Raw genomic sequence first — 72,089 nt, 5'->3', positions numbered from 1 at the left:
TCATGTAGAATCTTACATATTTACTGTCTATCCTTCTTTAATTTATTTCTAATCCAAAGGTTAAAATACATAATTTCACAGATGATACTAATTGGCAAATCTACGGAATGATAACCGTTATAAATCGGCACAAACACCAGGAAAGTTTTTGTTATTACTCACATTTTCAGGATTTGTGGGCATTTCCGTTGTTGAATTATGCCGACTCGATTCCAGGATGGCGCGTCAGTGCGTAATATAAGCGCGCAAATAAAGTATCATGCAGTATGTAAGTGTCAGATGAGGGAATATCCCTTTAGAGGTTTTCAATCAGAGACATTCGCTTTGATCAGAGACGTTTGCCAATTTGGATTTTCAACCAGAACTCATTTTTATGGACAGTATGTTGCTTTTGTTGCCAATCATCATAATCGCCTGGCTCACACTGACGTACTGATCACCAGTTTTTATCTCAAGCATAATCAACTTTCATTAATGACATCATTAACCAATCGAACATCTCTGATGGTTATTCAGTATAATTTTCTTTAATGAGCCACCACGCGATTATTTTATACAGCTGACTCACAAATTTTGATGGAATGGTAGTATGGATAAGACGCTAAATGAATATGGCCTTACATGTTTTCATATTCATCCTGGAGTTTTTGCGTCAAGGAAAAGATAATTCATTCAGAGACGTTCTTTTTCAGACATGAGTGAATTCAAAAGTTCCTGATAAGATAAATAATAAACACGTTCATGGCAGAAGTACTTGATTAAATAGTTGGAGTATCTGGGCTCACTCACAAGGAAAAACAAAGCTGTAGAATTGGATAAGAACAAAAATTGCGACGTCTGATTCTGGTTTTTTTTTCATAAAATATGTATTTTTGTCAATTTTTTCAGCTTTAAGGCATTATTTTTTAAGGAAATGCGGTAACAACAATACAAAGTGTATATTTTCTGAAAGGCGCAACCCTCCCCTACCAAATGATACATAAAACTATGAAAAACACCCACAGGTGACAATTTTACAAGGGTTTGAATATCGCAAAGCCCGAAAATGGCCAATTGTACATCGTTCAACGTTTTCACCCATATATATATGTATATATATATGATAAAGAGAGAGAGAGAGAGGAAGATGATATTATATTCATTAAAAATGACTTGAATCATAGAAAAATCTGAAACTTTGGATAACATAAAACACCCATTATCATTCGAAGAGTTTTAATGATTCTATCCAATATATTCATCAGTTTTCAATTCAACTACTTCCGGAAAGCTTCACATTGTCAAGTCCCAGCTAATTGTCGTTCATATTCGTTTCAAATTTGAACATTAATCATTTAAATTCGTAAATTGTCACTCACATTCATTTTCGCTGCTTATTGGATTAAATTCGTCGTTTTTTAACAAAAAATATCATATTCGTCAAGTGTTATATTGTATTTGTAAGCTCTTTATGAACAGTAATTTTACCATATCTTTAACGATGCTTCGCACGTCAAAAATGCATTTAGCGGATACCTTTGATCACTGAGGATGTTGATAAGTTCGTATATATGTGTTTATTTGATTTGTGAATATAATGCTTCAGCAACATTTTCGTATTATTTGATGTTTGTATGAACACAGTTTCCTTAGTGTCTGTCGAGTGAATAGGTGTGAATAAGTGACAGAGTGCTGTGCAAGGAAATTTGTTTTTATGTATTATTAAAGCGTCATGAATTTGATGAGTAAACGATTCAATTATGTTGCAGCATTATACCATGTATAATTTGGATATAAATGAATGCCAACAGACAAATTGATATTGCTGTCTCGTGCTCAACTTCTGCAATCGACAAATCTGAATTGCAATTGACGACAGCGGGTAACAAACCACGAAATTGAACGACGGTGTTTCAAAATTGATCGACAAAAGACGAAATTGATACGAGCGTTCGCACATTCTGGAGTTTCCGGGACGAAATTGAAAACCCCTTTTTTGAAAATTGAATGAAATATGACTTCTAATTAAAGTAGGAGTTCAGTGCTCGAACGATGATTAAATGTATTGCCTTCCAGAACGCTGACTCCAACTGGCCGAATAAAATGACTTGTATAACTAAATGAGATGAAACAGAGCTAAGAAAGAGCGACGAACATTCAAGATGACGTGCATGAAGTATTGATGACATGTCTGAGGCAAAAATGCAGTAATGTAACCGAGAGGTTCTGGTATATTTCCTGAGTAGTTTTTATCCCTCTATAATTCATTCAGCTTCTTCTTCACCTGATAGAGACGTTGTTTGTAAGCGGACATTGCCATTTTAACCCTTTCTTTGCTTTGAACGTGGCTATTGGAACAGAAAACCTTGTAGTTGTACATTGTTCATACTCTCCAAAGTCACTGATACCTGAAAGAGTTAAAATTTCGCACTCTTCAATCTGTATTGACACAGAGAACATTTAACTCTTTCGCAGTATGAACAATTTGCTTTTAGCGTTTTGCTTTGGGCTTTCTTTTTTATATCTTTCCCCAATACACATTGGGACGGTTTGACGAACATGGAGTGAACATTTTCTCGTTTAACACACAGATGGCGCTAGCTAGTTTTTTTGCCTTGCGGCGTCCAAATGAAGCGAGCGTACATCCCCGACTGGCCGAGCAGCTGCAATGCTCAAAGCGGAGTGCGTTGGCCCACGCAGTGATGTCAGCGCCTTAATGCACCATTGGTAGAAGTACAAAGTTTCTTCTCTACTTACAGTCTCACACTCGTAAACATGCAGTCAGCATGTTCATTCATAGTTGTAATTGTAGTTGAAGCATAGTTGTTGTTGTTGTTCACTGTAGCAGTAAAAAGAAGTGGTTGACGTAGTCGAAATAGACTGGATGTAGTTACCCCTTTCCCTTTTTCTCTCTCCCTATCTCTCTCTCCACACACACACACACACACACACACACACACACACACACACACACACACACACACACACACACACACACACACACACACACACACATACACACACGCACACACACACTTTTTTGTTTTATATTCTTTATTTGAGTTCCATTCAATATCAAATCCATATTAACAATGAAATCAATATTACCAACAACAAAAACTTATGCACACACACGCACACACTCACGCACACACGCACACACACAAACACACAAACACACACAAACACACACAAACAGACGCACACACACAAATTTATCCTTCCTTTGCTTTGTTTTACGTCCTCAAGTCTCCTTAATATAGGTGCCAATTATTAATGTAATTTAGTGTTTGAGATGTGATTTTTAATTGTATGTTTCAATATGCTTTATAATTTTGCAATGCTGTTATGAATTTCACTTTTTGATATTATAGTCTAGTGGGATTTGGGGAAAATATGACTGTTAGAGGCATTTTTTAGTAAAAGTTGGGAACCGGTCTATTTTATATAATTCAAGTACGCTGAATCCAAAAATTCCGGTTCCCAAGCGGAATTTTGAGTCTAAGAGCATCTAATTTGCATAAACAAAATGGCCGCCAATTCATTGCTTTTTAAGGTGTTTCGATGATCTAATTTTCATAAAATCTCCCTAGACATGCAGAAATAGTAATAATTTCAGAAATTAAGGTGCAAATACAATAGCTAGGTCATCATTTGTTCATAACTTTCACTTATATATGCAAATTAAGAAGTGAAATATGCAAATTAGGAGTTGCCGCTGATACAGTAATGCATTACCGCATCTATATGCACATGTACTGTACCTACGTGTTCATTTCTGTTTTAATCATTTTAACAAGTTACCGAGCAAACAAAAAGTACTTGGTGTCGCCGGAGTCGAATCAAAATAAATCAGTTCAAAAGAATTCAATCAATTCGAAAGAATTGAATTACACTTATGCAAATATCTATGCAAATTGGTATACAAGAGGATACATAACTGGCAGAATTCTAGATTCTACAACGCATTGCTGCAATATGGATCTAAATCATAATTCTGAAGATAGTTATCATTGTATCAAGACTGGTTCACGATTCCTAGTGTGCTAAAGAGATACAAGAACCATGCTTAAGTATTAAAACAAAACATGCATCTCATTTGCATAATAAAGTATGCAAATTTTTCCCAATTTTTCAACATAATTTCCCCTAAAACAAAGTTTTGCTATTAAAATGTACCTTGGCGTAGTGAAAATATAGATATGCTATCGGTCAAACAAAGTGTACATGGTGTCATCTGAGTACGAGGAAAATCAAGTACTGGAATCAACCAATTCAGAATAAAAAAAATGAATAACAATATTTGTAATAACGTATGCAAATTGGTATGCAAGAGGCTTTACTACGACAGGCTTCCAGATTCTACAACACATTGCAGCGATATATAAATCTGAATCATTGTAGTTATAATATCAAGACGTAAGTTGATTATTCTTTGGTGATAAAGGAGATACAAGGAAAAAAACACAGTTATTAGAAATACCCTAATAATCTAATTTGCATATAAATTATACAAATAGTTGGCCATTTCTATGGATATATTCCCTAAAACAAAATCTTGCTATCAAAATGTACCTTGGCGTACTAAAATACAGCTAAGATATTGGGCAAACACGTTGCACATAATGATGTCGTCAGAGTCCGAAGTAAATCAAGTACTGGAATCAATCAATAAAGGAGAACTGAATGACACTAAAATGAAATATGTTTGCAAATTGATATTCAAGAGGCCGTAGACCAGGCAGGTTTCGAGATTCTACAACGCACTGCCGCAATATATGAATACGTTTCATAACAGTTATAACAATATCAAGACCTGTTAATGATTCCTGGTGTGATTAAGAGATGCAAAAATTAACTGCAACTACTAAACCACACACATCTATTATCTCATTTGCATAATAAATTATGCACATATTCACCCATTTTCTATGCATATTTACCACCAAAACAAGGTTTTGCCATCAAAGTTATCGAGCAATCACATCACTATACATTACTCTATGGATTAGTGCAAGGTCGCTTTATCCTTCCCTGTACTTTGTCGTTTTCATTGGATAGATTGGTTCATAATTATTTTCAATCTGTTGAATTTAAAATCAAGTGGCGACTTTCATAAATCTCGTCATAATTTATGGGTTTTTTTATTTATCTCTTCACCCAGTCTGCAGGCTCAAGCAAAAAAAAAAAATGTAACAAAAATCCTGGTATCTCGGACAGTGTCGGAAACAGAAACGAAGGATGAACTTTGTAATTCTAGTCATCAACACCTTTATACTTTGGCTGAAAAGAAACATACTCTAAGTCAAAAAGTCAATTTCTCAATCGAGCTAAATTGATCTACATTCATACAAGGTTTGCATCATCACATTGTTGCTAACATGCACACACTGCTGTACATCGTAGGCCTAATTTGTGACATTTGCATCGAAATGTTCTGCAATGCTTACGGCAACTTTGCAGGATTGGAGCTAGATATATCAGTTGTACAGGCTGTAGACCAGATCAAAACGTTCCCATCCATTGTCTACTGGTGAACAAAAGATCAGGTCTGGCACAGTGAGCAGGATTTTCTTCCTTTTTTATCTTTTTTTTTTTATACTGGAGTATTGTCGTTGGACTGCTTCTCGAGCGTTCAGTATACTTTTGTCGGTAAAATGGCGGAACATTTGTGCCAAACGAGCTTGTGTGATGCATCTTTTGAATCGAATATAAGTTTATTCTTATAAAGACGACTGATAACAACCATGTTCTTGAAACCCTTTAGTTTTCTTCTCGTACAAGCAGCATCTTTGATGATTGTGAGTCATTGATCACTTGCTTTAATAAGAGTGCTACTGTCAGTATCAGTCTGGCAGAAAAAGCACAACTCCAGTATCTACGGAAGAAGGCCTCTTTAAGGTAGCTATCGGATCGATGTTATCTCTCAAGGGAACAAAAGTAACTTCATGTTCGCAAGGTGGTGGAAAACCCAGGTCCTCCATGAAAAGATCCATATCCTAATTCTTGGGCAGAAATTCAAGTGACAATGTGGATATTAAAACACTATACTTGATCAAGCATATAATGAGAGGCAAAATGGCGACCATTTACGTCTGATATGAAGTGGAATCTTCTGTATGCATGGGCGTCACCAGGGGGGGTGCGCTGGGTGCGAACGCACCCCCCTTCAGAACGTCAAAAAAAAAAAAAACAAACAAACAAGCGACCTCAACGCCGGACGCTAAATAATTGTTCTTTTTTTTAATTTTTCTTATTTTTTTTTAATTTTGCACCAGGAGGAAAAAAAAACAAAAAACAAAACAAAACAAAGACAAATACAAAAAACAAAACAATCGCACCCCGGCTCTGGCAGCACTGATGCTATACATACCACATCACGTGTTTACTATTTATCGCCCGTACTGTATACGTAAGGTATATTTCATTCATTGTGCAACGGATTATCAGTTCAGAATATACACAAGCTCCGTCGCATGGGAGGGAGATAACCCGCCTACACCCTCCCCCGCTATAGGTCTCCAATCAGTGGCGTAACTGAGGGGGGGGGGGGGCACGTACCCCCCACCCGCCCCCATCCGCTGGTTTAAAAAAAAAATCAAAATGGTAATTCAAGGGTTGGTAAACTGCTTTTGAAATTGACATAAAAGGGTGAGCAAGAAATTCATTTTTTTTTCCTCTAAGATTTCTTTTAACCATAATTAAAAAGGCATCAATAGCGTGAAAGAATGTTCAAAAAGCTCGGAGCCGAAAAAAGATTGTGATTCAGCGTGATTCCTGGTTGTCATTCTGAATGATAAGCAGGATGGAGCAGTGTACTCAGAACATCCGAACGGCAAAGAGTCGCTGCAATGTTGCGCAATGTGATGTAGAATGTACACCTCTGTACCTCACACTTTGTTATATCAAAGCTAGATCAGTCACTGAGTGTTGCTTTACATACTATAGTCTATATAAAAATGCCTTGCATTGCCAATAATAAGACTTGACCTGGGCTGTTTCCCAACTTTTCCATGTATAAAACACACACACACACAAACACAAACAATTAGGGGATGCAATATAGCAGATTTTGGACATCCTTCCCCCGCTTGGTCACTTCGACGCCCCCTCGCTGGTCATACCTCCCCCAATCATGAACATAAACCGACATCCTTGACTTCATGCAGTGGCGCACCCCCCCCCCCTTGATTTCCAAAGCGAAAAAAAACATAGCTACAAACGGCAGTTTTTGGACTGTAAAATGTCAAAATTTTCACGCTCGCTCGCTCCGCTCGCTCGTATTTTAACGCTATGCCATTCTCCTGATGTTGCTGCCAGTATTCAATCAATTGCCAGCAGTTGCGCCCGGTGCGCCACCCCTCCTTAATGATTTCCAAAGCGAAAAGGAACAGCTACAAACGGCAGTTTTTAGACAGTAAGATGTCAAAATTTTCAAGCTCGCTCGCTCCGCTCGCTCGCATTTTAATCAATTCAATTCAATTCAAACTTTATTTCATTTTTCGAAAAGAACATAAACATTTCACTTTCTTTGGTAACATATAGAATAAGGTTGCATAATCAAAACAAAGTAAATTGAAAAAAAAAAACCCCAACATAATTGCGGAAATTTGGGGTAACAAAAACGTTGTAAGGAAAATTGATTGACTGAAGTGATACAGACGATATAATTGTTATGCCATTCTCCTGATGTTGCTGCCAGTAATTGCCAGCAGTTGTGCCCGGTGCGCCACCCCCTTTAATTTCGAAAGCGAAAAGGAATAGCTACAAACGGCAGTTTTTAGACTGTAAGATGTCAAAATTTTCAAGCTCGCTCGCTCCGCTCGCTCGCATTTTAATCAATTCAATTCAATTCAAACTTTATTTCATTTTTCGAAAAGAACATAAACATTTCACTTTCTTTGGTAACATAGAATAAGGTTGCATAATCAAAACAAAGTAAATTGAAAAAACCAACATAATTGCGGAACTTTGGGGTAACAAAAACGTTGCATGGAAAATTGATTGACTGAAGTGATACAGACGATATAATCGTTATGCCATTCTCCTGATGTTGCTGCCAGTATAATTGCCAGCAGTTGTGCCCGCGGTGCGCCACCCCCTTTAATTTCGAAAACGAAAAAATATAGCTATAAACGGCAGTTTTTTGACTGTGTCAAAATTTTCAAGCTCACTCGTTCTGCTCGCTCGCATTTGAATCGTTATCCCATTCTCCTGATGTTCTTGCCAGTAATTGCCAGCAGTTGCGCCCGATGCGCCCTGCTTAATTTCCAAAGCGAAAAAATTATAGCTACAGACGGTAATTAATTTTTTTTTTAATGTAAAATGTCAACATTTTCAAGCTCGCTCGCATTTAATCGCTTTGCCATTCTCCTGATGTTACTGCCAGTAATTGCCAACAGTTGCGCCCGGTGCGCCCCCCCCCCCCCCCACTTAAATTTTCAAAGCGAAAAAATGTAGCTAAAAACTGCATTTTTAAAACTGTGAAATGCCAAAATTTTCGAGCTCGCTCGCTTCGCTCGCTCGCATTTAATCGTTGTGCCATGCTCCTGATGTTGCTGCCAGTAATTGCCAGCAGTTGCGCCCGGTGCGCCCCCTTCATTTCCAAAGCGAAAAAATATAGCTACAAACCGCAGTTTGGGATTGTAAAATACATTGTATCACAATTTTCAAGCTCGCTCGCTCCGCTCGCTCGCATTTAATTGCTATGCAATTCTCCTTTTTTTTTTTCTTTTTACAAAAAGTCCCTCCGTGGGAGGGGTATCCCCCTCCTACACCCTCTCCCGCTCGGTTGCTTCGCTCCCTCGCCGAGGATCTCACACCGTCACATATACCTCCGTAATATAGTCCTTCATAGTATTTTTATTTTCACCATGCTCTGTAAACGCGACTTTTACACTCTTGTTTTTACAAAAAGTTCCTATCGTGGGAGGGGGTATCCCCCTCCCACACCCTCCGCACTGAAGGAGCGGAATGGATCATCGCCGAGGATCTCACACCGTCACATAATGTACCCCCGTATAGTCCTTCATAGCGAAAGATTCGTGTATGTACAATCACATGTATAATATGTACATTACAATATATTATAGAGTATGTGTAAATGTACATGATGACACAGGAGCCAATAAATCAATTTAAAAAAAAAACTCACAGTTTAAATTTACTGTCAAAACGCACCCCCCTTGAAAAAAAGCTGGTGACGCCCCTGTGTATGTCATGGTTTCTAATAAGTATTCATTATTCCTTAGTTCTTACAATCCACTGGCCCTTAAAGCTATAGAGGCCTGTTTGCTAGGAATGCCGTTTCTATGATCTGAATCACACCTGGTGAGAAATATCAGAAGTCAGACAGACAAGGGAGCGTGGCGTCGTCCAGTTAAGAATAAATTGAAATGCATCATACTTGGTGGTTATCACTGGCGGCATGTTATTCAAGTATACTGAAAACAAAAAGGAACAGAAAGGTGTAAACCCCTTATTTCGCAGATTGCACTGGCCGATGCAATTTCAGAGTTCGAACTGTCTTGGAAGTTGACTAAGTTACATTCTCATAACAGATGTAGAAGGATGAAATATAGGTAGATGTGTGCCACACGTCTTTTTTTTTGTCGATTTCTTCTCCCTAAATGCTATTCTAACATCGTTATTTAAGTTTATCATGATAAGGCGCGGTCAGAGTGGCAAAAGATCGCAAAGTTTAAGATCGCGAAGTCTTCACGATCTTTTGTTGTCCGGTCACACTGGCAAGAGATCGAGAAGTTTGGAGAGGACAGCATTATAAAATGAAATATCTCTAGCTGTAGTGGGAAGTTTCGCGGAAAGTTTGCATTCATACGCACTTGAAAAACTTCAAGATCTTAAAGATTGCGATCTGAAGCTTTTCGATAATTTGCCAATTTGGCCGCGCCTTGTGATATCTTGGAGATCGCGATCTTAAACTTCTTGATCTTTTGCCAGTGTGTGATCGCGGCTATTCTACAAACTACAAACCTTCTCCAGTCTTATATATATATATATATATATATATATATATATATATATATATATATATATATAAGTAACAAAGCTGCAACAAAGTTCATGCTGTATTCACCAACGGTTTATTTCTTCACACAAATTTTCGAGCGTCTCGCCGCCCTTTCTCAAGTGTATCAACACTTGAGAAAGGGCGGCGAGACGCTCGAAAATTTGTGTGAAGAAATAAACCGTTGGCGAATACAGCATGAACTTTGTTGCAGCTTTGTTACTTATCTTTTTATCTTGCCAACACGTGGACTACCTTATCAACATATATATATATATATATATATATATATATATATATATATATAAACGCTTCATAAGAGAAAATAGAATAAAACCACCTATCCCATTTCAACCTAGACGAATGTTTGCTATATACAATCATACGTAATCATTTTGTATATTATCATATATATATAATTACCACGCTCTGGTTAACTGGGAAATAGAATTTCCGTGCTAATGCTACAGATTTGCATATATCACTTAGGAACAATACAATAATGGATGTTGCATATTAATGGCATTGTTCGATGACATTCCCCCCCCCCCCATAAAAAGTTGAGTCATGATCCGCGTAGAGAGAGTTTTCATCAATTCGTTTTGCGATTATCGATGTACTAAAAATATTTTTCATGATATTAACAATTTTATGGTAATATTGCAGCTATTTTGAATGTATTATGCAAATTAGATGTTAAAGTTCATTCGCTTGAAAAAGACACGTTTTCTTGTTTTTTGTTTTTGTTTTTTTGTTTTTGTTCTTGTTTTTGCCCTAGCGCAATCATTTTTGGTTAAGAATTGGGTTCCTAACTTGAATTCTTTAAAAGAAATCCAAAAGGACCATTTTAGAGGATTTGAAATATAAAATTTTACCAGGGTATAGGCTATTGAATGAACTGCATGCACATGAAACTCATGAAGCCTACATAATAATTTGCATACCAATTACAATACATGTACATGTATTTGCATTTACATGTATTTTGATACCACTGAGAAGGGATTCTGATTTCATTTAAGCCTCAAAACCTTCAAGTGTATATATCTAGTGTTCTTAACTTTCCTCTCAAGAAAAAGAAATCTAAAAAATCTCTCAGTGTTAATATATATTTATCTGCATATTTCAGTACTAATTTGCATAATTATGAAAGAAATATATTATTAACCAACTGAGAAACGTTTATCCCTCAAGTTGCTAATTCCATTCTATGTACATAGATTTCAAATCACTTTTTTCCAGCTCGTTTACAAAAAAAAAAAAAAAATCTAGAAAATGTGAGTCTGAAATTCACGATTTCTGTGGCTGGGCAGCCATTTTGTTTATGCAAATTAGATGGGCAAGATCGGTGAATTTTGCTTGGGAACTGGATTTTTCCTAACCCTCAGAACCTTAAAGTTTATATACATATTTAGTGTTTAACTTGCCTCTCAAGAAAAACATCGTAACAATTGCTCTTCCTGTGTTAATATATATTTATCTGCATATTTCAGTACTAATTTGCATAATTATGAATAGAATATACTATTTACCATCTGAGAAACGTTTGTCCCTCAAATTGCTACTTCTATTATATGTACAAAATATCAAATCACTTTTTTTTTCCCCAGCTCGTTTGTAAAGAATTTCTAGAGAATCCGTGTCCGAAACTGACAATTTCTGTGGCTGGGCAGCCATTTTGTTTATGCAAATTAGATGGTCAAGATCGATGAATTTCGCTTGGGAACCGGAGTTTTCCTGACCCTCAAAACCTTAAAGTCTACATATTTAGTATTTAATCTGCCTCTCAAGAAATAAAAAATGTCAATATTACTCTTCCAGTGTTAATGTATATATATATATATATCTGTATATTTCAGTCCTAATTTGCATAATTATGAATAAAATATACTTTTTACCACGTGAGAAACGTTTATGTCTTATAAATTGGTAATTCTATTATCTGTACAAACATTTCAAATCACTTTTTTTCCAGCTTGTTTGCAAAGAATTGCTAGAAAATGCGTATCTGAAACTGATAATTTCTGTAGCTTGGCAGCCATTTTGTTTATGCAAATTAGATGGTCAAGATCGGTGAATTTCGCTTGGGAACCGGATTTTTCGGATTCAGCATACTCAAATTAGGTAAAAGAGACCGGTTCCCAACTTTTACTCAAAAATGCCTCTAACACCATTTTAGAGAGCCCTTTTTCAGAAATCCCACTAGACTATTAATTCTATGTCCATGTTACACTTTTAGTCTCACACTGTTAAGCTCACTCTGTTAGAATAGTCTTCGGACTTTTTGATGAGTGGCAATAAAAACCGAATTTAATGAATGAATGAATGAATGAATGAATGAATGAATGAATGAATGAATGAATGAATGAAGCTAATACAGATGAAGATCTTCCCTGCAAACCGACCTACGCCCTTTCACAAAAGTAGTTATAAAATGAACAAGCGCATCCTAAGGCTTCGATAAGAGTCCACATAATATTTCATTTGAACACAACAGACTTTTGAGGATATCAAATGCTTATCATGTAGACGGACAGACAGACAGATAGATAGATAGACAGATAGATAGATAGATAGATAGATAGATAGATAGATAGATAGATAGACAGATGGATACTGTAGACAGATGGGTTGATATATTCCATATAATATCATGTAGATGTTAGGAATCCAACGGTGTAGATTAGTTTTATCTGCGGTGTCTTTTGATTATTAATCTGTACATGAATACCACATGTGATATCGGGGGGGGGGGGGGGGGCTTTTCTCTTGCTCCCGATTCTGTGATTCTCGGCATTTTGTCTTCGCTCCAAATTTTTCTTTGTCTTGTTTTGTTCTTCGAATAAAAGCGTTTCTCACAATAAGATGATTTGGGTTAGTGGCGGCTTGCCAAGCATGAAGGCCAAGACAGCGGGTCAGATCTAATTCAAAACGTACTGCAGCCGAAACGCGTCGAATAATAATTAATATCAGCTTTATTCAACATGAAAGGACGCCGAAAATGAGACCCGAAATCTTTATGAAATAAAAATCCGGTTATGTCGGGGGGAAAAAGGGAAAAGGCGTTTCAGGGCTCACCGCCGTGTGACTATGCGGTGAGTTCTCAAAGGGGGCGCCCCAGCGGGATGTTCGCAATGACCGCTGAGAGTTCGAGGGTTTCCAAGACTAGCGCGCTCAAATGTGTATCCGGGGTGAGGGGGATAGACAGTACTCATTAGGTCGCGCAGACGACAATTTTTGTCTTCCTCTCTCTCTCTCTCAGACACCGCCAAAATGAGTGAGGAGCACAGAGCAAAACAATTACAACACGTCAAATACACGACGCCAGTGTTTATTGGGGATCTGGGTACCAAACATGGAAACAATTTGTAGCCTTGGCGTCAATATACCTTCGCATACCAAGTTCTGTTTCTCGTGAAAAGCTGAAATAAGATACCGTAGTTTCTACATTCTATGTATGTAAAAATTAGTAGCACAAGAAATAGGAAATTACGATATTCTAGTCATGTATTCGGTTAGAGGGAGCAGAAGAAAAACGCCGCACAAGACGCCACTTCGTTTGTATACAATTCCGCCATGACAGAAATATTGGTAGAATGGATATATGGGAGAATTCTTGCAACAAATCAATCGTAGTTCTAAACTAAAGCCTTGAGTAAACAAGTGTTCCGTCGTTAGGATTCTGCCTCGCGTCACGCAGGCAATTTCCCGCTAAATAGAATACGACAGGCTAAAGACCCGCTCTAAACTCCATGCTGATTCAAACCGTCTGTCAGCGGACTTGACAGGCAACAAGCCGTCATAAGCAGACGATGATCTCTTTGCTTCAACAAACCTGTCGGAAGACGGTTTGATTTGAAGCAATTTAACTTTTTTCCCCTCCAAACATTGTCGTGTCCCCGCACGACACTGATGCATGGTGATTTGAGGCTTTCCCGACAAACGCGCCGCAGTGTGCCGCTCATTAGGCCCACCGCAGGGGGCGCGCTCCCATTCCCGAAGACGAAAGACCGGCGCGGAACGGAATATTTCTCGTTTGGTGAATCTCAGTCGATATCTGTCACTTTTCTCATTGAAAGAGATCACAAATATTTTCTATCCTGACGTTTTTGACGTGATCTCGAAAGACTGTTGTTCTAGACAGAAGACAAAGCGATACTAAGTACTGTAATTCATCAGTCATATTCACTTTGGCTAGCCATATTCGATACAATAATGGGTTTAAGGCGGCAAGTGCTTTTATCCCTTTCTTTAATTTAGAAAGACATTTCGACCTGTCGTAATGACATCAAGCAACTTCTTAAGTTACGAAAATTTGAGAAGAGTGATTTCGGCTCGTTTTCGTTTTCCAATATCATTAATCAGTTGATTCATGTAACATGCAGTGACGGAATAAGTCGATTATGCACACAATAAAGACACCGAATCGCGCAGTGAAATGCGAATATCTCGGTATTCATTCATTAATCATTTTCAATACATTTCATAGCTGATACGAATTGAATATGTTTGCATAAAACTAGCCCATGTTAAGTTCATTAACCCGTTGAGGACGAGTCCCGAGTGTACCCGGGAAAGTGTCTATGGGAAATGTGTGTTACAGCAAAATCAGACCGTCCTCAATGGGTCAAATGAACTTTAAAAAAAATCCAAATTTATGTCATTTTATGATATGGTCCTATTAAATCTGGTTGTATTCGTGAACTTTAAGTTTTATTGCGAGGAAAGCGGTAAATACAAACCAGAAAAACTGAATTGAATATGTTTGTAATGAATATCTGCACCAATGCTTGGATATACGAATAGCAGACACTGAAAAACATCATTCCACTTAATATCCGGGACATGCTTCACTAAAATCAAAAGAAATTAGGCCTATTTTCATTGTGATTAACAAATGTTCACGAATATCAGTTTCTTTTACGTTTGACATGCTGCACAATATTACTACACACCACATGCACTGTATTCATAATACGCTTGTATGTATGTGTATGTATAAATTTATGCATGTATGCATGTATGTATACATGCTCAAATAATAAAAAAGTATGATATGTGTATGTATGTATCTATGTGCGTATGTATGATGCAGGGCTCCTTGGCAGAGCAGTTCCGAGTGAGCTGAAAGAGAACTGAATAAATAAATAAATAAATAAATAAATAAATAAATAAATAAATAAATACCCAGTATATTTGTATAATTGACAGGCGTGGGAGGAGGGATTTCGGAGTTCTATTGTTAAAATGCGGCCAACAGAGAGCATTTCTATTTTGGCCGCACACCTGCAATTTAATGATTCTCCATAGACAAATGCGTTAGAAATAAAATATATAAAACATACATAAAATACACGAAAATTGAATGTCTTTGTGTTTCCGAGCCGAACTTATTTCACTAAAGTCCTGAAATTTGCACGAGTTTTATATGTTTTTTTCTCTGCGTAAACTCCGCTAAGAGGTTCATAATGATAACCTGCAGGTGAACCTCTTTAAAAAAGGGGTCATTTGGTTTTTTTTTTTTAAATTTATCTATATACACCGAAACAAAATATGTAGTCTCCCTAGATTTAAAAGAAAGTGTGTCCAGCCTCTAAATGAGGTGTAATCTATGAAAGGTTTCTTCCTCATTAACCACGTATAACTTGGTTTACAGGCTTGTGTGACTTATTTTTTTATTACACTTTTTCAAGACTTATTTTAGTATTTTTGGTAGGAATGTGATGATGCTCAGGCTGGTCCACTTTATTTATAGATGTGAGAGCATTAGTGCTTCTGTAGCATCGTTCATCATGTCACTTTCGCTGAACTATGGGTCATCTTACCCGTCTACATTTCTCTATGTAGCCCTACGATACAGCTGTAATAAGTATCATATAAGTTCATTTTGAGGGTCTCGTCATTTGTCTTAAAGGCAAGTTTGATCCGTTTTGATCCGTTTGTATTCAACAAAATGTGTGTCATTTGTCTTTTTTTTAATGTGGCGGATATTACGTTATAAAGATAACATACTGCGATCTTTCTTGACAGGGTTTATGCTCTTACTTTCCAGAAGGTCTTTCTGAATGTATGAAAAAGGAAAAATATCACATCTCATTGATCTCAATAATAATAAGGGATAAATTATACAACAGCAAAATGGATCTTGTGATAATAATCCTCGACAGTAATTAGGTGAAGTCTGAAGAGTTCCATGTGAACAAGAAAAAATAGATATGAATAGAATATACATGTAGTAACATGCAATGAGCATGACGCTGACCCTGAGCTGTGATGTAGGTATTCTTATGAGATTGATGTATTGAGGCGCGCTCGAAATGGCAAATATTCACTTTATGACGATTCTGAATACACCATGTCATATAATTGGCATGATTAACCATGCGTCGTGAAACACTTTCGCTAGTTCTTTCTGTTTGCTTTTATCTAGTCATCTTGTTTTTCGCAATGTCGGCACATTTTCTCCTATCTGATGGAAAAACATTTTGCGTAGTCGGCGATGTTTCGAATCTGCACATTTCGCATAAGCCATCAATTGAAATCCAAATGGGCAAAATTCTTGCCGAAATCAATTCATTTCATGGCCCGACCTCGAACATAAGGGTATCGGCAAGCGGCTAGCTGCGACTTCTCTCTCTCGCTCTCCGGTTTTTACATAACGTGGATTTTGGGCACGAGAATAGCGGTATCATTTTCTATCCTTTTCATTTCTGGCATTATTAGATTTGCGGTAACCTTTGTCAGCGGGTACGATTTCTCCCGGCTTTTCGGCGAGAAAAAGACGAGATTCAGTCCGGAGGGCATTTTTCTCTCTCGGTTGCGCCTCTCAGAGAATCACTTAACTTCTGAGTTTCACTGCTGGTCTTTTCCTTTTCTTTGTAAACAAAACGTTCTCTAAGGTCTATTTTCCAGACAGTTTTGGGATCCGCCCAAGTTTCCATAGACTTTCTTTCTGTCCTTATTTGTGGTATGACTATTGTTCTTTAGGAAAAGTCAAAATCCTTACTTTATATTCGTGATTTCATATTTCTTTTTATTTCAACTTCGATATGTCACCTTTCCTGTTTCCTCGTTCGTTCCACCTTTACTTCACAAGTTAGAGGAAAGTAAGAGAAAATATAGCAAAATTTCGTTGTTATTCTGGAATTGTATAAGAATACATTAGTTTATAAAAGAAAAAGTTATGTATTGCATGAAGGACAATTGAATAAAGGACAACTGAATTGGATTTACATGTTTTAATAGCATAAAAACAACACCAATGATAAACATAATCTTGACAAAGTAGAGTATTGATAAACGATATTGAATGCATAATGCTTGATAAACGTTGAAGGAAAGCAACCAAAGAGGAAACTCAAGTTTCCTTAAAATCAAACCGAATCAGTTTAGTAGTTTAAGAAAAAAAAATGCATTAAAAAATGATATTACATTATTATTTTTCAGAAAAAGAATAAGCAGATTTAAAGAAAGAGTTGAAATCGAAAAGCGGACAATGAAAAATATCAGCGTATTAGCACCCCTCATCCCCCCCCCCCACACACACAAAAGAAAATATCCATATTATTTTGCCGATCCCATTTCTCCTTTTAAACTGACTTCAAAGGAAATAGTAGCTGTGGAATTTTCAAAAGATAATGCTCAGTCAATCATGTTTATATTTTTCTGTCATTCATGATGCTATTCTAACCTACTGTTCTATTATGTTCTCTCTTCACAAATCTAAAGAAAAACAAACCCTCAGTATGTTAGAATGGAATGACAACTCTAAACTGGTAGGTACGAAGCATCATACTTTCAGATTACCCCCGAGGAGAAAGAAAAAATAAAAACAAAAAACATCGTCTCTTTCGTCATGGCACAACTTCGATTACGAGTCAAGAAAAGGGCGAGTCTTCAATGAAAACGAATATATAAACGGGGAAATGTGTTTAATTTCCCTAGAAGCCCCCAAACTGTTATGTTTTGGGCTTCCGAGAGTCCACAAACACCAGTGTTTTTGACTTCTGCCTCTCTTGTTATTATGGCTAACCATGATGTCGGGAAGGGACCGGAATAGCCCGAAGCCGCGTGGGTTGGATCCAAACAAGATCGAGTCCGGTCCTCCCAAGTTTCAACACTTGTAAGGTGGCATTCGTCCCATCACAATATAAGATTATGTGTATGTGTATGTCATCAAGATCCCCCCCCCCCCCAGGTTCCCCCACCCAATCCCTTTTATACCCTTCTCCTCATTGCGTGTCTGGTCTAAAATGTTTTGATTCGTATTCGGAAACTATCATAGTTCCGCAAAGACCTATATAGAAAACACGGACTTTCAAAAGAAAGGTTTCCGGTTCTAATTTTTTTCCTATTTTTGTTATGTTTCTTCAACGTAGATTAACGATCGTAGTTCTCTGATCTAGGGTCATCACAGAAGTCCACGCATCTTCAATGTTTACTCACTAATCTAAAACAACTTAACCCACACTTCGGGTTTCTCCAACCCATACACGGTTTCTGCCTTTTCTATAAAATTTGTTTATCTCCGCAAGAAAGTCGTTTAGTGCTGAAATGGTTTTGATGTGAATGATTATGAAACAAGGTTAAAAAAAACAAGAATTCGTAGTCATTTTCCTCTACCCTTGTTGGATACAAGTAGATCAAAAGTAGACCTGATAGACTTGTATATCAGTTATTCATGCCTCTAAAAGTCAACTAGATGGCATACATCAGCAATATGTGGATTACCCCCCCCCCTTCACCCTCGCCCTCTCTCCCTCTTCCTCTTCTTCTCATAGTGACTCTCCAAACCTTCTCTCATCTCTCGTTCTCGCTGATTGAACCCATTTCCTCCCAATACAGCAAAGAGTAAACCAAACCATACTCCACTGATATACATTAAATACATTTTATACCAACGATAATCAAACTGAAAACTTCGTTAACGGTCCTCTTACGGTATGATATTTTGTGATGCTACTGACCTACACATATGCATCAAAAGTGATATTTTGAAAGAAGACATTTCCAATTCTATCTCACAATGTAACAACCTGTTGAAATGATTTACGATGGTTATCTGTAAAATTCCACCTGCAACAACCATGACAACCCTTTTGGGGATCCATCTACCCGAAACACAAACAAAAAAATAGAAACGACATGAAATAGTAAAAAGGGTTAATTTCAATCGGTATGAAGGGTTCAGCGAGGGAAAGCTGATTCCACGGTGTGAAATAACAGTAGCAATATTTTTATCTATTCCACCGGTTTGGCACGCTATTCCTGGGAGAGTCAGCATTAAAATAGATGTTGAGGTATGTTCGCAAACCTATCATGCACTTTAAACCAGAAAGCATGACAGATGCTTCACTCACAACTTGCGCATGAAAATTGGATTTACATGTATGCAATAAAACATATGAAATGCGCTCTTTAAAACGTTAGGAGGGAGAGGGTAGTTAATTTGTATGCATACTTAATCCGGTAAATGCTAGCCCACAAAGTCATTACTATGCACTGTCTCAAATTCGGCCCTGTTCTCTTCTTCTATTCTAATATCTAGTTCTGAAAAAAGTTCGAAAAGTTTGTGAAGCTATGATATCCATCCTCGAGGCTTGATTCTAGGGAGAACCATAACAGTGCACTCCCGTTATAACGAAGTCCTCGGTACCGACGGTTTTCTGTCGTGATATCGAAATTTCATTACAGCCGAACAGTAAAGTATGTAAAGATACATAGATGGTAATTTTGAGACCTGAATTTTTACTTCATTGTAACGAGAATTACGTTATAACCGCGTTCGTTATAACGGGAGTGCACTGCAGAAATCAGACAGGTCAACCAATTTGACTTTGACATCGTTCGATCATACAACAATGAGTTCACATTTATCACGAGGGATACGATTACTATATTAGCAGTGGTCATGAGTGCGTGCTCAATGGGTGCTTTCGTTTTGTTTTTGTCCGATTGTGTTTTATTTGTGCGTGTGCGTGCGCGTGTGTGTGTTTATGTATGTGTTTTTACTCATATATGTGTTCTTGTATGTTTGCGCTTGTATTAAAGCGAGTTTTCTTCGACGGAATGCCAGTATCGAGTGTCAGTGTAAGCCAGATTCGCCCTTCTGACATGGGGTGAATGGTTGGTCTCGAAGGAGTACCTACCAACTCGGCATAGCAGGTGCAGGCCCAGCGAGTTCTGCTACTCGGGGACTGCAGATAGAAACTACGATTCCTAGTAACCGTGTCAGAAGTCAAAGGCACACTTGTTTCCATTAGTCACATCTCGGCGGATCGAGATATCCTTCGCAAAGTCAGATGAACTCTGAACATTTTTGAGGTCTAGCTTATCTTTTTCAAAGCATTCTTACTCCACAGATTTTTTTTTTCTCATCTGGAAAATGAATCATTGTCATTGATATTTCTCTTCTTTCATGACTTTGGTGGATAAGGAATAGCTGTTTTTGTTTTTGTTTTTGTTTTCATTTATTAGGGTCCTCTCAAGGTGTTCGTTTTAGCCACGAATTCATGAACACGAAAGTTCCATTTAGCAAATTGGTAACTTACGGCGTCGCTATATGAGCTTGCAGTATGTTGTCGATTTGAGTGACGATCGAGATTTAAAATATCTATAAATACTTTAATGCAGACATCGGCCCGAGGCGATGGTAACCCGACGTCTGGAAGTTTTTGGAGGAAGTGAAGGACATGTCGAGACAAGGAAGCACCTTTTCACACCTCCTGATCGAGATGACATCGTAACAATAGGCCGGAAACACGTGGGTCTTGTTCGTGGCACAAACTTTCTACGAAACACACAAACATCGCGCCAGAAGGGATCGATATAAGAAGACAGAATCATTCAAAATATGACGGTTGAGGAATGGAATGTTGATATAAGAGGAGGGCTACAAGAGGAGCAGGGCCTTTGGCACAAGAGGCAGTTATATTTCCTATCGGCCCTTTATGCAGAAGGAGCTTGGGGACTCGAGTAGGACGGCAGACGACACAGGACTGTCCGGGCGCCCCCTTTCGCGCCTTTCTCACACCTGTAAAGGTATGCAAGCGGCATACATCAAAGCCACGTTATTCTGAAAGGCGTCGTCCCCAAAGAAGCATGAACTATTTACCACACCTTCCCAATTAGTGCCTCAAAGCCCCAAGGAAGGCTCTGAACGGCCTACACGCAGGTGGAACAGGGAGGAGCAGCGTTCCAGATCGTGGGCTTTTGATCACTAAAAAGAAAATACAAAAAGTCGCTTTTTAAAGCGTTGATAAATGAAATAAAGTCATTATCACGGAACAAAAATCATTTGGTTTTGTAATTTTTTATTTTTGATGTGTGGATAACCAGTCTTCTTGATTCTAAACTATCTAAGTTCTAAAATCAAATCAGTGTGTAAAGTCCCATATACATGCAACAATTGCCACTTAAAGAATCACTATCAAAATGTATCAAGACATTTTTGCAATTGTAATAACATGGACAATTCACTTCTTTTAGATTAGGTTTTATCCGTTTTGAACAACTTTGCGTTATGGAACCATTGTTGGAACCAGAGTAGATTTACAAAATGACGTATGGAGTATTAAATTGTAGTTACAGTGATATCTGGAGGTTGTTGATATCGTGTTAAATTACATAGTCTCTCACACGACTCGGGTTGTACTATATAGTGTCCCCCTTGAAACTGTCAACACTAGTCACTCTGGACATGACTTTTAGTCAGCGGAGATATACAACTATGGAGCAGTTCTCAGTAGACTAGCTGTGTCACATAAGTCAATAAGTATAGGGAGGCGCCACCAAGCTGAAATATTATTCAAGCTTTGAACGCGGCCTGGTCACAGAAGAAGCTACAGATTAAAAGTCATTCAGTGAAATCAGTTAAATAGTCAAGGACATTGATATCACCCTGTTTTCATGAGATGAACAAACACGAGGCTACAGACAAGAGGTGTGATATAGGTAAACGTACGGCTCGTCTTTCAGAGAAACTAATACCGGTGGGTCGTTCGGAGTTGATCCAGGAACGCTAGTACCGTAACATTGCTCACGTCAGTTTATTGAGATAATCATTATCGAAGTATTCACACGTACTAACGAAAAACGGTTTGATTACCTGGTTCGACGAAGTATCAAAAGGTGCCCTGGTGGTCCATGCCACCAGTTGGTACAATCGTAAAGATGAAGTCTTTGATACTGAGAAATCTTAAGCGAATTCTTCCGTCAAGTGGCCGATTCCTAGAATGAATCAAATACACAGGTATGACAGCTCAATCACAGGCTTCAATCATTACCAGTGTAGTGAATTTACTGATGTACTTTAGTAAAAGTGGTATTCTTAGCTTTCGTCGTAATACTATGATTGATAAAGCTGTCATTGATTTGTAAGTCAGAGAGGGCTTTGAAGTATAGTCTACAATGGCTCTCACTATGTTGATTAAAAAAAAAGAAAAGCAATGCAAAAGGGAAAAAAGGATATTTTAAATACTGACATCATAACTGACGATTTCAGAGTGGAAGTAGGGCTGGATTAGTGGAGGTGGCAAAGAATATAAAAAAGCAATAAGAATATGTAAAAAATGTATAGTTTGTAAACTGAACTGCCAGTTTGGAAAGTAATGATACTCATTTGCAAAATCAATTGCTAGAAATAGTTGCTATATTGATACAACTTACGTGGTGAAAATACCATTCAGTTGATTTTCACCGGGTATTTTAGTAGCATTTTGCGAAATGATAAGGTCATCTGCCTGGCTGGACACTCAGAAAATATCAAAGAATACTGAAAGTTTTCTTTTCACAAATCAATTCTTGCGTTTAGCAATTGTTTGAGAAATTGCACTCCTCGACGTATATAAAACCGTTTGTTCAGTGTTTCAGCCATCATTAAAACCATGAGCCTAATACTCTACTCGGGTAGGCTCGAACCAACGACCTCCTGATTTATAGACAGGCGTCATATCCACGAGACTAACGACCTTCTGCTCGATAGCCGGTGATGGTTCTAATTTCTTCCAGCAACGAGTACTGCATAACAGTGTATTCAAATTAATGATTGCTGCGTCGAGTTGATGAAAACCGTACAAAGCAGAAGAGTATAATGCTTGTAATGCTTATAAAGTACAAACGGTCACGACAGCTACGGAGTAAGATTTCCTTCGAACAAGTAAACAGCTAGTGTGGGTGAAGTGGCAGCACCATTCGCGTCACTCAGACTCGAACCGTGGGACTCAATATTTAGAGTCCTATGTTAAATCTACTGAGCCACAACAGCTCTGTTACAACTCCTGAAGCAACTGACCACTGGACAGTGAACAGTTCGTTATTCCGAAGGTTCGTTAAGCCGAAAATGAAACAAGGTTCGGATTTCCGAAGGTTCGTTAAGCCGAAAATGAAATAAGGTTCGTTATTCCGGAAATTCGTTATGCCGAAAATGAAACAACGTTCGATATTCCGAAAGTTCGTTCATTCGAAAATGAAATAGGATTCGTAATTCCTTAGGTTCGTTAGCGCTCACCTTGTTTTCCTTTTCGGATAAAGAACCTTCGGAATAACGAACCTTCGGAATAACGAACCTTCAGAATAACAAACCTACGGAACAAGCCACAAATGTTGGGATTAACGAACATTTTAGATATACGAAATTTATGTGTTTCAGATTAACGAAAAATAACGAACAGCAACCGGGACTGACACCTCTAAGGATTAAGCAATGAAGAAGGTCTCATCATGAATAAACGAATTACAATTAGTTTCAGTATACTGGCTTTTGTGTGTGATTTGACAATAAGAAAAACCCCATGATTTGCAATTCTTTACTCAGGTAAGCGTTTTGCATATTGTCTTCAAGTTCAACTTTATTTTCATTTCCATTAAATAAACAGGAGAAATTATATTCAATGCATAAACAAAACAAATTTGTAGTAATTTCGATAAACGTACATCAACAAGATACATGTGATGATGAGTAACGACATATAATTGCAATTATAAGGTATATACATATGCATATTACACGAATGGTAATGGAAATGGAGGGTCCCACTAAAAAGCCAAGCTTGTACGATATGGGACCCTCAGAAATACATAAAAAGCAAATAATGGCTTCATGAAACTACAAACAAATATATGAAACAAAATCAAAGAAACCAATGTCAACTGACAAGAAATGAAATAACAGGAAAGAACGAAAAAAAAAAACAAACAAAATGGGGAAAAAATGAAACTGCAACACACGCCATCGTGGACACAAGCAAACATATTTCCAGGACGTATAGGAGTAGTAATACGCACCCTTGAATGATATTGTGAATATAAGGATTGGGTACATATACCAGAAAAACTACAAAAGCGCGGACATATTAAAAGCAAAGAATAGACACAATGATGCATTGTTCGATGACTGTCATATTTGAGGAGAACTTATATTCGACAGATTATTTTACTCTCATGATAGAAAATAATTGATGTGTAATGATTAATGCATAATAATAAGTGATAACTTAATTGAGTTAATGAAACAAACCTAGTTCGGTAATATGTTATAAGATTTCAATAAAAATAATTTCAATTTATTCTTGAAAGAATTCAAAGTTCGTACTGTTACAATATCATTAGGAAGTGAGTTCCAAAACTTTGGCCCATCATAAATAAAGGTGTTCTGAGCCAGAAGAGTTCTGAAAAAGGGCAAATGAAACTCATTCGAACGCCTTGTTGGGTAATTGTGGACGGACTGATTTCTTGGAAACATTGTTTCAAATATATTTGGAAGATTTTTTTTATCATAATTAAACATAAATTGTCCTAGGTTATACAGATACAAATCCTTGATTTTCAATATTTTGTTTTCAAAAAATAACGGGTCAGTATGAGACAGAAATGCAGTATGACATATAATACGGAGTGACTTCTTTTGTAATAAAAGTAATTTATCTAAGAATGTTTGATATGTGTTTCCCCAAGCAAGAATACCATAATTTAAGTATGGCAATATGAGAGATGAATATAATGTAATAAGGGACGACAAAGGAAGACAAAATTTAACCTTGTTGATTATACCAATATTTCGTGAAATAATTTTACATATACTATCAATATGGAATTTCCATATTGATTTTAATTAATATGAAAAAAAGATAATTGAATTGAATTGAATTGAACCAATCAAGCGAAGGAGCAGTAAAAAAGTAGTAAGGACAAATTTTGCTTTGTTTGATTATCATCTATATGAGTCACATCTAAAGTTTATGCCTCCATCATTTTCTAGCTTAGGAGGTCTATCTGTGTTCCCGTGTTTGTTACCATGGTAACGATGTCCCATATCAACCATCCTCCTACATCGCCCCTCCCTTTCTCTCTTCATCCCTTCCTTTCTCTCTCTCTCTCTCTCTCTCTCTCTCTCTCTCTCTCTCTCATTCACACATTCATTTAGCATGAAACACAAACACTCTAAATCCGATGATGATAAATATATATTTGCTAATATGCCTGGTTTATATTTAAACATCCTGTGCTTCTCGATCTGTTGGAATCCTGTGGTTATCATCTTCTTGTCTCTTCGAATCCTTTTTCTTGGTATCCTGTCGCATCCTTCTCCCCACAACCTCCTCCCAAAGTCGTTCCCTAGCAACACTAGTCTTCAGCTACAGACGCGATTGGTCAGTAGAGCCTATTTGTAATAGTTTTTCTTTTTGTTTGTTTGTTGTTTTTCTTTACGAGGCTGCTCCGATTCCAAGGGAGCAAATCTTTTATCCAACAAGATCGCTTTGTCTATTCGGTCACTTTTTTTTCTTCTTTTTTTAGACCCAAGTGAAAATCGATAAAGTATTTACTGTTATGCTTCAACTTACTCATCTCCTGTCGATAAATTCGTTCTTCAGTGTTACAAAGCGTAGATATCGCCTATCTCGTCGACATCAGACACATCCGGGCACCCTGATAGCAGGCCTACTTGCTCACCTCCGTTATAGGTAAATCAGGACAGTTCATGAAAAACTTTTGATACCGTTAGTGATCCGCTGCCTGTGTTCTGTTAGTATGAAATCCTAGCATATCGCACCGTTTTTCATGATATCTATTCTTTATTTTCATTATACCAAATGTTTTTTTTTTTTCAAAAACAAACGGTCAAAGTCTACTAATACCCAATTCTTTCAGATCACGAAAAGCTGAAATCGATCTCCCGTTTGTTTGACTACGAATCTTTCTAAAAAGTGATATCGATGGACATCGCTCTTTGAGGGCATTTGGTACACTGCTGCTAATTTTAGAGTAGGTCTGAAATACCCCATTGTTACCGGCCATGTAAGTAGTGAAGAAGCCGGAAGACAAACGAGATGAGGAGGAGGAGGAAGGTTTAAGCGATGCAGACTACAGCAATCCTATGGGTTTACGTTAAGCAAGGGACGGTCTCACCCACAAAGGTATGATTGTTGTCGTATTTCTGTCATACCAAATCAAAATATGTGCATAGCGCATCCAGCTCACGTTACGTGGCATTTACAGGGTAAACGGAGGCGAGCCTGATCGCCAAAATAACTCGGGCAGTTGGAGGAAGATGCTGAGTGATTTCCTTCACCGACTCGTCACCGAAATCCGACACGCCGCAACGCAAACCCCAGATTTGAGGAATGATCACTGTAGATCGCCCTCAAAACGTGGGTGCATCCAACAAGCCCACCCCACCCCTACTCCATCCCACCCCCTCCGCCCCCTGTCCCTTCATCGCATGCCTCCCTCCACCAACTTCCGATCTACCGAGCCAAACTGATACCGGATGTCAGACCAGCGTAAATGAGAAATATTTGACATTGTCTATGTGCCATAGGAAGTCACTTGGAATGAAGCGGGATATGTTATGGGTGGCCGGAACGAGATCCGTCGATGTAAACGGATTGTCACCTGTGCTTTCTCTTGGGATTAAAACACAACATTTCAATATCCTAGAATTTCAGGGTGATTTCCATCGATTACGATGAAGGGAAATTGAGGGACAATATGATGCGATTGTAATAGATGGAAAATTGTGTGATGGGTACGTGATCCGCAAAGACCGGAAACGCCAGTCCACCAGCTGTATTCCACGTAAAAAGCCCTCTCATTGGAGTTAACGAAGGACACGGGTGTTGAAATTTTTTTAGTTCTTTTTTTTTCTTCTCAAATCACTGACTTGAGAAGAAATGTAAATAGGGGGCGCATGGTCCATCGACTGTAAATGTCTGCCTACGGGATTCAGGTTTCGATTTAATAGACACAGATACTACTCCTACTTTCCCACCCTTAGCTCATCTTCCTCAATGACCGTGAACCATGGTAACGGAAGGCAAGAAGTTGGTGAGCCAGATGTGATGGGTCAGGTTCTTGGTGGACAATCAGCATGACCTCTGGAGCGCATCAAGACAAGAAGACTTCACTCCCTTTACCATCATCAATTAAAGATGAATGAAAATGGCCTTAAAGAAAAGAGTAATGGAAACATTATCTCATAGTCATATTATAGACTCGTTAAGTGAATTAACAAATAACTCGTTGCGTTACATCTTGACGTCACTACCCTCAAGGACGATATCTCGATGTACTTTTAACCTCACTGACACATGATAATCGAATGTTTTGCATATTGAAAATCAATTTATTAACCTGCCTAGATTCTGATGACGGAACTAGATGCAGGAGTTCATACGTATTGTCATTTTCTAGTTTCGTGTGTTCATATGATATTTCCGGTACCTTTTTCCGCTCCGCATCAACGTAATTGTTGAAAACAGCCAAACATTTTAAAAGAGTGACGCAAACGGACTCAAGCTGCCAGGCACCAAGGTTTTAAATAACCAGGGAAGCTGACTATCTCAGCAGTTTTTGATGAAAATTAAAAGAGAAAAGTAAACAAAACAAACAAAAGACTGGCATACAAAGGAAAAACCATAAGCAAAGAAACATGTATAATCAAATGTTTCAAGTTGATAAAAGAAAACAAAATCATAAGCAGCTGTAGGAAGTGAACGGATCAAATGAGATGATTATCGATGACATAAAGAGAAACACATCAACAGAAAGACAGGACAACATATTGTATCCTTGGTAAATCATTTTACTAAAGATCGATTTGCTCCTCGAATATACTCTCACATTGGTCATATCCCTGTGACGTGATTTGGCTGAGGTTTTCAATTTTCCTTGTAACCCTCACTTTCCTTTTAAGGAAATATCCTTTATCTAACGTCCTGGAAAAGACGATCTCTTTGTATGATTTTGACTCATATAGGGCCTACCTAGTATCAATGATAATGATGACAATAAAGATGATGATGATAATAAGGACAATAATAACAATGATAATGATAATAATAATGATAATAATAATAATAATAATAATAATAATAATAATAACAATAATGCTTTATTTATCCAGGGTAGCCTCTTAAGTGTTGCCACTGCTCTAACAGAGGGCCCTGCTGTTATTACCGTAGGGTTGCCGCGTACCCATTTATACACCTGGGTCGAGAGGCCCGGGCATGTGGGTAAAAACATCTTGTCCAAGGACGTAAGCACTGGGCGGGAATCGAACTCGGGTCCTCCGATTGGGAGTCGGGAGTCTTATCCACCATACCACAGTGCCCCCATTACATATTTGAATGTGAGGCAAGACAAATGTGGTTAGTTCCTTTCCACTTTCCCTCACAAAGAATCCCTAACCCCACCCTCTAAAAACAAACAAACAAACTAACTAACTAACTTAACTAACTAACTAACTAACTAACTAACTAACTAACTAACTAACAACAAACATATTTTGGTGATTCGGATTAATGAACAAGGGACGAATCATACACAATCGACACCGCTGTAATTTGACTTAGTGGTCCAGTATCCTCAGAACACACTGGAGGATATGATCTACCAAATTTCACATTGACGAAGTTTAGTCAGTGGGTTTTCGCTCAACATTAGCTTTCATTCTCTTGGAAGAAAAAAAAAACACTCAATGAAAACTCAGTGTCCTTTGATATAGATTTCTAGTGAAGAAAATGTAGGTTACAAATTTTGGCCCCATCTAACAGTCATTATATATGTCAAGCAAACTTAACGCGATATTCTGAAGAGTGCTTTGAGTTCAGATGAACACACAGTGATGAAAAGAAGTCGAAACCAGACAGCCTATATTAATCTAACACCCGCATCAACGCGGCTGTGTAGAAAACGATGAATGAACAATTTGTAGCCAGTTCCCCGTGACACTCCACGCTCCGTGTTCTCAGTACAAAACGCTTTGTTCGACACGGCAGGTGATATATCTCCGCCAATTTATCAAATCGGCATCTCGAATAGGTTGACATTGTCGCAGCTTGAATTACTACACTCAGTTGCCATAATTCGTGCCATCATGAAAAAAAATACTACAGGATCCCCACCCCCTCTTAAATTGAACTTGGAGAAAAAGACGATTCGATAGCATTGTGGAAAGCTGTTAAAAGGACATTCCACGACCAGTGTGTCGGAACCAGTTGAAAGAATTGGATAAAGCCAGGTACTTCACTTCGATTGAACTTGATTCACAACGGAGGCAATCAGGCGCAAAAGAGTCATTATTGTGTCTGCTAGATTGTAGTCTAAATGGAATGATTTATCACATATACTATCTGATGATAAGCCGTGACCTGAAGCTCTGATAAACGTGGAAACTGGCATTAGATAGCTGAATTGCCCGTTTGGAAAATATTGGACTGTCTCTTTTCGACCATACCCTGTCAAACTGATACTTTACAGTGTGGAGGAGTTCTTGGAAAGGGAGGAGTTCGTCGTGATGTTCAAGCACTGTTCGATATATCCCACAAAGCCTTGCGTCTGTCGCCAAACTTCTCTTTCGGAAGTAAGATTCAAAAGCGAAATATTTAACGTCTTCCGCTCCGTAACTAAAATCCTTTTTGACATGTCACGACGAAGTCACAAATGTTAACAAGCAAGCCCAGGAATAAGACTTTGCAGACGAGCCGCTTTCTGCTAAATCTTGGTTGGAACTCACCTTGACCTTTGACCTACCATCCCCTTCCTTCGAGCCGCTGTGTATTTATGGCAGCTTAACGACTTAATCTTTTTCGGGGGTTAACAAGGATGGGATAGAGGGATCCCTTGCTTGATCTCTCTCCTGTCATCTTGGATCGGTCCACCGTTGCTAGGCAACTGTCTCCATAGTCTCCGCATACACACCCTCGTTAGTCGTAGCGTCATTTTCGTCTGGGCGTGATCGGTCATTGCTGTCAACCAAGCTTGCTTCAATAGCTTGGCAAAAAATATTTAATCCTAGTTTTTTTTTTTTTTTTTTTTTTTTTTTTTTTTTTTTTTTTTTTACCTAGTGATGTAGCACTGAATAGTGAAACACACATGATACAGTCTCGTCGCTTGCTAGAAGTGAAATTTCACACATTTCATCAATAACCCTTATCTTGATTAAAGACAATGATCTGCGAAGACTACTGTATTTTTTTTTTCAACTTGTCTGGGAAGCCAAAATGATTCCCATTATTTCATAACGAATTAGAACCAAGATAGTTGACAAGAACTCTCTGTACTCTTAGAAGAAAAATTTCATCTGATGGACATGGCTCGGAGTATCTTGCGGCTCCGAAGAAAGTTTACGCTTAGAAAACTCCATTTCCTGTGTCTGATATGTATTTCTTAAATACATCGCAACTTCAGCAGTGAACGTGTTGTGGTACATGCTTCTAAAGAATGAAAGAGGTTTTGTTTGAGAGCGTGCCTTGCATCGAATCTTGAATCAAACGTCTAATCAGGCCACTGTCATAATATCCGGCGTCTTTGCAGAGGTAAAGATTTAATGTCACACATCATGTGTCGGAGAATTAATGTGCATGTCGCTCCACAGAGTTTCTCATGCTGTGACTTTGTATGGATGATTGAGGTCCACCTTCTTCCTGTCATTGAGTTGGTCAGGCTGACTGACGACTGGTCAGTTAAGAGTTTCCGACTTCAGGATACACAGTGATCGACGGGATGAAAGAAAGATATAGCTGACAAAAGATAATCGATAAATAGGACATGATATCTCGCGTGATAACGAGATCCTTTTGGTTCATTCATTAGTTAACACATTTCCGTTGACCTAGCTGTCGAACCAAGGTTTCACAGCTGAAATTGATTGCGTCCAATGTAAATTTCTGTTAATTCTTTTAATTTACCTCCTCTTCTTCCTTCACTGCTAATCTTTCCTCCTTCTTCTGCTGCAACTTATCCATCTATTTGCTGTCTACTTTCTTCATATCCACCAACTCATCTTTCTTTGCCTATAATTCCACCCCCTCTTCCCATTCGTTGGACGCCCCTTAGCACTCCGCTGTCCCCGCTTGCGAGAGAAGTAGGGATTTTTCTCGTTTATCGGTCCGTAGTGTGTCTTCATGTTTTATTGTGCGTGATGTTTGATAAGCTAAAACAAAGAGAAAGAATATGAAGGGGTACAAAAGATCTTCGTCAAACCCGCTCATATGATTGGTTTTATGACAATCATGGCCTCCACGATCACGATCCGACACAGAACGGAACTCCAGGAGTTTACTGTGACGCATTACAGGTCGTATGTCGGGATAACCCATCAACCAAACCTCGGTAATAGCTTGTCTGTCTGGATCACGTTCGCAGTCGTTTTTATCTGGTCAAATGTTATGACATGATGAACATGGACCTACTCTAAGATTAGTCGCGTTTGATAGCTGGAATCTTACGATGAGTGATGAGCAGAAACAGGAGTGAAAATGAAGATGAGAGGAGAGAAGGCGTGACATCGTGTCATGGGTTGATGCCATCCTGGTATGTCATTGCATTGTACATAGGCCAGGATACTGAACAAAAACAACAACTATAAACATCGAGAGACAAAAATAAAGCACGTGCATACGCGTATGTGACGAGAGGTCCGATTGGCTAGCGCACGATAGGAGTCTCTCTACATTTCCTTTGCCATTATGTAGCAATGAAACGTCGTCTGTGATTGGCTGGAGGGCTGGCCTGGTTAATGACTGCGGGCGTTTACTGTTCGGTCAGCTTTGAAACTGCGGCGAGGCGTAGCTGAGATAGAACGTTGAGCTTTATGTTTGTTTTCACGGACATTAAACCAGTCGTTTGATCTCACCGACAAACGAGCTACGATTCTTTTTTCCCCTCCTATCGAAGTAATCGACAGTCGCATTTATTCATCGCGGCAGTTATTATTTTGAGCGCTGTGATTTTTTTTTTCCTTGCTGGTGCACCCCAGCTTCGTTCTTCTCCCGATTTGTGCTACTACTCTTGACATAGTAAGGCCGTTTCGGTGACACCCCGCGTAACTAAAAGATGGAATTTAAACACCGGCAAGCTCCCATCGGAGGCTAGACCGAGATCAGGAGCAGACGATCGGGTTTGGATGTTCGCGCGGCACGTTTCTTCTCAAGTTAACTGTTTATTTTTTCGTGAAAGGTGATCGAGCCGAGATGTGTATTATCCGATGTGATCAAAGTTTGCTCGCGTAGTCGAGCTGGCACACCGTAAGAAAAGACGACCGCCATTTCTGGGACGAACAGCGAAAAGAAGCATCAGTTTTGCAATCATCTATATCTGAGATATGCAATATTTACAGAAACACGATGATCTATAACGGAACAGATGTCGAAGACAAATTCTAGTAGTGTGTTTTTTCTATAGATTCTCGAGATCATTTGAATAATCTTCGTGAGTGGTGAATTCCAGTGTTTATGTGTGAACAGACAGACACACGAAACACGTTACCCTTGCTCCTTCGAAATTCACCTAGGAATAACTGAGCCATCCAACATGGGATTGGTGGATTATCAATTGTTCTTCAGGACACACATATCATTATTCCATGTTTTGTGTTGTCTGTTCCAGTTGTCATCGACACTAGTAAGCAACACATATCGCACAGATCTTTTATCGAACCGCGCACATCACACGGCAGCAGAAATGCAGCTGCACCGGTGGGCACTCGCGGCGGTGGAGTACCCACGAACTCTGGACTGCAGCGTAGTCCCATTCATACGAGAACGTGAGTGCCTGGAGCTCGTACAGCGACCACAATCGGAAATGAACTTTTATGTGGCCCCGCCTCGTCCCGGTGGATATCACTCCGTTCTGCCCGATAGCGGGTTAAGTGGCAGGGGCACGCATGATGCAGTGATAGCTATAGACCCGTACCCACAAGCGAGTTTTGGCCATCTTGTGATTATTTTCTTTCTGGATTTAAATTTAGGTCAAGAAAAGTGCCAGGAGAGAAACGGAAAATACCTAGGTGAGTCGCAGAAATTCCCCTCTTTTTTGATTGCCAGTCCATCATATCACATGTGTTCGTGAGTCAGACAGAGTTCGAGAATACATTTTGCATTCACATGACAATTCAACCAAAAACTCACGGAGGTGATAAGGTGCAATTTGACCATTAAATTGATTTATGTACCGAATACAGACCCCTTATGAAAGAAGAAAAGTAATAAAAGATTACTTCGTAAATATTTCTGATTTGCGGGTCCTCCCACACTGCCAATAATATTGTTCAAAGATCACATTCGGAGTTTGAACAGAGTGTGTCGGGTTTCAGCTCGCACAAAAAACTCCTCGAACAGAATCGACTGAACACATTCTTTGAAGTTCCCTCCAATTTTTCAATCCCTCGGGCTTTTGCTAGTTGTTTTTTGATCAAATGACCTACCCTCGAAGTGATGTGCTCCGGGCGTGATTTAAATTCTGTGGAATGTGTAGCTACATCACGAGTTGACATTTTTAAGCCGTTCTGAAGCCAAGTCTAGTCGGACCTCCCAGCTATGTTTTGCAATTTAGAGTCACGATACATCAATTTCGTCACGTCAGTATCAGGCATTAGCCATCTTGACATTGGGAGCGAACAGGTGAACTAGACGCCAGCTACGACGTTTTGGCGCTTGGTGCGGGTTAGATTTACCCATGCTTCGTCGGAAGTGAACTGAACAGAATTGATACTTTATCACATAAATTGATACTTTATCTAACACAAAATTGCACAATGGCTATCATGATTATCTTGTTTCTTTTGCCAGTGTGATCTAGTCAAACCTTGATCAGGCATGGTATGAACTTCAAATTTAAGATGTATTATGGAATCGGGCTGGGGTGAAATGAAATCTGATATCCTCATATTCTATTTTATACAGCATGTACAGTATGCGTAACTAAGTAGCCCAAACAGGAGATCCTGTGCAGTACAACGCCAACGGGGATAAAACCAACCAAACAGAGAAATAATATTGTTCATCGCTGTTTATGTTTCATAGAACGTTTTATTCCTCTGATGGACGTTAAAGGTTCCCTTTTAACTGAGTGACTGACATTCTGAAAGCCTGTGAACGACTTGACCTTTTTTTTTTGGGGGGGGGGGGAGGGGAGGGGAGGGGTTATAGCCACATAAAATAATGACAGCGCATATACTGCATAGACAAGCTATAAAGACATGTCAGAGCTATAGAAACTATATGATATATATATATATATATATGTGTGTGTGTGTGTGTGTGTGTGTGTGTTGTGTGAATTTGCGTTAGTTCATGTTTTAAAGTCGTGCATTAATCATTCCAATCAAATAAATGACATCACAAAGGAGTGGAAGTCATAATCAGTTAACAACGTGCATGCTCCCGTACACATTATAGAGGCGTCTGTCTCGTATTTACTTGAGCGTGGCGTCTGATGTGACGTTATGTTCGTCCATAATATTACAGTATGTTCAGCTCCCAACTCGCCCCATGGTGCGCATACCTTGTCGCGTGGCATTCAGTCAGTAGCTGCAATAGAATCAGCATTGCCTGTCACCATGTTCTCGCGAGGTACGTTGTTATGTGAGTACAGCCAGCTGCATTATGTTTTCCCCCATAACTTGCGGTGGTAAAGATGGTAACTTGCAGTCTTATCACAAATCAATGATCCTCGCACCACCCGTAGGCTCTCGCAACGTAATATTTTACGTTATAATGTTAAAACAGCGTGTGTGTTTTAATGAGCAAATTGATAGTGAACACTTCGATGTTCGAGCGATATGAATCTCTGTCTACTCATTGCACAATTCTGTCTCCTAATGGATTGACACTTCGTGTTAAAGTCAAGTAGATGATCACTTAAAAGGGAGAAAATTCATCTCGACAAAAAAAAAAAACAAAAAAAAAAACCGCGCTTACAAAATGTATTCCGACAAAATGGCATAACAAACCAAAGCAAAGTATGTAGCAGGCACAACAAAAGCCAACAACATTGTATATTAAACGAGAAGCGGACTTGCACTATTGAAGAGAAAACCCTTTGCCTCTGTATAACTTAAGGCAGTCATCTCGTGCAAGCCACGTGACACACATCAAGCCAAAAATGTACGCTCATAAATGGAAGCTGGGAGAAGACTGAACGACAAGGTCATTGCTCTCTCGGTTATCACTACGCTCCTCACGCCACAATGGCGATTTGACATCCACGACCGTTACCATGACAACCATGCGAGGTATCGTTTTCGCGATAAAGATGGCATCCCTGCCAGATAACTCGTATCCTGATGGTGAGATAAAGAGAACAGTTTCGTACGCTTTTCACACACTCGACACAGAATGTTGTGCCGGTAATATCAAAAGGCAATGCTATAGCATTGTGTATACACGATTGAGCCGGTCTTATGTATTCATGCACTATTGCACAGCAATATTTCAGGGGGTTGTGGGACAAACCCGTTACGTAAGGACGTAAAATTATGCGATACTCGGGCGTTTTTAGTTTAAATTCTTAATTCCTATCCATCCTAACTCTTGCAATACACACAAAAGATCGAGATGAGACCATTTGGATCAAAATATAAAATGTTTACTCCTAGTTTTGTGCCTTTTATAAAAAAAAAAACAACCCAAAGTCTGTCTTGATACATTTCATACACTGGTCTTGTTTCACGATACCGTCATGATTTTGTGGTTTTAATCATGAACGAATGTTTCTATCATGTTAAAATTCTAATGTTGGGAGAACATTTCATTGGTAAGATGCCATTTTTAAGTCATAAGTTTTCAGTTCGTGTTACCACCAGATTAAAAAAAAAATCTCAGAAGTCTGTGTTTTAGTTTTGTTTACATGTCAGAAGGTATCATGATCATGGTACTATGACAAGTAAGATACTAAAAAAGAAACCAGGATAGGACCAAGTTTTGCATACTTTGCTTATAAGGTTACATTTTTTTTCAAACATACGAATTATATATATATATATATATATATATCACAAATCCTACAGAACCACATTTTGTATTTCATGTAGGGTCCTACACAATGTAGGTCATCAGCGTCTGTCTTCTGTCAAATCATAGAATTTTGTTTCCATATTTTAAAACTCAAACTCCATTAATGTTTCAGTTATTTCAGTTTTTCATCTCACCAAATTTTGTATTCCGCCAGTTCCTCATTTCTGTGAAATAAAACTTTGTACCAAAAACTAAGCGAGGATGTTTAGTTTCAAAGTTATAACGTAAAGCTTCTTGGGGTAAGAAAAAGAAGGTGATGTCTCCGAATAATAGTGCCTGCGATGGACATTATATTAATCATTATGAAAATTGTCTCATATTCAATCGTTCGTTTATAGACTGAGGTGTCCAGGAAAATTGTTGGGAGTGAATTGGAAGGAAGTATTTTGTGAAGTATTTTAACCCTGCTCTTTTGAATTTGTGTTTAACTTTTAAGACTCTTTAGTTTGCACTGGATTATTGGGCCAGGGTAAAGTCAAACATTTCCTTTTGAATACGTCCGCTCTCGTACCGATGCCTGTAGTATATTTGCGTAATGCTGAGACTTTCGTCACCGCGAAAGATCGTCTTTCCTCGCCTCTGTTTAGTCTCAACAAGGAGGTACTACCTCCTTGGTCTCAATGCATGCCAACTCTTCCGCCGAGTTTCTTGTCCCCATGTTTTCGTTTCCACATGGTCCGTGACGAAAATCCCTCTAGCTTGCCACCATCCCATGGTTCCATGACTCCAAGCCGCGAAAAGAGTGGAGGAATAGTGCATTTTATACGAATATATAGTCAGTTCCCCAGCGGCGGCTTGTCAGAAGTGACAGTAATGGCGGGTGTGCACGATTTAATGATATCAACATTCTTGCCCCTCGCTCGTGCAACGCTCTTCAAACCATTTACAGTTTCGACACTTGCCATGCTTGCAGTAGGAGTCGTGCTATTTATCTCTGTCTCAGCTCTCAGCTGCACAGCATCCTACCTCAGAGATAAATTGATCCTTGCCCTCCTCCTCCCCTTCCCTCCCGCATCTTTAACCCCCCCCCCCCCCCTCCACCTGTCATGTTGTTACCCTGGTAACTGGTATCACGAGTGGACGAAACATACGAGATATGACGATGCCCTACATTGGGGCGTGTGTAGAAAGCAAATTAATATTGTTTCTCTGCAGCAATCTTATGATTCGATAGTCCGAAGGTGAATCAATTTCGTTAATCGGAAAATGAAAAAAAAGAAAGAAAAAGAAAAAGAAAAAGTGCGTATACTAACGGACATGAGGAATTACAACCATTTTTTGAATTATTATTTGCGGATAATCGAATAGTCGAAATAGCGAACCTCATTTCATTTTCGGATAAACGAACCTTCCGAAGAGCAGCCTTCTTTCGTTTTCGGAACTAGGAATCGTCGGAATAACGTACCTTCAAAATAACGAACTGTGACCATCAGATCTGTAGGCCTACATCCCGTATATCTTACCATGTCCAGGCGTCTAATCAGGCCCGTAGCCAGGGGGGGGGGGGGGGGTGCGTCGGGTGCGTACGCACCCCCCCCCCCAAATTCTGAAAGGTCCACTTTTTCATAATAACGGTTTTTAGCAATTCTCAAGATAACAATCCAAATAAATATAAAGACATATTATATGCTACGTAAATGTGGAAGAGTACGTTTAACAATGTTAAAAATAATTGTACGAAACCCTTTTGTTGTATGAACCATCGGATCGTCCCCATGCACACAAACACAAATGTTATGTATCACCTAATTTGTGCGAGCTATCATTATATTGGCACTGCATGCCATGGCCCTTGAGGCGTGTGACCGGTGTTTTTTTTTCCACTGGCCGCCCGAGTACGTGCGATTCGTGGATGACATTGAGGTTGACACTTGCATTTTTTCACAGGAACAGAGGTAAGTGGATGAAAATCTAATAGCCTCAAGTTTACATATATGATAAAAATTAAAGAAATTTCCTCGAAATTACTATAATCGAAAACCTGAGACATTTTATATCTACGTCTCACAAAGATATAGTATACATGTATATATAAGTACATGTTGGCATGATAATGCCTGGGGATAGATTATTATGTCAACTATTTTCCATTATGAATGCATGCTCCAATCAAATTGGTGGTCATGAGTTAGCATTTCTTACGAACGATCAGGAGAGACAAAACAAAATGAAAGGCCTGTCTTACTCCAGTTCTCTTGTAACACTCATTGGGCCATTATGCATGCCTAACGAATTATAATAGCTGCTTTTTCTAGCCCTTTTGCTAGTACCAACATTCGAGAAAAGATCATCTATCAAGTAACTGTACGATCTCCGTGCATAATCTAATGCTTTTTACAGTACAAACGATTTCTTGAGCCTGCACCGTTTCAGGCTCTGTTCTGGATACGGCGGTAGAAACTCATTCTTTTTTGTTGTTTATTTTATCATTATTTACTAATCTCTTTTCTAACTTACAGGTAGCGGATTTCTTTGCAGGCCAAATTCGGAAATGTAGTGTTGATTATTACTTATACATTTTCTCATGTTGTGACAGTTCTATTGGTTCTCATTTTAAAGTGAGCCAAAACCTAAGAACATTTTCACTTATAATTTCCAAAGAGTATTATGCAGGCACGCAAACTCATTTTAGTTGTATTTCATTGAAATGTAATGGGTAAAAGGGTATGAGAGAGAATGAAAAGTGCTGAGCTATGAAGTAAAATGGTAAAGTAAAAAGTTTGTCAGATAGTATTACAAAAGAAACTCTTTCTTTTTTGTTTGTTTATTTTATCATTATTTACTTATCTCTCTTCTAACTTAAAGGTAGTGGATCTCTTTGCAGCCCAAATTCGAAAATGCCTAGAGACAGCTAGTAACCAAATATGCTACTATAATTTAATAGATAAGAAATAACCATTCCAGTGTGCACAGTAAGACAGATCAAATCAAATAGGAAAACATCTGAGCACTAAGCCTGAGGTCTGAATTTGCACTCAACTTCTTCCAATGGCTAACGGATGTTTAATTTTTGAATTTCACTGACCTCCAAATTTCACAAAGAAAACCTTCTTAGCATGATGGTTAATATGACATTTGACTGATATTGGAGATGTTTGCGAATCGGATCTACTACCTTTAATATTATTAAATCTAAAATGATTATTTGAAAGTTCGGAAATGCTGGAAATATCCTACCACAAGGAGGCAAAATATAAATGGTTCACATTTACAATAAATTTTTTTTTTAAGTTTTCTTATTTATTTTCGTTTTTGACAAACTCGCATACCAACGGCTGATATACTGTATAGTAAAGTGAATGTTTCATCTTCCAAACAGCATCCAATGGGATGGAAAACTCCAACTGAAAGGTGGACACCGTGACCATACTCGCTAAAGAAAACGCGCAATAGGGGTCGTTTTTTCTCACGGATTAGATGGAAAGTGTGATGTACGAGCGTATCAATGATCAAAGGGTATCAAAAAGGCCGAAATTTGGGAAAATGGTATATTGTTCAATCATGATGAAGTACTTCTTTAGGGTGCAGGAAACATTTAAGGAATACTTGTTTTTAAGGCCCGAAAAAATCATATGATCAATACTCGTTTAGGGGGCATTTTGAAAGTCCATGTATGAGCATGGTGTCCACCTTTTAATTGTCGCTACCCCTCCCGGGACAGTATCAAAGGACCGTTTTGTTAATCAACGCAATCCCCCCTTCCTTTAAAAATCCTGGCTTCAGGCCTGCTAACGCGGGTATACAATAGAAAAAATAAAAGTTAAAACAACACCAGAAAAATCACTATTCTCAATTTTGCGGCGCGCTACGCGCGCAGAGTCTCGAACACAATTAAACTTTGCAACTTCCTGGCAAAATGAGTTTTTACTATTTCCTAGATGAAATACCGTAACGCGATTGCATGCAACAAACAAAAATACAAATTTCCTCGAGACTTTAAAACGTCATTAAAACAGTCAACATTCACAATTTGCGGCGCGCTTCGCGCGCAAATTCTTATACAACTTTTGTAGTTCGGTCGTCCAAAGAATATATATATATATATATATATACACTTGGTGATTCTATCCTTCTATGAAGAGTGCTCGATATCCTCAAAGGAAGAGCTTTAGACAGAAGTATTGCAACAAGTTCACTCGGTTGATAATAGCAATAAAATACGGATGAACCTGATGTCAACCGAGTGAACTTGTTGCAATACTTCTGTCTATATATATATATATATATATATATATATATATATATATAATTGTGTGTGTGTGTGTGTGTGTGTGTGTGTGTGTCATCATTGGTATTGGTACCGAAGGTCCGTTTTTTTAGTGACCGCACCCCCCCCCCCCCCTTGAAAAATCCTGGCTACGGGCCTGCTAATTGATACATAATTTATGGTATGCACTGAAATAGTGATAGCCATGCAGGTAAACCTTCTCACAAATATTATGACCCATTAAAGGGATGGTATAGCATTGGTGAATATATGGATTGGGCTTTTAACTTTTTTGCGAGATACCAAGAAACCACTTGTGAAATAGTACAAAGCACACCATTCTAAGAGGAACTCAAAGTTTATATGATGAAAGTCGGTTTTGGAATGGCTGAGACATCCAAAACAAAGTAAAACAAAGCGATCGTAATAAAATGTGGGTCCCAACTTTTATTAGGATTGCTCTGTTTTGGGTAACTCGGCCATTTCAATACTAGTTTTCATCAAATAAACGTTGAATTCCTCTTGGAATTACATGCTCTTTTATTTTCATAATAAGTTTCTCATTATCTCACCCTAAAAAATGTTAGAAACCTGAAGATAGGTCTCAACCAAAACTATACGATCCTTTTAAACTCCACAGCATCCGATCCCTAAGTGAGGTTGTTAGACCAGGGAGCTATCTACATGGTAAGACCAAGGAGCTCGCCTATACCAGTACCTCTTTGGGGGACAGGTGACAGGAGCAGTTCTGCATGATCAATAATTAACAGTCCTGCAACTCATTCTACAAGCATTTATTTATCCTGAAATGTCAGTATGTCATCGCTTCTCCAAGCTGGCAGAAAAAAAAAAACAAGGCAAAAAGGATTGAATGGTGGAGAAGTGTTCTTAGATAGTGATGTCAATTTATATTTGCATCACTCGGTCACAATCTGACAGACAAGGTAAAAATTCCGCCACAGAGTGAGATGAGGGTACTCGGCTACATCCGGGTGCTAAGTTCCATTGAACCACCCGAATCCCATATATTAAGTTCCATCGAATGTTTAACGTAAAATTGGGGGAGAGGTGTAGGCAAATTCCATCACTGAGATAACATTTTACCGAATATTACATGGCGTTCACTTCTCCATAAGGGAAATTAAACATATCATCCATATACATTTCAATTTGTTTTGAACCCATGACGTACCGTTATGTTAGTCCTTTATATGACCAATTACCTATATCGATGTTTTACTTGTGTTTCCGAAACTTTGGTTTTGGAGGATATAGACCACAGCAAAATTACTTAGACTAGAGAGGGCGAATATCCCTCAGCAAGCTCAGTTTGAAATCTCGATTCCCGTTGTTACCCGGTTATCCTGTAACAGTGATTTCACCTTTGTAAACTCGCGTGCAACCATGACAGGGTGAGGCCCTGCTTTACGAAGCTGTTTAGAATTTGAAAAGATTAGAACATGGCGAGAAACTTGAAGAATAAAAAAAACAGACCCGAATGATTTTTCGGCCAAAATCCGCAAAGTAACGACAGCGTTTTCTCAACCCTGCCTGCCCAGCCTGCCCATCCTCCCCCATCATTTTATCTATCACTTTGGGGAACGATGATTCTATTAAAAAACACTTTTATCATCATTCTCGTTGTCTTCAGCCGCTTGAGTTGTTCATTCCTAAGTTTTTATACCCCCGCCAAACGAAGTTTGAAGGGGGTATATAGGAATCAGCGGGCGGTCGGTCGGGCGGTCGGTCCGTTGCAAATCTTACGTCGCGAACTACTTCCTCAGTTTTCAACCGATTCCCATAAAACTTGGCACAGATGTGTGCCTTGGGTTGTAGATGTGCAAGACGTATTTTTTGCCAGTACCCAAAAGTACGTTGCCATGGTAACGGCATATTATGGGCAAAAATGGGTACAAATCTTGCGTCGCGAACTCCTCCCACAGTTTTTGATCAATTTTTATGAAATTAGGTACAGATGTTCATCTGAATATGTTAATGTGCAAGATACATATTTCCGCAGTGGCAAAAAGTGCGCTGCCATGGTAACGGCATGTTATTGGTAAAATATAGGGCAAAATGCTTCATGGCAAAACTGCTTCATCAGTGTTCTTCCAATTCTCATGGAATTCATATTGAATGTTTGTCTTAGGATATAGGTCAGCATGACACATTTCTTGACAGTGACAAAAAGTATGTTGCCATGGTAACAGCTCACATACAAATTATGAGCCAAAATGATGGAAAATTTTGTGTTGCAAACTACTTCCTCAGTTTTTGCCCAATTTCCATGAAACTTGGTACAGATGTGTGCCTTTGGTTGCAGATGTGCAAGACGCATTTTTTGACAGTACCCGAAAGTACGTTGCCATAGTAACGGCATATTAATGGCAGAAGATCAAGGAAAGATCTTGCGGATTTAACTACTTCCTCAGTTTTTTGACCAAAGCTTATGAAATGTTGTTTGGCGGGGGTATAACCAGTCGCTGTAGCGATATTTCTAGTTTAACTTTTACAATGATGTCATTCTCTTGCTTGTTGGTGTGTGTACGTCTTCGGGGTTATCATGGGGCGTGCAGACAGTGAAGAGGGATATAGGTATAGTAGTGTTTCAGGAGAGCAGGGATTCGGTTGTCATGGCAACATTCATTTGGATTCTTCATATTTTGCAAGAATGTTTAGGCTATTAATTTAGTTTACACGATCTTATGACTGTCTGTAATATATGGCCGAGATGGTCTTCGACCTTGATTTGGTAGTTGGGATCTTCATATGGCTGGTCATCTAAACCAACTTTCGATTCTCTGACATCCCTGTAAGGATTGAATGAGATTTCTTCCAAACTCCGACCAGTGAAACAGGAAAAATTTTGTCTACTGTGTGTCCATGGATGCAAGAGGCAAGCATTACCCGTCGCTTGGTATGACCAAGGAGGTATGAGAGAACCTCTTTGGTATGACTAGGCGGCCAGGGGTTGTGGAGATCCCCAGTTTGTCGAGCATCGCGACTGCCAGAAAAAAAAAAACTGACTGCCAGCGGAGAGGAATCGCTTTATGCGCCGTAAAATTACCCATAAACTCGGCCGACTCTCTGGGGGATTCCGGTGCCAAAATAATAAAAGCCGGCTAGCCTTGCACTTGTTGATATACGGTATTATTAAAACTCTGAATAACCATCGTGCCGATATGTGCCCGTGTTTGCCGAATGCTGCTATTTGAACTGTTCTTTCTCGGCACAAGTTGCTGTGGATTTTTACCGTGGAGAGCCCTTTTCATAATTCGGGGGTTTACCTCACTTTGGTCTTGGAGCTGGGTCCCTGGTCTAGCAGCTGGTCCCCGGGGGCCTCGCCTGATAATTGGCCTAATTGCGTGTCTGGATATCGGGTACACTTGAGGTCAAGCTCAGGTCACGCTAACTCCCAATGGTGTAAAATGACTTCCAAAGAGCTTTGCCGCTACTAGCCGAGAGGGAACACCGCTTGTCTTGCCTTCTACTACCAGTAAGCCATCTCGCCCGTTTCGGAGCTGAGGGGAGAAAGGGAGACGACTCCTCAATAGAAATTTGTTGGCATCGAGTCTATGTGGTTTTGTGCACACTTGGCGCTCTGGTATTGATATGTATCTAATTGCAAACGCGGTGCTTTTGTGGCTACCAGAGAGGCGAACTGTATATGTGGGGCTCGGGAATTCAGTCTAAATAGACCCGATTAGACTGGATTTCACCGGGCTGGCTCTAAGAGGGCACGGGGTGTGAATACCGGTCCTCCGGGGAGTCAGTACGCCAGGGCTGCCGGCCAACTGACTAAGTTCTGTAATGCCAGGTTTTAATTGCACCCGCAAGTAAGAAACATGCCGTCGCGGTTCACTCCAAAGAAGCAGACTATTCTCCATTCCAGGCCGCGACCTAGCGCGGTCGATGGGGCAACAGGTTATAGAAATGAGTTACAGACACACTAATAAGATTATCATGTGTGTTTGACTTTTATCCATTAAGAACTTAAGGAGTAGTAGAGACTTCACACTATGCTTATTTTAGGAGTATGACACAATGTACACGACGTCGTGTTGGCCAAAAATTTCGTGAACTTACGAATATAACGTGTAGAGTGAAATTGCAGCCTGAGAAGTTGCCTTTACAAAGTCCAACTTTCTGAAGGATATGAAGAAGAATGTGAACGAGCCTCGACGCCTAACGTGCTTGGTGATGACGAATGGATGTGTTGGTTGGCATTATGAAAATTCTCACTTTCAAGTTGCCGCCAGACACGTTAGTTTGTCTCTGTAGGCCTAAATAAAAATAAAAATACATGTATAGCTCGATCTGTACAGGCCCGGTGCATGTACACAGGCAAGGGCTGAGCAGTATCTGGGATTTGAGCTGCTGGTATAGACGCAATCTACCAAGCTTATCTTACACCAGTCCGATGCCTTTTCGGTTATCAATCGTCATCGATCGCTATCGATACTGCTCACGTCTACTTTCTGCTTCTGCTGTGTAATGAAGGTTATGCGATTATTGTTTTCCGGTAAACCTTACATTCTCGGTCATGAGATGTGGATACAACATTCCAGTCAGGATTTGGCATGTTTAGTGCCCTCAGAGCTCAGTAACTATCAATGCCACGTGATTCGTGTCATCCGTATCGGATAGACAATAGTGCGTAGGTGTTAATTAATGTGTTTACTGTTCGTATTTAAAACAAAATGCGTGGGTGCAACCCGTAAAAACAGAACAAAACAAAAAACTAATTGATCATTGCACAATCTGTATTAAGGGTGCGTCCAAGATGCGATAACACCAACTTTCTAGGGTGAAGGTCAAACATCTCTGATCGATCGTTTTTGGAGTGTGGTGACTAGCTTTCGAACTTTGAAGGTTTCGTTCATGATGTTAATCACGTGTTACGTGTGGTGTATTAACGTTCAGTTGATTGTATTGGTTTTTATCAAGGAGATGCCTCCTTGGTTTTATCATAAACTTTGAGAGGTAACACCCACGTCACAAAAATCCATCAGATGTAGCGGTGCATAGTCATGCGTAATCTCATGGCATTAATTTGAGTGACCTTCTGACCTCATTCAAGCTCTTTATTTGAAAAGTTGTGAATGAAATTCAAATCTTGTATAAGGTAAAATTATCATATCTTTTATTACAAAAACGAACAGCAAAAAACTTTTTTCATTATTTTATGCATGGTGTCGCAGAGAATGTACCGACGGGAAAGATTGTGGGCGTGAAATTTCGCCTGTATTTTCAGGTAGGCCTATTCTGTTCAATTATGTCTGTCATTGCCCAAACTTACGTTTGGTAAAAACAATACTTTGTCATTGCAGTATGGCAGGAGCTCATTTATTCTCAGCAAAGCGATTTATAGTTCTGCATCAATATGAGAATCCTATAAATAGATGTGCTGACGAACATAAAACGAACTGGAGATATTCAAAAGACAAATGCCTTGTTGAAGTTCACGACACTGGGTCCTATACTTTGGGTAAAAGGCCGGGAAAATATTTATACAATGTATGTAGTAACGGGACTTTTATAGATACTGTCCCGTTGTCACGCTGCGACACCGAAGCCTGTATGTTTGTTTACATGGCAACGCATTTGTTGAGCTTTGTTGTCGGCCTGAGACAGAGGGTGTGATAATCCGTTCACCACACGGGATTACGGTGATATCAAAAGAATAGCAACACCTGGAAAGAGATAAGAACGAAAAGACGTTTGATGTTGAGTTTTAATGAACTAAGCAATAACGACACTCGTGCACTCGTAGTGTTTACATGAGACACGCACCCCAACGTATACGCGCACTGGTTTAGAGGATTTGGTGTTGCTTTTTATGTATTCATTTATTCACATGTCTGTATGGTTCTACTGATCACGATGGCTCTGAAATCTGTACAATGAATATCAATCATATCAATCTGTCACCAGGTCAAAATGTAACTTCATGTTAACATGCGAAACTGAAATGCGCAAATTCAAATTGATGTATGACCGCTTACAGTAGCTGCATTTATATTAAAGATTATTAAATCAATAATGATGGCAATAATAGTTATTTATCAGTGATTCTTGTCGATAGCTGTAACTAGCGTGTACAAGTTACTCTTTACAAGTTTGATATTTTAGTGCATCTTGACACTTGTGTGAGATCAGTATAATCTACGAAATAATAATCTCAGAAACGTATTAAATACACGGTGTCTGCATATCATTGTTCCTCGATAATCTCAGTGGTGTGGCGTTTGTTAAACAACTTTGGCAACCATAAAATCAATTTACTATAATAAAGTGGGTAAATATATAACTTCATTGTCGTTTAAGTTTTCATTGAAAATGTTGAACTGAAGTTTTAAGTTCCCCATTCCCCATGTGGAACTGCTAATAAATTGTCCCGAATTTACATGACATTTATTACCATTAGCAATCATGTGTTGGTTGTGACTCTTTCACACACAGGACCTCCATTTTGTGTCAGGGACAGAGTGCTTTCCTCTACTAGAAGGGACGGCACGATAACACACAGTGTTGCTCAGTAAGACTGACTTGGATTCGAACCCGCGTTCGAACCTGAGCCATTCGATTGAAAAGCAGATTGGGCCACCCTCACTACATCCCATAACCTCCTAATCGATTGAATCGTACAGCATGAGTAATTCGTGTAATGAATCCTATACAGACTCTCACACAATCAGTAGAGGGGTGATACGTTTCTTTTCCATGGCATCTTACTATCTAATCCTACAGGCATGTGATACCCAACCACACCCACCCCCCCCCCACACTTTCAACACCACTGCCTTATTTCATCCACACTCATACTTTCCCTCTTTCCCACCTACACCTCTTCTGCAACTCGACCCCACCCCCATATGCCCTACGTCTTCCAAACCGCTACCTTATAATCATCTTCCACGCCCTATCCCTTCTCATCGACACCATACCCTAAATCTTCCACACCTACCCCTATCTTCCACACCCTATACCTCATCTCATCCACACCACACCCCATATCTTCCAAACTCTACGATACCCAATAGTCTTCCATAATCATACACTATCTCTTCCACACTTTCCCATCACCTCTACACCCGTCTTACCCCAACCGTTCCACATCCTATACCCAATGTCTTCCACACTCTTCCCCATATTTGCCACACCCTTTCCCGCTCTTCCACACTCTACCCCCATATATAACGCACCCTAAGCTCATTCCTTCCACGCCCCATCCCATCTCTGCCACACCCATCCACCCTGCCTCTGTACCACACCCTACACTGCAAAAAGTCCGGTGTTAAATAGTGAACACCGAGCTGGTGTTAAATTTTCGGTGCTCATTTATGGTGTTAAATTAACACCTCCGGGTGTCATTTCCAAATTTTAAACTGCTTTTTGAAGAGTTTCTTAGTAACTGCACTTCTTGTTGATTTTTAATCTAAACAAGACGATCAAGAATTGTACATTAAAATATTAAATTTTTGAAAAAATGTGAAAATAAATTTACACCAAAGTAACACCAGCTGGTGTGGTCTCTTATTGAAGCTGGACGGGTGTTAAACCATTGATATTAACACCAACAAATATCAAATCAACACCATGTGGTGTCATTTTTGAATTAACACCAGTACAGTGTCAAAATAACACCAGGTAGAGTGTCAAATTAACATCACGACGTGTCAGGTGAACACTTTTCAACACCATCACAGTGCATTGTTAACACCTGTGAGTGTGGTCCTTTATTGAAGTTTGATCGGTGTTAGATTTAACACCCGTGGTGTTAAATCTAACACCGATGTTTTTACAGTGTATATAATCATTTTCTTCCACACCTTTTCCCAATCCCAGCTCTTCCACATCCTATACACCTCTTTCAATATCGTACACCTATTTCCACGCCCACCCCCATCTCCTTCACACCCCTGCCGTAGCTCTCCCCACTCCCAATCTTGCCTCCTCACCTCTGACGACCCCGGGCACCCACATGTCCCGAGCCCACTTGAGAAAGACAAATAGTGGCGAATTAAAGAGCGTACAGTCAACACACCTTGGCGATAAAGAGGCGAGGATGAAAGAAGGTGCCGCGGTGCTAATCCTCAGCATCTGTCACATCGCCTTGCCACGACTGTGTCATATCTTCCCGTTCTCTCACAGAAAATCCCTCGTCTCTGTGAGAACAGGCAGATGAAATGAAAAGATAGTGTACCTTTCATGTTTTCAGTCCTTCTCGAACAATGAAATGGATGTTACTGCCATGGGAAGTGAGCACACGTTTTGAAATGAAATAGTGTGCTACTTGGAAGAGTTCTGCACGTGTGGCCAGCCCAGTGAGGGCTGCATCCATTATTGGCACCTGCTCAACTTAGTCAAACTCACGTAGATTAAAGTCTTGACTCTTCTGTTTTACCGTCATGATGAAAACGCACAATATGACTGCAATCTATGAGATGCAAGTCACCCATAAACATGAAAATCTGTTGAGAATGGTATCTCACCAATGACACAATGGTAAGATTTACCAGACACATTACATACTGTATTGGCACAGTGCTTACATCCTTGGAGCATGGAGCTAGCTACATGGCCATGCTTGGAGACTCGCCCTATTACAAATCAACAAACCGAAAGTTTGGATATGATTGGATCCAGAATCTTGCCAACATATGGTGTGACGGTTCAATGAGTTAGATCCCCGGCTGACTGGGGAATTAGGAAACGTATGTTCGAAACTATGTCAATGGCTCTTTATCCCCGTACCGCTTGTTAGTCAAACTTTAACTCATCCCACTATGGTATCTGTTTAATAAATGAGTGATTCCTGGATCAGGTACACCAGTCTTTACGATGCTTTAAATTGCAGACCTACAGAAATCGTCCTGAATAGAAATTGATTGTACTAAAGTAATGGATATAAAAAAAACCAGCTACCTCGGACTCATAACATATAGCGATGTATAATATTGGGTAAGTGAAGATAGTTTTGATAGCAAGTAGTTATCCTACATGACGTCATGTTGAAACCTTTCAATAACAGTCGACATGAACATGCCGTGACTAGAATACTTTTGCGGTACACAAAACATAGAAACACGTCATCCTCTCGTCTTGGATTAAGCTATTTCGCTTACCAATGCATAATTTCGTACCACTTCTGCTGAAATGAAAGATTTATCTTTTTTTTTGTGATGAAATCTGTCTCGTCCCTGTTATATATTTGGCAGACAAAGTGCCTATCAAAGAGTCCGACTCCTGCAGTGCTTCACCGATAAGTCGTCTTCTTTGGTGTGGTCTCAAAGTACTCAAGAAGTTAAGGAAATGTTTGGGAGAACGCCCTCAACGATTAGGCGAGAGAGGCAGAGTCCAGGGAAATCTCCCCTTTGTCCTATAATTGTGCAGGATTACAACGTCCTTAGCCTACATGTCTTCGCACCCTCTTCACACACCCCAGATCCCAGGGACACACCGGTCTTTGATCTCCGCTGACTTACGGACACGCTCAACCAGCACCGCGGCTTGCCCCCAGTCGAATTTTAACAAATTTGACGAAGTACTCGAGAAACGAAACTTGTCGCCTCTGCTGAATTTGGGGTAACCATCTAGAGAAATTCCGGAACTTGGGCAAGAGAGTGGGGGAGAAAAGAGAGAAAAGAGGAAATGGAAATTAAATTGATGTGCTCACACAAATTATTTGATGGGTAAACAGGAGGGTAAATATACACATCGGCGTCGATAGTGTGGGTTTATTCTCGTGCTTGAATTCACGGCCAAAGTAAGCCTGGTACCTGACCTGTTGCAGCAGGGGCAGCCAAGTTCAATGTATGTGAACCAACTTTTCTATCGAGTAGTGCTGTTTAATGGGGGGGGGGGGGAGGGGGGGCAAACTCAATATCAAACTAAAGTGGAGTAATTATATCATACAGATAAGGCATACGCTTACATCTTGTTTCAGGGTATGGTTTCAGTGGTACGATCAAAAATCATAATAGAGATCAACGACCACTAGACACGTAGTTGAGATATCATGCTATATTGGGAGTTTATTCACAAGCTTTTCAATCCAAAATTTACTTCATGTAAAGGTTATCAGGCAGCCCATTCGATGCTGCCGTATTCTATTTAAGATTTGACAATTGATATTGCCCTATAGATGGCAAAACTCATTTTTAATGCCATTAGCATGATTAGACACAATGTTAGATAAGAGTTTATAATTCAATTCCAAATCAACGGTTTGTAACAAACATACAGACAAGAAAGCCGCAAGGCTTTCTTCAGAGGATCAACTTTGCGAGAGTTTTTACGCAGGAGAACTTTGTCATATCTGTTTGCTGCTTAGTGTCAGACCAAGGAGGTGTGTGATGCCGCCTTGGTCAAAGTACTGTAACGATTTGAATACCGTCGGTATGAGTACCAGTGGAAACACCAAAATCTCCCGAACGTGATTGTGACATGAAAATTGCAAATGATATGTGGTTGTCGAAATCAACGCTATATTGTATGATATCGCACATAGTGCTCGATGATGTATGCTGTTTTTTTTTCTCTCCCTTATAGATCTTTGTGTATGGTGTAACTGCTGTGTGTGTATTATGTGTGCCGCCCCCTCTAATCATTATATAAGCCCTATATGAAATGTATGCATTTGTACATGTTCACGAATTTGCAAAAGATAGAACGATAGATAAAGAAAGTGAACCAAAAAGAACTATGTAAGAAAGTTAGAGAGTGAAAGAGGCGAGTGATATACAAGCAGACTGCAATGGAGAAGAATTATAAGTAGGAGACATATTCCGACATTCCCCCCTCGTTGTCACATCGTGTCATTGCGTATGGGTTGCGGTGTTTGCAACAAATGTGGCTGATGTCCTTGTTTTGACTTTATCAAATTTGATTGAACTTGATTGCTTTGCCAAGGGAACCTCTCCCATCAAGAGTTAAAGGAAATATGTCGCTCAGAGGGACATTTTAGTCGAGCCCTCAAACATTTCATTACTTGTGAGAAGAAATGGCTTTCATGTTTCATGAGCATTGATGAGAGAATTATGTCCTATTGGTAAGGGCGTGGTTGTCAAAATCAGTTAAAGATACACTAGGTTGATATTCAAGGCAATGATTCATTGGTTGTTATTTACATATACATCAATAGCAAAGGTGATGGTTTTTGTGTGGAAAGACCTTCTCAGCATCTGTTTGTTTTTTGATAGCCACAAGTGAAATTAGAAACAGAAAGTGATGCCGACTAAAAGTTTCACTGTAGCGTGTCGCCCATCTATAGGCGAATTATCGAGATAACTTGCAGAATTTATGAGATGAATGTTTATTCATTTCATTTCATTTCATTTCATATATATCATTTCCAACAAAAATATAATCATACCATAACACGTATACATAGCTATACAAGGTCAACTCAGCTCATTATCATACAAACAATACAGGAAAATATTGTGTGAAATTGTACTGTGACTTTACTGTGCGAAAGAAAAGTTGTCGTGACAGTTCTATGAGGGTTTGATGCCAACTAACAGGGTAACACATTCTCTGCTTCTAAGAAAACGTGTGTGAGTTATTTCGTGACCGAAATTTGACTGATAAATGTTAAATGTGTGTCATTATGACGCATTCAGGACATTTTTGGGTACATATCGATATTTTTCTACTATCTTTTCAACGCTCGTATCAATAAATTCACGCAGCATTTCGACGGAGTGAAACCTGGATTTGAGCTTTAAGATGGCATCAGCCTTCAGCTGACATCCGGGTCACTGGCGATATTCAAGGCATGTCGGCGGTTAGCCGCGTTCTCACGTGGAAGCCTTGATCCCGTATACTGCTTTCTCACATTCACATGTGAAAATATGAACGGGAAATGAGATTGCTGATCATTGCAACATCCAAACAGAATTCGCGATAAACATACACCAAAACATCCACACCCACACATGCACACACACCCGGGGAATACACTGGAATGAAAATGATGAGTCGCAATATAAAATCCATATAGAATCCATTATTCAGCAAAAGCAAAAAATATTTGTAGGGCTTTTGGTATTCTTTGTAAGACAATTTAACAATTCATCAAAAATTGGTTTCAATGTTATTACCCAAGTGATAACGAATATCAGAACCGATATATTTGCGCACTATTCTCCGGCTGTTAACACATTACATTGCAAGACAGGAAAATGTCTCTCAAGATGGAAAGTTTGATCTGAGTCCGAGACAGGGGTTTACGACAATTTACATCTTTGCAAGGACGTGAGAAAAAAAAAAGTAAACAAAAATCGAGCTTTACTTTCTTTGAACTAACAAATAGGTTCCCATCCAAAATCCAAATGGTACTTGCCATCGTGTGTTTGATAAGAGACGATTTACAAAGACTTGTGACATAGCGGACATCTTAGTGGGTTTTCACAGTAGGGCATGCAAGACGGAAGGGGTGGGTAATCGAAAACAAAGCAAAGCAAAACAAAACAAAACAAAATAAACCCTGCCATACATTAGATACAAGCATTCATTCCTCAATTTCTGTATTTCTATGGGTGTACACTAAGATAGAGAGGGGGTTGAAGGCAGGTAATAGGAAGGATAATGGATGAAGAAGAGGTATAGGCATGGTTTTTACTGGTCTTTATAAAGGGTGTCACGCTGTACTGGAGAGGAATGTAATCCACTTGCATGGAATTTGAGTTACACTCGTGACAAACCCGTTTTGTTTCCCTGTTAAACTAAAAGGGTCTTTGTGATCATTTTGTAACTACTGTTCCTTTATTAAAAAAAAAAAACTTTATGCACAATAAATATAAAAAAGCTAAGCTCTGTTGAAGAACATACTTATGACATGGCTTTGTATGAATATGTGCGTACATAAACACAAAGGTATGGGGCAGAGACGTATACAGATAGATTGATACAACATTAACAATACATTGTACAATGAATTATGATATTCTAGTCTGCTGGTTTATCTTTTTGTTTTCTTTATCTTTCTGGATTAGACATCAGGGTGAAGGAACGGAGAACAATTCACACAGTTGTGACAGTTAACTATTGTTATTGTGAAGTGTCACGCGGCTGCCCCTATCTACATACATGATTGAAAATGTAAAGAAATGCGGTTAACGCGATGACAATCAGCCAAAGAAATTCGCAGGTTATAAGTGATCAACGTATGTCGTTGACTTTATGACTTCTCGTCAGAAACGTTGCGGCCGAGACATCGTGAAATAAACACAGTGTTTTACCCTTGTTACGAGTCATGAACTTTTGCACTCATTTTCTGCTCACTAATTACCATGTCAGTACTAATCGTAATTTCCCTGTCTAGCTCTTTCGGAGATCGAGAGGGGAATTTTGCTTGCGGCACAAATAAGAGTTTATGGTTAAATTCAGTTGATAGATAGAGGAATGGTATATCAAGTACTGATAGATAAAGTTGTCTTCAAAACTAAAATGGCTCAAAACAAACAAACGAAAACAAACAATCATGGCTATAAGCTGTGACTAATTTAATTACGTCTGTCATATCGATGTTCGCATTCAACCCTTTGCTGCAAACTCCAGTAAGTTAATTGTGCAGCGAGTCATAGAGTTTGAATAAAAAGAGTTCACTTTAGATTGTTTTGTTGTTCTCAATGCCATGTTCAGCAGACATGAGAATTTGTTAGTCTTTATTTTTTCTGGATTGATCAGGACGAATGAAATTGAAGCAAACATTGGTATGCATTGTTCTAGTATGAAAAAATGTCGTCCCACAAACCTTATTCCAAGACATATTTAGTATACAAGGGTAGACGCATGAAATCGAACGTATTTCAAGTCCAATCCGACGTGCAGCCTGTGACCAGTGTGTAGATATTCAGAACAGGATGTCGTATCCACTTACTGTATTCCAGAAATAATGGCATAAGAAAAAGGCTTGTGGAGGTAATCCAGTGGCAGGGTTGACCTACAGATATGACAATTTGACTGGTTTGCAGACAGTCCGTGATTGGTAAGTCAACTGGCATGACTGGCTGACTTGAAAGAGGACGCCGCCACGGCAGGATTCAAGACATTCCTGTGATCGTCTCACGTACAAAACCTATATAAGCGTAGTCTTCTTAAAATAGCGGGTCATTTTACACAAAGACAAGAAGTATCTCATATGGCAACTGAAGGTTTCGAATAGGGAGCATCTGATTGATAAACTTATAAGTACAGCATTTGTATTCAACATTGCTAAATCTTTCTTTAGGATTTCCTTTCCTCGTTGTCAGTTAATTGAATATTCTCTCGTATTAACGGCATGGATTGGAAAATGGTCTTGCAAAGCTAGCTGTACATGTAACGTGCAGAAGCCAAAGAGATCTGAAGCGCAGTTTCGGTACGTTTTATTTATCTATCTTTTATTTATTTATTTTTATGTTATTTATTTATTCATTTATTTTTATTTTTATTATTATTATTTTTTATTTATTTATTTATTTTTTTTTTTTTTTTGGGGGGGGGGTGATAATACATCGAGGCTTTGCTGTAACCATGGACCTATTTTGGATGTCCATGCTGTAACTAGCTGCAACGAGACCTCAATATCATGATTCGTGATCGCATACACTATAGGAATCAAATGGAAGGTGTTATGAAAGATAAAGTGTTTAAACGTAGACTTTTATTTTCATTTCACAGTTTATAAGTTGTTTTAATTATGGTTTACATTTGGTAATCTAGGGCCACCTCTCATCATATTTTGCTGGCAACACCAGGCCCAAAAGACCATCCCCCCCCCCCACCAAAAAAAAAAAAAGGAGTATATCATATTTTGTCTAATCTTATCTAGTTACAACACGGATTGATGGTGTGACTATAATTCTTCATGATGATTTGTCCTTCTTTGATAGATAGACAGACAGCATCATTTCCTGGAAATTTTTAATTTTATTTTTCAATCAGAAATGAACTCGAAAACAATGAAAAATCCCGTATCCCTCCAATCAAATGAGTGTACAGTTGTAATGTACTTGCAGTGGTGGCTTTCAGAAAGAAAGGATTCCGATGCTATAAACGAAAAACATGATTTTTACTCTTTTTGGCGGAATAAAATTCGATTGCCTATCTAACTTTCATAACTTATCTGTTGACTTTGTAGTGAATGTCTCTTGAAAAAACAGAACCAAGAGCAAATATGATATTCCTCGTTTTTGTCTCTTTATGTTCGATTCTTATGAAACTATCACCATTCTGACAGTTGATGTGGTTGATGTGAATCTATTTGATTCAAGTCAAATGTGGATATTGACAAAATTTTATCACACAGAAAAAGTCCTGTCAGAGTTACATGGATTTTTGTCAGCGTTTAGTTAAGAATCCCACGTGTAGAGATGTTATTGCAGTAATTTTGGGTAAGTCGCAGATAGTGTTATGTTTTTACTTTGAAATCATGTATTTGAATGGAGGCCTATAACGTAAACAGTCCTGGTAAAGGTATTTCTGGAGCTGGTAGGCGTGTTTTGGAGAGAATATGCTCCTCTAGATCAATGTTTCCTTAAACTTCTTACTTTTGAAATGAGCGTGGCATCGGGAACAACATCTCTTGTTGTTCTTGGTACGTGTATGTCAAAGAAAATGTCTTGCTGCTTGGAATTTGAGGGAGTTTTTTTTTCTCTCCCTGAAATTTTAGACCTGGGAAATTTGAGTGATTGCAAGATGATCTCGTTCACATGCCATCGGCTGGCCCGGTGCGTAGCTTCGCTAACAGGACAGTGAGGAAACGAGCTATAAACGTGATCATTCTGGACAGATATGACTCGGAAATAGACTGGTGCGGTACCTGTGTGCCATATGACTCTAAATCGTTTATAGAGTTGGGTCTCTTTACTCCCATGTCATTGAGTGGTTGCGTTTGCTTATTATGGTGGAATCATTTCTCCAACTTTTGCTTCCGTTAACGTTTTCAATTTCCTTTGAAAACAATCATGCAATTATTTCGTACCTGAATTCCTGAAATGTTTCCTTTGTTTGCGTGCATTTTCATCATAAAACTGATGTCTGGATCAAAGTATTTCTCAGAATCGCAAAAGTATTAGCCGAAACGTTGTTCAGAATGTCGTCATCACTTTCGTCATCTTCTATACACGCAGACCATGCAGACACGTAGGTTGCACAGTCCAAAACAACCTCTTTTTAAAATGATAAAACAGCAAACATCAAGCTATTATCATCAGGTAAACACATTTTTATTTCCATTTTTGCCACTGAAATCGAAAAAAAGAAAGAAAACAGGAGGAGCTGTGAGTAAGGTGGACCCCTGGGTATTCTACATTAGTGAACTTTGCTTCATTCGAATAATCGTATGATTGTACATCTGAGATGTGCCGTTATCGTCGAGGGATTATTATTGCTGGGTGATATCATAATCGGGGCATTATGGAAACTAATGGCCATTCAGTTATTGTCTTGGGTCTGTTGATCCTAAAGAAAGAACGCGCTGTTCTGATAATGAATCTTACATTTGTGAGTAGCTGTACGTGGAAGACCCCGATTTTTCATTTCTTCAGCCATATATCACTTCTCCCATCTACTTGCAGAAGGGATATTTATATCATTTGCAATATCCTATTAAAACATTAAAACACAGTCTGTAATAAAAGAAGTCAACCAAAGTATTTGAACTATTTTGTGGGTTTCTGTCAATACTGTCATCCAGCTGCCTATTTGGGATATATATATTTCGACACAAGATTCCTTTGTTCTTCGACGATCCTAATTGAAATCATGGTAATATAGCAGTGGGCCAGATAGGTCGCGAATATGATGCGCTTCGCCCCATAAATCACGCACACGCACTTCGTTTGACGTCATTAATAGGCCGTGGCCGTTGTAACAAGTATCCGATGTGTGGCCGAGAATAAGAGTGAACTGGTAACGAGGAACATTTCAGCATGAAGCTACAAGCTTCATGATTTCAGCGATAGAATTCCTACCAAGATACGCTGCGGAATGCGTATTCAACTCATATAGTCCTTCTTACAAACACCAGTCTCGTGTCATCTAAATAGTTTGTCTTCCCCCTTCTCGGTCTGATGGTTTTCGTCCTCTGTGAAGAAACACTGTTTTTGGTTTCAAAGAGGAAACTCCTCTCTGAAATGGAAGAAATCAAAATGAGCGACTCAGCCAGAGTTTGACCAAGATCGGACAAATAAATATGATTAACACTAACAAAAGTCAACATGTTTTTCAAAGTCATTTGCCGCAATGCCTTGCATTGACACCAAAATAGCAGTTATTGTGTCACTGTAACAGTATGTTTGTTAAATGTGTAAAGTAATCAGTTGCATTTGCTGTGAAAACAACAACAACAAAGTGCAGTTAAAGTAATTTTAAGCACACAAATGAGGAATATCAGATTATTAGCTAAGCCACCATTTTGTGATAGTCAGGAAATACGGTTTTTATTAGCATAGTGAAAGAAAACTTAGCCTGTGATATCAATAGACGATGGTTGATTATGGTGGTCTTGTATATCGGCTTTATCTTTTTCTGGTAATTCAGAATTGAAACAGAAGTGAATGAAGTACTTCGTCTATACGTTAACAGTTTTTTTTTTCATATGTTACTTGTCAGAGTAAAGACCTCGCCCATTGTTTGGAGAACTTTTATATTCGTCTGCATATTATCGTTAATCGTTCACGTTTGCGCTTTTATTTCACACACACATGTGCGACGGAGAATTAATTTAGAAGTGTAAAACTAATAATAATTGAAAAAAACTAGTAACTAGAAAAAGTAGTAATATTGAAAATGACTTTAGTAAATAAGGCAAACCTCAAGTCCACATAGCAAGACAATTCAGGTTTCATTAAAATCTGGCAGAGAATTTGGCAGTTAAAGAATTTCAAAACTTCATAAATTGTACTTTCCGCGAACAGTCATGACAACCGCTTTCAATTAGATGTGGCGGTGGTGCTGCAAGTAATCGCTTGGACCAAAAAAAAAATTATAATAATTATATTTGTTTCCGTCATGAATTAACGAAGAACAAACTGCACTACTTACAACTTTATTTAGCAATGATGACTTTGTAAGAGAGGATGGGGATTACTGGAGTTTCTGAATCATCGACCAATAACATTTTGATGCACGTTCTGCAAACCAACTTGAAAGTTGTGAGGAGATCGATGGTAAAGATACCTTGTCTGATCGGCATGTCAGTTTCAACATAAATTTCAACAGTTCACTACTGTCATATTGTAGCCTGATTCTAATACTAGCACTTTTACTAGTCCGACTGACTATACTTCTATTACAAAAATCAACTAAACTACGATGTCGAACCTAAAAAGTGAAATAACAGCATTAGATTAATTTGGTTCATAGCGTTTCATGCATTTAATCTATAGTGAGTACATTGTACCGGTATCACCAGTGTGAACGATACAGACATGGAGTACATTATGCGTAGCTACAAATGAAATTTTGACGATATTCTCTATGAATTCGACTTGACTTTGTTTCCTTTGTATCTCTTTTTTGTTTGTCTCTGTTTTACCTAGCTAGCGGCGAATGTCTCCAACTAGCTGAGAAACAGCGCTGTCGAAATCGACTATGGCCTCGAAGTGGACGTCGGCGATGTGACATTAATTTCCTGCCATTAGTCTACGCTCCGTTCGACGAGGTTCGTATACTTTCCTTCCTCTTGGGAATGCGAGCTCCATAATTGGAGACGAGATAAAGTAATAATCTGAATATAACACGCTTTTCATTCAACGTGAATTATAGGGCAAAGAAGATATATCCATCAGTATAATTCCAGTTCTATAGTCCTTATAACATGATGTCAAGTACAATTACCGTTACAAAGTAAAGGTCATTACACTTTGAGTGTTATAACACGACATGAATGTTCATGTTGACTGTAGAATAGTGTAAAACAGACACACCGAATGGTTCAAGTTTCAGTGAAAATGGACTCAAAATAAAGAAGTAGTGATATTTTAAGTCCCACATGTATATTCACCGAATATTGATATCGGCCGCACCTATTATGCAAATTAGCAGATGTAGTATCATCTACTCAAATATCTCCCATTCGTTTTACATTACATCTATCTCAAGATCATATTTTAGGTCGATTAGTTAGCAACTACAACTTGTTGGCCCCTATGCATAATACAAGTCATAATTGCCAGATCATTGCAACAAAGCTAGAAATTTTGTGCAAAGGATGCACATTTCTTTTTACTTCATGATGAACAGGGATACTAGGGCCTAATTGAAGATTAGTTCTTAGATCGATGAGAGATTTTTGAGGCTGTGAGCTCACACTTTATTTGCATGAGTTTCTTATGCCTCCGCCACGAAGTGGTGCCGGAGGCATTATGTTTTCGGGTTGTCCGTCCGTCCTTCCGTCCGTCCGTAATGAATTTTGTGGACAAGGTAACTATCAAAACCTGTTGAGGTATCGTAATGAAACTTGGCATGTACTGTATTAGGGGGTGAAGTTGTGCCTATCAACTTTTTGGTGCACATGCTCAAGGTCAAAGGTCAAACGGTCAAGGTCAAATACATAAAATTTCACTATTTCCACCATATCTATGCAATGCCTGAAGATATTTTCTTGAAACTTAGGGTATACATGTTCTACCCAATTCAGATGCTCTGGTGAAAGTTTGGGTCATGAGGTCAACGGTCAAAGGTCCAAAGGTCAAGTAAAAATATTAAAACTTCTTTTTTTTTCTCCGCACCTTGGAAAATTGTTCAAGGTATGTTCATGGAACATAGTATATACATATGTACTGACTGGCAGTGATTATCTAGAGAATGTAGGGTTCATGGGGTCAAAGGTCAGGGGTCAAAGGTCAAGTGCAACACTTCAAAATTTTACTATTTCCCTCATGTTTATGCATTGCCAGCAGGATTACTTTTTTTTTTACACTTGGTGTATGCATGTGTAACCAAATAGAAATTCTCTGGGAAGTTTTTTTTTTTCTTTTTCTTTTTTTTTTTGCCTCAAAGGTCAAAAGGTCAGAGATCAAGTGATAGTGCTGAACTAACTTTTTCCTCCATATCTCGGAAGTGGCTCAAGTTATCTTGAAACTTACTACATATTTATGCATGTTCTACCTGAAAGTGATTATCTTATGAATTTTAGGGTTAAAGGCCAGATGAAAATGGTAACAATTTACATCAATACAGAAATTGCACTTTTTCTCCATACCGGTACCTTGAAAATTACTCAATGCATGTTAAATTGGTCAAAGTCAAGTTAAAGTCCTTAAATCCCCAAATACATGCTCTCCTATTCATCCAATTAAACCTAGGTCAAGGAAGGTGAACATTCAACACATTTGTGACAAACTTGTCATTTTGATATTTTGCCAATTTTGTGAAAATGTAATCACACATTGTCCACAATACTATTTAGACCTATTAGGAGAATCATGCATTATATCGGAGGCATACCAGTCGCCATAGCGACATTTCTAGTTTTTTCCTGTTGTCCTTGTTTCACTGAAATGTGTGAAAATGTAACATCCATTGCTTTCTAGATTTCAGTCCCAGTTGTAGCTCACCTGCATAAGCCAAATGCTCAAGTGAGGTATTGGTAATTACGATCATTCATCGTCCAGCGTCCGTCGAACGTTAATGAAAAAAAAATTCAGATTCCTCTTGAGAACCCCATGGCAGATTTTTCACTAAATTTGACAGATAGCATCCCTAGAGGGATAGGATCTTAATATGCAAATGGGCATTATACCTTCATGGGGAGGCTCCCAGGGGCCCCAAAGCCCCTAAATTGAAGGATGTTTAAAGATGTTCTTCACCACATATGAAAGAGCTTATTTGCACATAGTGCTATGAGTACCTAAGTACATTGGCAATGATTGGTGGCTAGTTTTAGGTTTGTTCATGGTCGATGCGATGACCAACTTTGAGCCAAAGCTTTTATGAAACCACTACCTTACTGTTTGCGTAATTTTACACTGTATTCATATTCACATATAAACATTGTGAAACATTGTAAGTGGAGTACAGTGTACGTCGTATTAGATAGATCACATTTTAAAAATCTATGTCAATGATATGATAAAGCGTGAAACACGTACTGTAACATCCTACTTCCACCAACGTTGTCGGCGAGATTCAACACAGAGTTTTTGAAGTTGGCGGTTTTCGTGGAATCTATGGTGGTATAAACAACGTGCATGTACAGTGGACCAATTGACTTTTGTCATCTTCTACCGATTTCCTTTTCTCCTGAACACCCTGACGTACACGCCGACTATCTCAGGGAAACAAATGGCTGTTTGGAGCACGCACGCCGGACCGTAATGTTTTATATTTCGGCTTAAAACCTTCAATAAACCCGCTTTATTTCCCGGCATTCATGAGCAACCATCAAAGGGATTAATTCACACCTCGCAACTTTTATTATGCGCCCAGGTTTGTCTAAAGTAGCCTTTGTGACTCCTCCCATTTAGAGCTCGACTATTCAACCCTAACCACCTCAGTCACGTGACTTGCCGAGTTCATTTAGGGAATTTCAAAGATTGAAGGAGTTTATGACCCATTTTTCCTCTAACTTGCGCGTGTTGAAGAGCCTTAAAAAGGAGGCAATGCATCCAACCTTCGTGATGGCTCTTGAGTTTCGGAGAAGGCAAAGAGAAGCTGTGTAGGAGGAGTGTTTGTAAACAAGATTACGTAAAGTTGGTGACAAAACCCAGCATTACTCGGACAGCTTTGAAGAAGAAGGTGGCGACGATCCTTTCTATAATAGCGTCATTTCACGAATTTCGTTTTGTTTTACGATTTTCAATTCTAGAATTCTTTTGTAAGGGAGATGACCAGATGGAAACGCAGTGTGTTTTCAACATTCATCTTTGCAACCACTGTCTTCAACTCTACATCATTATCATTGTTATCTTTATCATTATCATGATAAATCATCTTTATTACTAGTATTATTATGGTTATGTTCATATCATTAAAGAACGGAAGTGAAAATACCAAGGCGTAAGGCAGTAGGCCTACCATGATGACACTGTTCATTTTCACAAAGCTCTGGTTTTTTTTTTTCTCTCTTTTTTTCTTGGTGCATGCATCAATGGGTATAATATGCACGAACTCACAATGTTTCAGTGATTTTGCCATTACTTTTTAAATGAGGTGTTCATTTAGGAGTTAAGCATGTACTCCGTCAACATATTTAGACAAGTACATATTTATATATTAAGGAGGACATTCCCACATGCCGAACCTCTTTCATATACGCGTTTTTGTTAGCAAAAAAAAAAAGATATCTAAAATGTCTTCGTAGTGGATATTAAATGAATAAATGACTCAAGTTTTGCGCTCAGAAAAGAAGACGAGATGATATAGACATTCTTTTGATACTGTGAACAATGATTTGAAAATTAATTTTTGGTTCGATGAGTTGATCAATATCGCAGCAAATTTAGAGGAATTCACGATTCTGGCTTCCCTTTTAGAGTTTGTCCTGCATGCACCCAATCTTATCTGAAGATATTCCAGTGCACCACAATTACATGGAGATAGCATGATTACAACTATCATATCTGGCGGTAGAAGAGTGGAAAAGGCTCACACAAGAATGAAACAAAAACAAGAAAAAAATAAAGGTCTTTTCCTCCATACATCTGGGATTAATAATGATGATTAGATTTAGGGAAATATGCAGCAGAAATTCGTTTTATTGCTCCATTGTGAAGGGTAGCGGTAGATATGATGGGACTGATTAGTCACAAATTGTTCGACAGAAATTATCCTTTGATGTCACGCCGCTGATGATGAGTTCAGCGATAGAGATTGTGAGCCATCATATTGAATAGGAAGAATCTAATGAAGATGAAATGATCATACTGTTTCATAAATGAAGAAGATAAATTGTATTTAGGAAGCGGAAATGATTGTGATTCTGTGCTCTAGTAAATTCCATGAAATTTGTTGATAAATGTCCCAATATACAAAGTGTTGATAAGCATTTTCATTTCTAACACAAAGGATTTAAACTCTGTCCAGTGGCTCGAATGATGTTGGTGCAACACGTGTCTTTTACCAAAACAGTATCACGCAATGAAAAATCTACAAACTGTTCCTCTAGAAAACAAACAAACAAACAAACAAACAAACAGAGAAAGAGGTTGTTCATCCTTAATAATATTTAAATAAACAACTTATTTCCATATCGTATTGGGTAGACATGCCAACAGAAGGATGTAAAATCATTGTCAGGTTGTGTAATCTTCTGTCAGGAATGCAACATTTTTGAGATGCTAGAATATCCAGCAAATCGACGCGTCGATTCATTTGCTTTATGCAAGTTCTGTTTAAGCTATAATTAGTGGAAGATTACGAATGATTAAGAATTGAACTTGCAGGTCTGTTCTCGTGTGGAGTGAGAACGAAATTCACGTCACGTTTCACTCACGTTAAAGCACTGAAATTAAAACAGAACTTGTGCCGTTTAACCCTGCGAAAGCTCATCTTGAAATAATATTTCTGAGAACGGGTGTCAACCGCCCGGGGGATTCTATTCCAAATAATGTGGAATTGTGAATATTATGAAGTATTGATAGGCCCCTACATCAGTCTTGAGTAAGAGGTGTCTATTTCTCGAGGGCTGCATGATCGGACAATCTCTTTTAACTTCTCATTATACAGCTCTGGGAAAAACGACAATTATGAAGCCGTCCCTTGAGCAATGAGACGACTGTTTTTGTTGACTCTGAAAACATGGAACGGCAAGCGAGGAAAGTTGATCGCATAGATAGGCAAAAAATCATCCCGATTAAATACTATATGAGAATAGTTTCAAGGGCATTTTGTGATGAAGTCCTTTTTTATCATGAACGAAGGAGAAATTGATGCGAAAGGTACGAGTCTGGGCAGTCGACTTGAAAGAGGCGGCTTTTATTGGGCGTAAGATAGCTGCTCCACAGAGACCCTTCTCCGCTATTGTGCTGCCAAAGAAATCTCGCTAGACTGGGGAGCAAACTCACCGCATTTGTGAGCATATTAGAATGAATAGTGGTAATGCAATTCTGTATTCTTTGGAATCAATTGAGCGTGGATATTGTGAAGAAGGGCAGTTTAAATAGCAGAAGAAGAAGGCGAAGTAACAAAACAGCGGTGAGCGCAGATCAAAGGAAAAGGGCCGCCCGAGAGCGGCCCGCTCTTTGATGTGTGCCGTGCTATAGCTACGGCTTGACGTCGACCTATTGTCGCTATTGTGGCGCTTGTGTAGAGCGCAGCGTGCTCTATGCAGGGTGTTAAGAACAGAGACGTTTAACCTCTGATTCTTGTCGATCGCCGCTACAAAAATGGAACTGTTTCAATTCAAAAGTACCTTTTTCTAACAGATGGAAACGCTCTTAGAATTGACAGAGTAACAAATACCTCCTGCATGCTCCTGAGTGTGACTCCGGTTGGTGCGCGTTCTTGCGTTTTATCGCGCGTTTTCAGGTTTTCAATTTTCTTTCGGGATGGAGAACGAAATGGGCAGCGCCAGGTTTCGTCTGGCCGAAAGAAGTAGCCGCAACAGGAAATAACGAAATCCCACAAACATTTTCAAAGAAACTAATACAGTTTTCGCAATCCGACTCAATCACCCAACTGTGAAATTAAGGACTGTAACGATTATCCTTTGTACCTCTCTCTGCTTTTCAATTTCGTCACGTTGTGGGGAAAAAGAAGCCGCTGATATAGGTAGAGCATCACTTAATATCGAACTAGGATGCTATCGACAAGAATTTGACTGTTATTCTGACTGCCTTACGCCGCGTTTAAACTCACATCTCGGTAATTTTATGCCCCAGTGAAACATTTTTCTCGTTACCTTTGAAGTCCCCGTGAATGCCGTCCATGCGAAACATAAGTCTACTTGTCGGTCACTTTGTGATGAGGTGGGTGCATACCTCGATAGGGTGCTACAATTATTTCGGCTTCATTTAAATTTCAAATGACTGCATTCAACGATGGAAATAGCCGTTTTGTGAGATATATGCACTCGAAGGCTCGTTTTACCCCTATTTTCAAAATAGAGTTGTTTTGAAAACAAATACACAAATCAAGGAAGCCGCAAGAGTATGGGTTGAAATATATCGCTGGTTGATGAATGTGATCATACAGCAGTTGTTCAAGAACACTTTGTTTTTGCTCTCAGTTTTCAATGCTGTCCTTCCTTTGCGGTAGATCTTGCTGACGCAATGGATTATACACTGGAAATTGAAAAAATCGAACACTATCGACGGAAATACACACTTAAAACACCGCAACCTTTATTAGCATCCTAAATGCGTCCCTACTTCTTGTATTTTGTCCCTCTCTCTCCCTCTCTCTCTTTCACACACTCGTTCTTTCGAAGTACATTGAATTTTGCGTGTATTCTCACACAACTTGTTTTGTTTGTGTTTAGAGAATTTTATGTAAATCAAACTCTTCATGAAACAAATCAATTTTCATATATTTACCTTGCCTACCCTTCTCTTACCCTCCCACCTATCCCATCCACCTGACCCCCCCCCCCCCCCCCCCCCCCCCGCCCTTCCATCCTCTTCTCCCATTCAGATGCGAGAGCAGCAGTTGGTATGCCGAGAGGACGCCATCCTAGGATTCGGACCGTGCCCCACCCAGCGCACACACACTGCTAACTACTCGATGAACTGTGAGCTGAACAAGAACACGAGACGGTGCGAGCTGCCCTCGCTCAAGGTGGGTGCGGGACACGACGTAAGAAACTCATATCTTTGTGTGTGTGTGTGGTTTTTGTGAATGTTAAAGTTTCTCACGTTTTCATTAAAAAAGTGGTATTTATCACAACCACAATAGATGAGGTGGTGACGTCATTGCTTCACAAAGCATCCAAATGTTCGTTAAATTTATGTTTTTCACAGAAAATTAAGTGGAATCGCTTAAATCCTTAAAGTGGAATAATTGTCTTCTTAAAGCACAGTGTCACACACACACACACACACACACACACACACACTCAAAAACTTCCAGTAGTGACGAGTGGGGATCTTAAAGTTGAATAATTATTGTCTTCTAAAATTACACACATACACACACACACACACATACTCAAAAACTTCCAATAACGACAAGTGGGGATATATAGTTGCGAAGTCATTTTCTCAGAAACGTGATTTTATCGTTATTTGCTCACCGATGAGAGAATCAGTTGTGACAAAACAGTAGCCATGGTGACAAAGTGTCTAACACAGAACGCAGAATGCATCAATTCGTCAAGTTTGAAACCACCCAAATCAATGATATAATTGACGCTACTGATGATATTGACAGTGGTTGTAATATCTAACAAAGGGGCTTTAACACGTCAAGGTACTGATGGTAATCATTATGATGATAAGAGAGCCTATATCAATGTGAGAATGATATTGCTGATATTGACAACAATATTGATAATAATCATTGAGTGTGACGTGTGAACTCTTGATACAAACCGTATTCTAGTAAACCAGCTTGTGATTTAAAGCGGTATAGATCTCAGTGATGACTGATGTGCATATAGATGTCTGTGACAATAACTGGCAAAGTTCTGTCACTTGATGTTATTTCTAATGATCAGATTGAAAGCAAGATGCACGATGTATGAAATATGTGGACAATAATTGACAAATTTCTGTCATTTTTTGTTATTTATCACCTCTAGGTAAAAGCGAGATGCAAAGTGTATGAAATCTGTGACCAAGCTGTTCTCATTTCGGGTGGTTGGAGTCGCCAAATTAGTCAGCAGACTCAGGCAGACAACATCCGGGACATGTACACCGCCCTCCGCAAAAATGGATTCAGGCGGCCCAGCATCAAGACGTTCTTTGCTGATACAGGCAGCGTGCTAGGTATTTACCAACATCACTTCCTCATTACCATGGTAACCAAAACAGACCGCATCCAACCCATGCCTTCTTTGTTGTAATGTTTCCGAAAGAGGAACCCCGTGGAGGGTGGGGCCAATAGTAATTGGTACTAGTCAATGATCAGACAGACAGAGACAGGATGAAGAGTTCGCTGGCTTGGCGAAGAGCTGTCATCTTCTTTTTACGGTATTTTGTACTTTTTTAATGCCAAAATACTGTAGGTTTAATAGAAAGTGTCATTTTCCCCCAAATGTTATAAGAGCACATATTTATAGCAAGAACGGTAAAAATACTGTTTTTCCAACAAAAAATGAATTCACCCTTTCAGCCGTCAAAAAAAAAAAAAAAAAAAAAAAAACTGCAATGCTGTTTATAAGGTTGGCATCCCTATTTGGTGGAATATCAATCTAAAGCTGGCCCGTATTACTTAGTATTTAGATCAACAGATTTACTCCTGTCTGCAGAGAGCTACTGTGAAAGATTCTGTGATAGTGATGGTCTATCTTGAATCACATATATTATGCAGAAAACATCGACGAGGAGGGACTACGTCACTCATATCCGGCCACCCACAAGATAGCCATTCAGAATCACCTTAGCGCACTGTGCAGGAATCCATACTGTGTGGAGAGTTTGGTTATCTACCTCAACAGCCCCACCCTAGCGGATGGAACAATGCTGCTATGGGACCTGGATCAAGATGGCATCGTGAGTCAGACACTTTGATGATGATAGATTAAGATAATGATAATAATGATAGTTTGCTGGTAATAAAAATGACGATAATAATGTATAAATCATGTACAATGTGTACATAGTGTATTTCTCTCTTTTCTAGTCCTTGCTTGATATCTTTACACGAGCAACAGTCGGAATAATGCTTCACCTAACCACGAGTTCCATGACATTTCCTGCTGCGACTATTGCTCTCATAAAATATCTGCACGCTAGGTCAAACATGAATTTTATCCACAAACATAACTCTTAATCTCGTTCTAATATCAAACTAACCCTAACCGTAAGTCCTTGTAGAAATTAAGACTGGAGCAATTGTCGCAGGAGCAAATGTTGTGTCACCTAACTACCAGACTACTGGGTCACTTTTGAGATAGTGGATAGGACTCTCAACTTTTGATTGACGGTCCCGAGTTAGAATCCCATCAAGTGCTTACGTCCTTGGATGAGATGTAATTTACCCATCATGTCCCTCTCGACCCAGGTGTATAAATGGGTACCTGGCAACGCTCGGGTTATAATGGCAGGCCCTCTGTTAGAGCAGTGGCAACACTAAAGAGGCTACCCTGGACAAAGAAAACCATTTTATTATCAATATTACACCATGCCTCTAAAAAGGAACCCTAAAATTTGAACTCATCTGACCCTAATGTTAGATTAAAAGTCACGATTCACACCCATGCATGTTAGCATAAAAATATTTCATTATCTGTATTACCTGAATTAACTACGATGACATCCTATTAAACGTCAAAGACTTGTAGAGTGTCATTCAAATGATCCAATCCTGAGCCTTAGGAGTTCCATGTGATGTATCCATGGGGTGGTCAGTTTATGCAATCTGGATTAAATTCATTTTATGCTTCTGTTTCCAGTGATCATTGAAAGTTGTCCAGACATCATTAGATCTAAATATTTCAATTAGAAAATATTCTTTGTTTACTCTAATTGGAATTTTGCTCTTATAAAAGACGAGAGGTATTGATGAATTATGGGGGGTTTTTTTCAGTTTATTGATGACATTTTTGGTTGGTTTGTACCCTTGCAGGCTGATGAAAATGAACAGTACACTGTGGCTGAGTTCCTCCATGACATTGCAGACTGCAGTGCAAGACAAGTCTATATCATTGCTGACCAGAGCTTCTCCGGACGACTGGTCAGTGCCCTGGAGTCCGCCCCTGACCAGCACCACCCGAATGTGGTCATCTTCACCAGCGGAGGGAGTCTGGAGTATTCATGGAACAGTGAGCTGACCAGCCAGTGGGTCAACTCCAACCACACCACGATGTGTGTGGACGACATCTATAGGGTCAGTATGTTAACAAACTTTGACCACAACATATGTCAAAATTTCTTAGTGGGATTACACATTATTGTGCATATTATCATAATTTTATTTGGTTCTGCAGCTTCCATCACACACTAGGTACCAATCAAACATGCCATGTAGGGGAATGCACATTTACCAAGCATTCAAGTTGTAGGCAAAATACTTGTTTAAATCCTTCCAAATATTCGCATACCAATATATCAACTTTGTTTAGCATGTATTAGTGAGCCCAACTAGACTAAGAGAACATCAGCTCCGAAATGCTTGGTGAAGAGCATTTGTAACTCTTTTTATACCCTGCTTGGGTGTGATTTTGTGACATACTTTTTGAGTCACTTTTGTCTTACCTTGTTCCGATGCCACAAAATGTTGATAAGAATTAACTCTGGCTAACACTGTCATTGATTTAAGTTAATTATAACATAGTTCAGCAGTATACTGAAAGTTACATTTATATTATCGGGAAGTTTATGTCCTCTTACATATTCACATTCAAATTTTACATAATATGTTGAAGTTTAACTTGTCTTTTTTTTATATATATTTTATGTAGACTTGATAAAAAGACAGGTCAAGTATTTATTGAGAATGTAAGATATTGTAGGGCATCTGCTCTGTAATCTGTGCCAAAAGTCCTAAAACTTGATTTTTATCTGTTATTTCTTCACTTGTTTCACATCTTCCGAGCAGGACTACCAGGAGAACCTGACGTCGACACCTCTCATGTTTGAAAGTTCATGGAATGCAGCAAACACCACTCTGTTTGGCGCCCCCTGTGACACCCTCCCCTTCCTTACCCCACACGAACTCCGTGTCACCTACATGGGCTGCCAAAACCTTCCCATGACTCTCTGGTACTTCCAATTCCAGTCTGCGAGGACGAGGCACAGTCGCAGGCGGTAGCGCCCCCTGGTGGTAGCGCCCCCAGGTGGTAGCGCCCTCAGTCGGGAATGGCCGTGATATTGCAAACATTTTGGACTTTATATGCACAGTTGTGTGGAAAATACTTTCGTTTGTTTTTTGAAAACAGACTTTTCTTTATGTTGTGTAAGTACTGTTTTGTCTTTGAGCTTTGTCGTAAAGACAGTTGACAAATCTCAATAGAATATTTTATATATATTTGAACAACAAATCTGAGTAAATGTATTGCTACAACTCTGGCAGGTATGGTGTGCATAGTATGTCACATGTAAATGAAGTGATAAAAATGATACCTTATTTATGAAAGCATAATTCATCAGATTTTTTTAAAGATTAGAAAAGAAATAAACAGTAGCTGCTCTTTTTTAAAAAACAAATTAATTACAAAAGCAGTACCACTGGTGCGAAGTATCATGTATCCGAGTTGAGTAATAGTCAATACATGTCTTAACTTCTTCAATTCGGTGTACAAGTCTAATTTATAACTCGTTCTCTGTACACAGAAGTAGAGGAATACAATGACCCCGATTTTAGCGACTTAAATATGTTATTTTATATTTGGCACAGCAAAAAAAAGTCAGTCTATCTTTTATAGTCAAAAGTGGCTGTTCTGTCATTCATTCATGGTCACGAAAAGCTTCATGGGTGGAGCGTTTGAGCAGCATTTGTAAGAAAGAAGGAATGAGGTAATTCTAAGTCAGCATCGTTGTGTGTACTCCATGTAGTACTTTGTTTAATGTGTACGTAAATGAATTATTGGACAGGACACTGTGCTCTATGTAAAGAATATAGATGAGATACAGAATTGAGAACTTGCTCATAAATAAGGGCATGTTGCAGATATTTTCTCCAGCAATAATTCTGAAGAAAAATTCAGTCTGCTCCATCTTTTGGGTGATTCTTCAGTTTAATGTAGAGATGAGGAATCATTTTTGTCTAATAACAAAACAAGATTCAGAGTTTTTAAGTAGGTTTTATTCTTGCCAGTAAACCAATAAATCTTATATTCAGGTTACTGAGCACCATGTGAAAGACACAGTTTACTATGCCTTATGATGATCTATGTTTTTGTCGATTGTAATTAGTGGTTCTGTGTGCCAGGCTATACCTGTATGTAAATATCTGTGACTGTACATTTTAAAAAAGGAATTATGAAAAGAGAGAACTATTGCCTACAAAAGGTTAACTTTCCTTTTTGTTGTTGCTTTGTAGGGAATACACAGTAAACAGAAACTGTTTGAAAAGCAAAATGAGCATGTATTATTTGATGAATGATCTAGCCACTTTGACGATACAGGAATGTTGAAACTTGTGATGTGTTACGATTCGGGAGTACACGCAGCTTAGGACGAAAATATCATTATGGATACTGGACAAACCATGTTGATGCTTCTGTTTACATACGACTGTGTTAACCGTACATTGTGGATGATAACAATATCAGCAAACTTCACAATTAAGCTCACATTTTGGCTATGTCCCACCGATATCAGTGAAAATTTTGTTTATTTCCTGTTTAAGTTGTTTACGCTGCCATCATACAGTATCCTTCTGGTTTACAATATTTATTTCAAGTGAAGTATAATCTCACTGAAGGAAGGGAAGAATAATCTTTTGTGAAATGTAATATCATTAATGATGATGTAATATCATCATTATGTAATATCAGTGATACATCTAAAACAGAATCACTGGAATTATTTGCTTTGAGAAATGGCACAAC

The 72,089-nt window shown here is 38.9% G+C and overlaps 1 protein-coding gene across 1 annotated transcript; it reads left to right on the top strand.

The window, feature by feature from the left end:
• The first annotated feature begins 32,272 nt into the window (after nt 1–32,272).
• On the top strand, nt 32,273–70,348 carry LOC139716712 (uncharacterized). Its single transcript, XM_071628240.1, has 7 exons — nt 32,273–33,290; nt 59,038–59,159; nt 66,071–66,214; nt 67,176–67,362; nt 67,907–68,088; nt 69,164–69,424; nt 70,136–70,348. The coding sequence occupies exons 1-7, from the start codon at nt 32,816–32,818 to the stop codon at nt 70,346–70,348; spliced, it is 1,584 nt and encodes a 527-aa protein (XP_071484341.1). The 5' UTR covers nt 32,273–32,815.
• Nucleotides 70,349–72,089: the final 1,741 nt, after the last annotated feature.

The sequence above is a fragment of the Diadema antillarum genome, unplaced genomic scaffold, assembly GCF_040938485.1.
Source record: "Diadema antillarum isolate AM-2024a unplaced genomic scaffold, OU_Dant_1.0 scf00000069, whole genome shotgun sequence".
Lineage (NCBI taxonomy): Eukaryota > Metazoa > Echinodermata > Echinoidea > Diadematoida > Diadematidae > Diadema > Diadema antillarum.
The sequence above is the reverse complement of the archived record's forward strand: the minus strand, read 5'-3'. Positions and strand labels throughout refer to the sequence as shown.

Excerpts from the sequence above, each read along its gene's own strand:
- LOC139716712 (XM_071628240.1), top strand. The coding sequence starts at position 32,816 with ATGGGATTGGTGGATTATCAATTGTTCTTCAGGACACACATATCATTA. Across the intron at positions 59,160-66,070 it reads TCTACGCTCCGTTCGACGAG|ATGCGAGAGCAGCAGTTGGT; the intron begins GTTCGTATACTT and ends TCTCCCATTCAG. Across the intron at positions 66,215-67,175 it reads GCGAGCTGCCCTCGCTCAAG|GTAAAAGCGAGATGCAAAGT; the intron begins GTGGGTGCGGGA and ends TATCACCTCTAG.